This window comes from Chanos chanos, chromosome 2 (genome assembly GCF_902362185.1).
Source record: "Chanos chanos chromosome 2, fChaCha1.1, whole genome shotgun sequence".
NCBI classification, from domain to species: Eukaryota; Metazoa; Chordata; class Actinopteri; order Gonorynchiformes; family Chanidae; genus Chanos; species Chanos chanos.
This window is the reverse complement of record NC_044496.1, coordinates 26,150,514-26,217,257: the sequence shown is the minus strand read 5'-3', so window position 1 is coordinate 26,217,257 and position 66,744 is coordinate 26,150,514. Positions and strand designations below refer to the sequence as shown.

At 42.7% G+C, this 66,744-nt stretch overlaps 1 protein-coding gene across 3 annotated transcripts; it reads left to right on the top strand.

The window, feature by feature from the left end:
• The first annotated feature begins 19,883 nt into the window (after positions 1-19,883).
• Positions 19,884-54,721, top strand: ets1 (v-ets avian erythroblastosis virus E26 oncogene homolog 1). 3 transcript variants are annotated; one of them, XM_030765708.1, is made up of 10 exons: positions 19,884-19,966; positions 21,573-21,674; positions 26,083-26,233; positions 45,682-45,801; positions 46,909-47,109; positions 47,503-47,580; positions 47,735-47,980; positions 49,786-50,046; positions 53,799-53,917; positions 54,321-54,721. In XM_030765708.1, exons 2-10 carry the CDS (start codon positions 21,606-21,608, stop codon positions 54,534-54,536), a joined length of 1,461 nt encoding a protein of 486 aa, XP_030621568.1. In that variant the 5' UTR covers positions 19,884-19,966; positions 21,573-21,605; the 3' UTR covers positions 54,537-54,721. The 3 variants fall into 3 exon arrangements, with proteins under 3 accessions (XP_030621568.1, XP_030621569.1, XP_030621570.1); XM_030765709.1 differs by lacking the exon at positions 47,503-47,580; XM_030765710.1 differs by lacking the exons at positions 19,884-19,966; positions 21,573-21,674; positions 26,083-26,233 and adding an exon at positions 33,900-34,165.
• Positions 54,722-66,744: the final 12,023 nt, after the last annotated feature.

Below are 66,744 nucleotides of genomic sequence, written 5' to 3'. Positions count from 1 at the left end.
TTCCTGGAAAGTCACGGCAAAACGCTACATCAAAGGAAGCGAAACGCAAAACTGGAACTACCTGTGGTGGAGATTGGAACAAGGCTACTCTTTTGAAACGGTCGTCCAAACTTCTGTAGTTTCCCTGAAATTGGCTACCATTAATAAAATCCAAGCCTGCAGTGCCCAGCCGACTGACGGCAGAGGTCTGCTCTGCACGTGTGCGTCTGCTCTCCAGCACTGAGGCGAATGATGATGGATTGTCTATCTCCAGAAGACTGATGCATTAGGGAATGTATGGGAAATCCCACGTTCCAAAACGGAGCCCTGTCCTCTTGTGGCGTGTATTTTTTTTCTTTTTCAAATATTAAGTATTTTAACCTGTCTAATATTCCAGATTTTAAGGGAGGTAGAGGAAGACGTGATTGTATCAACGGATTAGACTCAAATGCATATATATACTTTACATCTTGCTAAAAAATATAGCCAAAATATGATTTCGCCAAAATAATCATAGTTAAGCATATTTTTGTCTTTGGCGGAATGAAGACATTGTAGAAAGCTTTGACGTTTTAGGAAGTTCTGACTGTTTTGCGGTAAATATCTTTTACTGCGGTCAAAGCAGAGTTCTCTGTTCCCCACCCCCTTTGCATTTTTTCTCTGCGTTCTAAAATAGCCCTCATCAATTCATCCGCATTATTACCCAGCAGATTCTAGACACAGACCCAGCGCTGAACGTGACCAGACCCCCGAACCCCAAGACCCCCCGACCGGGAGGGCCGTGCCTGGGGGAGCGGCAACAGCAAGACGAGACTGAGTCTGCGCGTCCGCCCTGTCTGCATTCGACTTGGGGGTCTTCAGAGGGGGAGGCTCCCTCGAGACCACCACATCTGGATCCTGCTAGGGGTCAAGGCTTCTCCTGCCTGAGGCCAGCTCAGCGCAGCGTAATTAAGGGAGACACCTTGTTTAACCATTTAAAGTCGGGAGCTTTTTCTTACTGAACAAAACTGCTCTGTCTCATGTTTTCGTTTTCTAATAAACTACATCTTCTATACAGTTTTGGCTGGATCAGAAACCAGAGTCTTTTAAGTAGTTGTGCAACCTACAGAAGATTTACAGTGAGACAGACCCGATCCAAAATGCTAAGACAAAGCCATTCCATTCTAGAGTGCAGCTAGTCTACTCTACTCATTTGGACAACATAGTGGAGCTCATAACCTTTATGATGACAGAGTATGTGGGAATGCGTGTGGACTTAAGAGAAGACCTGCGCAGCATTTTTTCGACTGTGTAAGGATCTGAGAGTTGAAATGTGTTTCCCTAGAGGGCCCACTGAAACTACGCCATTCTTTTAATTAAAACACCATTATCTTTGAGCCTATAGTAAAACGTGCCCGACAGAGAGGGATGACAGAGGTTATGTGAACGATAATTGCCAAACTGCCTGTTTCTGTAGCTCTCCCAAATCTAACGGTTACTGAGTTTCACTTTTAGGTATCAAATGAGAGAATGAGAGAGTTTTACAATGAGAGAACCAGAGATCTACCCATTTTTGTTGCAGAGCGATGTAGGCATCAAAGCGGAGAATACGTAAACGGCGTGCAGCATTTTGATGCTTAACAGTGATTTGGGCGTTCGCTGACTGCATTTGTTGAATGTTTAGCTGAACATTCCGTAGTTTCTTTAAAACACAGAGCGAACTTATTTTGACAGTCTATCAAGTTCTGCAAAAGAGGCCTTTTTGATGCTTATCTTCGGAGAATCATCACATAGCCAGAACAGTTATTTTAGTATAACATACCTTCATGTTCACCAGTTAAACTAAATATCGAGAAGATGCAAGAAATTAAATTGGTAGCACTGTGAATGACACCGTGTGTCGCACGAGGATAGAACTAACATCATGACAAATTAGATCATAAAATGAGAAAGGCAGCGTCTCCCCTCGTGTGGCACTTGCCCAGGTCATAATGAGTCCAGTGGTAACAAACATTTTCGAAGGCCAATAAACAGATGCAAGTTGGTTTATACAGTGAGCCACAGAACATCTGGCACGATGCAAAAACTTGACAGCCAGACATTTCTTCCAAACACGAGCTGTGGGAAGCCAGTAGCTCCGCACTATTGGAAAAGCCCTAAAGTAGGTGGAGTCAGATGGGACTGGGCTAGATTTGCAAATGGTTAGGTCTACTTCTAGTCACTAGGAGCTCAGTCTGAATGAGGCTACCGGTAAAAATAATTCGATTTGGTTGATCTAAGGACCTTTATAAATTAAAATAAAAATAATGATAATAATATCTTCATTATCATTATCAGCTTCGACAGGCACTCCCCTGACTCATAACTTAGTATGGCAATTGAGACTTTGTAATAATTTGTAATTGTAATAAAGACTTTGATTAAGTAGCCTCTTCTGTCTCAAGGTGACGTACCGCACGGTCGCTGCTAGAGTTAACAATTCATTTAGTGTGACATTTTTTTTTTAAATTTTAATCTTAAATAACCGTAACCGCCCTGATATAGATCGCGCAACTGAGATTGTTCATTAGCCCTTAAGACGTAGAGTAAGCCCCTGCTCCTCTCACGCGCAGAAAGAAAGGCCAAAGTGAAAATACCGAGGGCAAAAATGGAGACTGCTGCACACAAGCTCAAACTGTCTGGCCCCTTGCTCGAGGCCATAATTAATTTGAGATTTATTTTTATTGGAGAGCTCCAGTCTCGCCCGGCCTTAACCAAACAAAACCACAGCTAGGCCGTGGCTTCGCTTGAATGAAGCAGAATATTTCTCTAAAACTGCTCTTGAGGCGTGCCTGGGTCACATTCTACCCAGTATAACGCCTTGCAGGGTAAACTTAAAATGGTTACCAACTGCTAATCCAGTAGTCTCATAATCGTACGACTAATTCAAACATCTGTTTTCGCCATTATTTTGCTAACAGAAAGGGCAAATAGAACTTTTTTCTTTTATTTAAATCATTATTTTGTGCCAAGACAACGAACACTGTGCATGTTCCCTTTGAACGTCAGTTTATTGGTTTAGATCCACAAAACAGCAAATAATGGCAGGGCATACGGGAAATCTCATAAACTGTCAGTAATATTCGATTTGCAACGTCTCAATCAATCAAGCCAAAATGATGGCAACGTTACACATCGGCTTCAGTGGCTGGTGTCCAGGTGTCTTTTTTTTAGAAAATTATTTCGGAAGCCAAAACGCATTGTAGACAGTCAACATTGTAACTTCATAGGACCTCAGATTTAATAAATTATGCATAACCGACAATTATAATGCGAACGAACCTTTGAATGAATAATGTTTGTATTTAAAGACTTTTCTATAAACGAGATGAACTGTACAGTTTGTTACTCAGAGAGAAGACAGAAAATTTCAAAGAGATTTTTCCCTTCCTGCGTTCCTTTGCTTCTAATGTCTTTCGAAACAAATAGAGAACTGTTCCTGGGACTCCAATATTTGGCCACTGTGAAAGTCGGCCCTCTCGACAGAGCAACACAAACGTTGCGTCTGCATGAAAAGAACCCTTATTGCGGGGGGAGGGAGAGGGGAGCAATAAGTCTCCATAACACAACCAGTCAGCCCTGGAAAAAAGGTTGATTGTAAAGATATAATGAATGGCTTTACCGCTGCACAATCCTTCATTTTCGTCTTTTTTTTTCCTTTTAGCGCACGTGAGTGGTGCACAAATTATGATATATTGTATGACAAATTACGCCACTGAGCCCATAAAAGTATGAACAATAATAACTGCATTGAGATGCTTTTAAACTTTGGTAAACGTAAACTTTTTTTTCCAGATCCTTTGGTTTGGCAAATTTATTGAATGATGAGGTATGCCGTGCAATTTTCACCTATTTGTTATGCACCAAAAGTTGAGCATTAATGTAGAAATATTAGTTATCCAGGATTCGTAAACTAAACCTTGTTCAAAGTGTGATGCAGATGTAGATCATGACATGATAATCAAAAGCCACTTGGACCTCTTATCTCTGTATCAGCCTGCAGAGGAGGCCGGACTTGGTTTTGGTTGGATGGGTTTTAAACGTGAAAACCAGATGTCTGCTATTTGCAATGCTTACATTCTTCAAGAATATGGCTGAGAGAGAGAACGACTGTGCTATGTCAAATATAATAATGTGATATAAGCCTTACAAATCCGGCATTCAGATATTAAATTAATATTGGCATGCTCTGGCAGAGAGAGAGAGAGAGAGAGAGAGAGAGACTTTCACTTGTTTTGAAGCTATAAAACTGTGTGCATATGCATTTCAAATATTTCAACGAAATTATTTTTTATGGAAACAAGAGATTACACAATCTATTTCCTCTGACATTACCTGTTCGTAGTGACGATGTTGTCTTACCTTGACGTAAGACGAAGTGTCGGGGACAGTCTGAAACATTTTCATTGGACAAAGTGCCCGAAAATGTGTAAGAACATTCAGTTCACCGCCCCTGAAAAGAGGAGTCTCATTAGACAGATGACAACATTAACAATACTACTACTACTACTACTAATAATAATGCTTACAATTGAAATGTCAAAGCAATCGATTTATTATAAGGCTTTTCTAAGTAAGTTCAGCTACTTCAGGAGATTAAACTACTTCCTGCCCACCAAGAAATTGATCCAAAGCATTGAACAAGGAAAAGGCAAGGGAATAGATTCATTCAACCATTCGCTGGTTTGTCCCTTAGTTTCAGCGTGCAGATTCTCTTGTTTCTTTCCTTTAGTTCCTGAGGCCTTAAGCAGGACATTTCAGTTTATTACATGAGTTCTCTCCATCTAAGAAAGTATTCCCCGTTGGCTCTGTTGGCCATTTTTCCAGACGCTGGCATCCCCTTAAAATTAGTTTTGTTTCAGGTTCTTTTTGAAGAACTAATGCCAACTTTTCATTTCAGTGAAATTCCCATTTCAGTACATGGCATTGACCAAAATGGTTTACCTACATTCTTCACTGGTTTTGACTTAATTTTACAGGAACAATATAGCTATTTAACCCAAAGATATCGTCAGTTGTTTAGGCAGGGGAGGGGCAGAGCGCACCACGAACACCTTGCGTTCCATTCCGCGCGACCACTTCCAGCAAAATAAAGGAGAAAGGTCAAATTTGGTTCATGGTCTCTTTATGCGAGGGTCATTAATAGCGCAGGCAGACACTGGCTATATTCATTCTTTGAAAAAGTACTTTTCATATCTCTGTGCCCGTTTTAAAAATAACACTGAACGAGGGGTAGGACGTGAAACATAGACCCTATTCACAAAATTCTCTATTTTGCCTTGGACCCTACGAAGACATAACAGGCATAACAGTCTTTTCCTCAACAACATCATCAACAGCAACAACATCAGCAACGACAACAGCAGCAACAACTACAGTGTAATAACTTTACAGAATATGCAATTTCACAATTTCTGCTGTTTCAGTTGCAGAGGAAACTTTTTTTTTTGAAAAGGCCAGACAAAGTCTCTTTTTCCTGAGGCCAAGCACATATCGAAACACTTTTCACTTCGGTAAGAGTAGCTTACAAAGTTGTGGGTGAAAGGGCACCTTGGGGACTGTGTCTTTAGCCTTTCCTTCAGCGTGCAATTATGAGACAAACTAGCACTAGCACTATTTAACATTCCACAGCAGTTTGGGTACAATGAAAAGAACATATTACTGTTTCAAAATCGTAATGAAAGGAATTAAAACAGAGGATAGACGCTTTGTGTCACTTTGGTTGGCTTGGTTGCTTCCACATGCTGGCACAGAAACAACAACAATCATTCAGCTAATATTAGATAATGGCAGACGAGACGGAGAATATAGAAGACAGAAAAAACTAACGAAGGTTTAACCGAAACTTATGACACCCTGAACCATGCAAGTCTGTCAGCATCAAATCGGTAGAGGATAACACAATTTTCATCATCACTTTGTATCCATTCACCAGCGTCACAAACATTAGGGTTCATTCATATTTTGAATTCGGATAGCATAATTCAAAATATACTCAAACCAAGGGTATTCTTCAACAGGCCCAACTTTCGAATCGTAGTCATTACACACGAAATCAATTGTTTATGATGTCAGTTTAATAAAAATCAGCAAAGAGCTGTGTCATTTACAGTTTCTTTCTTTTTCAGTTAAAAAAATAATAGAACAGACGAAAATATGAATTTGGACCTAAGGTGCTACATATCCGAACAGATGTTGCCACTGCTTTTTGTATGGGATCACTTCTGAGACACAGTTTCTCATCGTTCCAACTGCTTTTGTCATGCAATTCCGACATCAGAACATACCTGAATGCCAAATAAATTATTCAAAAGTCTTATAATGCACCCGATATACTTGCAGGGGGACCCCTCAGTTAGACGTTGAGCTCCTGCGGGCGAAAGCCGGGCTCGCCTCATAAACTTTCCCAAATGCATCCAATTTCTAAACGGTAAAAGAGCATAGAATTCCGCATCTGTACCCAATTAGCCGGCTCAGGACTCGAGAGGACTGTTACAGAACTGCATCAACTTTCCTTTGGGACAGACCGTGGGCTGTAAGCCTCTAGTGTTACATTTTAAGCATCATACCCTGCACGACAGTGAACTACTATCCATCACGAACCAGCACATACTGATTCTCTCGAATCTATAACATTTTCTTTTGCCATTTCTTCTCTAACCATTGTCAATACAACAGAAACATTTTAGACTCCAACAAGTAAACGAATTCATGTATAATCTACAATACACTCATCTTTTTAAAGGTCGAAATCCTAACTGTATATTTTGACTGTATTCTAGTCGAAACGCTAATTTTAATGCGGTAAACAATGTCTAATGAACTAAATATTTGTTATATTAGTAACAATATAAATTAAACATATTAGCGTAATCATTTGCAGGTTACCAAATAGTTTTATGGGACGTGCCATTGTAGGAGGTTCGCTATTTGAAATACCACAGTCCATGCACAACGGTAAAAGTCAGTTCCCTACTCACCTGTCGATATTTGGTGACTTGGTAACTCTTTCACTCTAAGTATTTCCCGATTTCAGTAATTAGTCCCGTATACAAGAAAGTCGTTACCATGGATGACAGTAAGTTATTTTGAGAAAGCGTGTAGGAAGGAGGATGCATGAATGGAAGCAATACGATGGGAGAGCGGCGGGCAGCTAACCAATAAGAAGCAAGGGACAAACCTCCCCTTGCAACCAGTGCAAGAGGCACTCCAACTTTGCAAGCCCGTTGAACCATGAAATAAGGGAAATAGAACAGAAATGGGAACAGCACCATAAAAAAGTGCGAGGACCCTTTAAAAAAACTCTAATGGAAGACAATCGATTCTCCTCCACATGATGCTATTTCTCAAATACATTTTTTTTAGCTTTTCGCTTCTTCTATATTCATTTAGTGCTGCATACGTTATGACTTCATTGATCATTTTTTCCTTACTGACTCCGATTTCTCCTCTGCGGTTACATAGGTGAATAGCCTAAAGTAACTGGATAAAATAATGTGTGCTGGTGGTATTTAAACAACCTTGGCTTAGTTTACAGGTCAATTTTTATAAATATAATGGTTTCAAAATAACTATACTTGGTAAATTTTCCAGACTTGATCATATTCATTCGTATTAACATATTTTCAATCAGCCATCGGTCTGATGATTACAAACAAAATGACTCCTATATTACTCCTGCTACTACTACTACTACTACTACTACTACTACTATTATTATTATTATTATTATTATTATTATTATTGTTGTTGTTGTTGTTGTTGTTGTTATTATTGAAATAACCAACACACTGTGAATACGTAAAATATTTTAAAGTCTTCTTTTAATTGACAGACATAAGCTAATCTCTCACGCAGTTTGAACAAAGCTCGTTTCATTGTCTTAATTAAGACACGATTCCGCAATGATCTTTACCACTTAAAAGTTATTAATGCAAAACAACTGTTTTTCTCAAATTTTTCTTTCTAAATAAGATTTACATTAATCCCTTAGGAATCATTTGAGCCAATGGGACCCACACCTTCGTTGCTTCGTGACAGAGCCACGCGTCTCCAGTGAGCGTGTCTTTCCTGTTGGGCTGACCCCGCTCAGTTCACTAACTCTATTTCCGACACGGTGCCATATCCTCAGCCGGAGGAACTCTTCAAAGACACGCAGGCTGTTTACAGTGCAGAGAGTTACTCATGCATGGTAATTTCAACGCCACTGATGTCCTCAAGCGAGCAGCCCAAAGCCATGTGAAAGAGGTGTGAAAGCACTGACGAGCTACAGGTTTAATGTAGCAAAACAACATTTTGTTAATAACATCAGACACCATACTGTGTCTTCTCATCCCGCACTCGTACTATTGAATGGTTGACAGTCGTTACTTAAATTACAGACGTCACTGACACTGTTGTAATTCCACTCTTATATACGTACTTTCCTCAACCGGACCTGTTCATATGTAAAATTGGGGGAGAAAAGGCGGAAAACTAGATTAGTAGACGAGATGTTAGTAGAATAGTAGACGAGATGAAGCCCACTAATGAATTTATCATTCCTTCAGTATTTTTTAACGAAACACATTCGCCCGCCACGAAAGAAACCAAGCATATTTAGCACAGTTGCTACACTAAACGCAATCTGCCAAAAGCTGCGATAAAGAGGCGTTTGGGTGCGCATAAACTTAATGACTTTGCTGAACATTTAGCAAAGTATTTGTCGTTGTAAGATCACATGAATGCTTCAGAACAATGGGCGGAAATTACTGTCTTTGTCTGACGGGAAACATAACTGAACACTGGTACCCGAGCAGAATCCTTTGGACATGTTGGCTAATTTCCAGTGTTGCAAACACATGGTCGCTTATTTGTTTCAACTTCATATGCAGAAATAGAGAATAAGACTTATCCTCGTTGCACAGTCATTTCTAACAACAGGACACATTAGAAATGTTACGCACTCATGTTAATGTGCCCCTGAGCAATAGCACTAAAAATCGGATATTTAGAATACGGCCAAGAAAGCAATCATCCAGGCTATATAATCTTCGCAAATAAGCGACGAATCTAACATAAAGTACTATTTGCTGTTATTACCACTTAACATAGGCCTACCAGACATGATTTACTACTACGAGTGGCTTCATGGCTGAACCCGACCACAGAAGTGAATATATCTGAGACTTGTACTTGACACCTCACCTGTTTCCCACAGTTTCAGTATGTCACGAAATGTTGATTTGAGCTGGGTCATGTTCCAGAAGGAACAGTTATTATCAATAATTATAACAGTAATTATACAGTCATTACGAGTTATTATCCTTCAGCAGTTGTCTCATCGCCCTCTGGATCACTCTGCCACATCTCCGATCGACTGACACGGCTGGTCTTAACATTAGAGCCTCATTTCAAACGTCAAATACCCTCCTTGGGGACCTCACAAGAATTTCAGTATTTAGGAATCTGAGTGCAACATACAGACATCTCTGATTACATCGAGTAGTGCAATAATGAACGCTTGGATCTTCCAGTTTAATGTCTTATTTATTTTACTGGAGGACCAAGAGCTGCAGAGATGAAGAGGAGATGGAGATAGCTGCCTTTCCAGATCGCTCTTTGGCCTCTAGGGGGATGAGAAAATGAGACTGCGGCACCAGGGAAGCAGGGTGGGTCCCTTTTTCACGCTAACCTAGTCAAGGCCCAGGAACAAGGACAAAACCCCCAGGACAAACGTACACAGACCGTATGGCACAAGACTTTTCCCCATGACTGCGTACAATCCCTCTTTGGGAGAGTTAGTCTGATGGCACGAGCTGGCGTGAATGTGGGGGTGGGATGTTGAGGAATCATCTCTTCTCTTGACCGCTTCAAAGCGGCGTTGGCAAAATACGCTCTCAGTGCTGAGTGCTGTGTAAACAGCAGCCTGCTCACGTGCGTTGTAATCATTTGAAGGGGGAAGTATTAAATTAAACCTCCGCAGACATTTTATGAGCTAAGCATTTATGACGGTAATGGCATCCCCATAAATTAACAGGAGGTCGCCTAAAACCACCTGATGAGTTGCCACTCTCGGAGAGCATAGCAGAACATAAATACAGCGGACCACAAGCGATAATGTTTAATCTCTTATGCAGTCAGATCTCAGGATTATTTATAGGAAACAGTGAATTTAGGCCTTATGATCGCCCACTATTGTTTACCCCATGAAGTGGAGAATGCTAAGAGGGTACAGGATGTTTTTTACATCATAAAGCTCCATGCTCAGTTCTCAACACAATATAGATTGTTTAGAGACAATGTGCATTTTACTTTACTTTACTTTACTTTAGAAGTTTTGGTCACTGGATGTTTTAAAGGTGTACACCTAGGATGACTTCACATTGGAATGGATTTAAAACATGTGTACCATACTAAGGATTGGAATGTGAAAGAAGACTCAGGAGGTCACATTCTCTGATTGTTGGTTTGAATTCCAGACATGGGTCATGTAGTGTCATTTAGTCTCAGTGTAAAATAGGTCTGTATTAGAATATGTATATCCGAGCCTGCTGTGACCTGGCTGTTATATTTCAGGTAAAATGAGACCAATAGAGAAACTCAGTTCAGGAGCTATATCTTGCAAGTTGACAGCTGTCAGGATCAAATTAATAGTCATTCCGAGGTCAAAACAGACACGGCAAAATAATCAAACTCGCCATTGTGGAACAAAGAGCTCTCTCTTTCTTTTTCATTCTCTCTTTCTCTCCCTCTACAATGCATAAAACAGTCACATGTCACAGTCACTTTGAGGACTTATGTTCGTTTTACACACACGCTTGCAAGTATTGCAAGGGCATCCATCTCAGAATCTATGACTGGTTAGGGGTGAGGTGAAATAAAGCCTTGCAAAAAAACGGGGGGGGGGGGTGGCAGGGGCAGGGGGGGCGGGGGGTAGAGGGGAAAAATGAAGACAAGGTATCCGAGCGCTCGCGCAGGCCTCGGAGCAAATTTAAATCCTTTCTCGTCCATAAATCCAGTGACCGCTCATCATTCAGCAAGCTTTTCCAGAGCCCCCTTAAAGAAAAACACCGGCTGAAATGAATCTGCTGTCACCTCTCGTTTAAGTCTGCTCCCTCTCTCTGAGAGACGGTGTTGTTCCCGGGGAAGGCCAGAGCTCCGGGCCTGGGCTCTCAAGTTTACCATCGCTTTACTCTTTTTCTCAGGCATTCATTTTGAAGCCTGCAGTCTCCCCACCAACTTCAGCCCCCCCACCCCACTCCACCCAGACACGTCTGACAGTCTGAACTCGATGTGGGCCACTCACCAGACTACAAAACTCATTCATCTGAGGCCTCAGACGGTCAAATCTGGATCTAATAAAGGAGCTCGCTATTGATCCACATACACTCATAGCATGTATGGCTGCAGTTACATCTAAAAACCACTAGAGGGCTCTCTGGTCCATGCTGCAAACACCAGGTGAGGTATGCTCTTAACAGTGTGAATGGCCTGACTTTGAGTGTACCCACGTATGTCTTCAGATTTGTATGCACTCCTGAAAAGTTTCACTTATATCGCATGTTGTATTTTTCAGTTGCTTTCTCTCTTAACCAGTTTTTTTTTTTTTTTTGGTAACATGATACTGGCTGCAAGCCCACCCCAAACATGTAGATTTGTGCTTCGTAAGGTAATGTTTGAGTGTGATTACAAAGTGTTTGGAAAAAAGTGACATAAATTCTTAAAATGACCTCCACTCTCACCATAGATAAGTTAAATAAACTGTTAAACAATTTACATGTCGTGATGTTATCACTCCTGTTCTGGTATTTGGGCGGGATGGTTTGAAGTCCTAAGACATGTGGCTTCACATGTTTGTGTGTGTAAAGAGCTACAATGGTATAACGTGAGTCCTCCCGCTGCCCCCCCCCCCCCTCTCCTTTCTATCCCTTGGGGGCTCAAACAAACGTGTGAAACGGGAAACAGACGTTGCCATGTTCAGATGCAGGCTTGGTTAGAACACAGGGTCAGGGCATTGTTTTCACAGCACAGAATGAAGAAATGAGAAAGGCCAGCACAATAAGGAACATCCTCTCAAAGAGACAAAGCTCGCAAAGCTAACTTCAAAGCACTGAGAGAGCCCAGGGTGTGTGTGTGTGTGTGTGTGTGTGTGTGACTGCGAGACAGCAGGGGCACTGCTCCGAACGGCCTGGCAAAACCACAACATTCTTCTCCGCTTCTTAAAGAGACAGAGACACCGCTGTGGTCATGTGTACCACACATGAGAAACGTTTGTGGAACGTTGGCAGATGGTTCTCTGCATGTTGCTGTCTGTGAAACATATGCCCTGGAATTCAGCTCACTTTTGGCCTCTGGCTCTGGCTATTCAATTTACAATGAAGCATACAAGCAGAAGGATACATCTCCTTTCTTAATAAAGGACCCTCTTTTGCTTAACAGCATAGTTGTCACCAATGTACCAACATGCAAAGTCTAGTGACAAACTGCATGTGACACCTACTCCTGCCGAATGGCCTAATCTCTACAGAAGTCTCAATGCAGGGCTGTTTACTCAAGTGTTATCTGGCCCTTGAAGCATATTCCAGTTTGTCTTAAACAAACTCATTTAGTCGTAACACTCAGATGTGAGCAGTTACTCCATTGTACTGCTAGAGGGCACAGTTGAGCTTTGAAACAAACTCGCTACTGTGAAATCTTTACTGTAGCCCATGTCTTTTTGCACTTTAACAAGAAGCTTGGATGCCCTGAGAACAAACCTGCACTTGGTAAAAAAATGCAGTTGTAAAGAAAATTCTCTGCAAATTCTCTGCACACAATTGCGAATGGAATGCTTTTAGGGTTTTATGAGGCAAAAATTGCTTGAAATGACAATCAGTTCAGTCCATCAATCCATCTGCAAGCTGTAGTTTTGTCTGCGGTGATGTAACAGGTCATTCCCAACAGAGGTCTGTATTGCACCCTGCAAACACAAGAGTATCACCACTTCTCACCACTTCTCATTAGACTTCTCATTTCTTACTACAACACATGAACAGCTGCAATAGAAGAGGTGATCTACAAAGTCAGCTGTAACAGCTTGTATATAGCATCATATACTGCCTGTCAAAGCACACACATATAAAACACACATATCCACCAACATCACACACACACAGACACATGCACACATGCACACACAGACACACACATAAACACACATACACATACACACACCCACACATGCTTTCATGAGGCTGTCAGATCAGTGTCACTGTCTGAGGCACCTGTGTTTAGAAACTACAGTAACGTTGAGACATTTGTATCTGTAACCTACATGGCTCTTTATGTTATGACTAGCACAGGTAAGTGCATAGAGCGACTTGCATTACCCAGAGAACTGAGGAAAAGAGTCTTTTAGACCTTAAGAAGATTGTTTTTTTTTCTTTACTGTGTTAGCCTTTAAATGTGTGAATGTGAATTATCTGTTTAGTGTGCGTTGAGAAGGAGAGGGAAGAATGGTCTTCATCATTCTGTAACAGAGCGGGTCTGTTATGTTATGGCTGCTCACAAGAGCAGACTGATGAAGGTCCAGATTAAACGCAGGCCAGGAACTGAGTGTGCTGTCACTGCTGCTGATAACAGTGCATTCGGTTTTTTCTTAATCAGCAACCAGGGAAAAGAAAATGAAGAGGGTATACATAGAGATAGATAGATAAAGAGAGAGAGAGAGAGAGAGAGAGAGAGAGAGAGGGTTATGGGCTGTTCAGGGGAGGATCAAGCTCAGACCATTTCCTCAAGACATATCACGGTACAGGATGGACCGTACATCCTTAAAACATCAACTGCGAGTCTAAAAATACCCCTGCCTCCGCACAGAGAGGAGAGACCGAGTCAATGTGTGTGTGTGTGTGTGTGCATCTACCTGCATGTGTGCGCATGTGAGTGTGTGTGTGCATGTGTGCATGTGTGTGTGTGTGTCTACATGTGTGAGTGTCTGTGTGTTTGTGTGTGTTTTGGAAAGTTCCACTGTATCAGACAAGTGTTGTGATAGCGCTAAGGAAGCTGGGATCATTATTTCTGCAGTTGTAATCTAGCTCTCCTGAGCTATCTTCAACTCCCCTCTCTCCACAATAAGACTGAGTTGTCATTAATTACAGCCACGGCTTAGTAAATACAGCCCTGAGCCGAGCTCTCAAGTTATGGCCCTTCTCTCTCTGCTCTCAGGATGAGACTGAGCAGGCCTCGGGCACTGGGGCACGGACACTAATGCTGAACCCTCCATCTGGAGCACTGGGCTTGAGTTTCCCAAAACCAGATACTATGTGGCCAGGTTCTTATGCAGTTTTTGGTGTTCTCTCTAACTTTGCTGGATGGGTCTTGTATAAACTCAACCAAGTCTTTAAACATTATAATTATGATTATTAACATCTGTACATATTTGCAGAAGGATTTTGTTGTGTAGAGATGTTCAGACATTCTTGTCAAGTTGAACTGCCTTGCCAGTTCAGATTATGAAATTTCATTCTGAGACGGCACTGCTGTGGCAGTCTTCTTAAATCCGATAGCTGAAGTGATGGCTGATTTGAGCTGGTTGAGTTGAGGGCTCAGGGAACTGGGTTTGGCTGCGTGTGAGTGTGGAACAGAGCCTTGGCTTTGGGGAGCGGGTGGAGTTTTGCTGGTGCTCCGCTGTATGAGAGAGCAGGGCATGCCCTGGGCAGAAAGCTGTGGGAGTTTAACACACAAGCAGCTGGAGACAGTCATCTTTAAACAAACCCCATCACCATTCCACACGCCAGCCTCACAGAATAGACAGAGATAGAGCATTGAGGGGCTCTGTGAGATGACAGATCTGTTCAGAGAATTCACTCCCTGTGACACACATACACACACACACACACACACACACACACACACACGCACACGCACACGCGCATGCACGCACATGCAAGCACATACACGCGTGCGTGCACACACACACACATGCACGGACATGCATGCACACACATGCGCACGCACACACACAGACACACATGGACATGCGCGCACACACACAAACACACACAAACTTGGTATGGATGGTGCTCGTGTATGTCAAAAGTCACAGAGAGAATGGGGTGACTGCGGAGGACCAGTTGTCACTCCCCAGCTCACAGCTAACTTATTGTGTGGCTACGTGTCTGTGTGTCTTTATGTGTGTGTGTGTGTGTGTGTGTGTGTGTGTGTGTCTGTGTGTGTGTGTGTGTTTGTGTGTGTGTGTGTGTGTGTGTGTGTGTCTGTGTGTCTTTGTGTGTGTGTGTGTGTCTGCGTGTGTGTGTGTTTGTGCTCTGAACACACAGCAACCGGACAGTTGTCAAGTTTTGTGGCTGCTAATGAAGAAAAGTGCCAGGTGCTGGGCTGTATGCCGAGGGTTGTTTGTTCTGGAATATTCCCAGTGCCTTATCAAGGCCATGTCAAACTAAATATCTTTATTTTCTCCTTTATTCGGCTTTCTCTTCTCTCCATTCAATAGGCACTGTTACTTCACCATGTACTCTTTAAAATAATCTCACACAATTCATTAAAAAGCTTGGAGAATTAACACAGAAAAAGGAATCAAAAACAGTTTGAACCGTTCCCAGATGGATAACAGAACTGTTTCTTTATTTTGTTCTTCTGGCTAACACCATTCAGATTTGACTAACTGTTGTTACGCTTTTTAAATGATGAGTTGAATTGATGGAAATGGGTTTGTATTAAGAAAAGTGGCCCAAAAATCCAGAGGCGTGTGACCATTGAGAAAAAAGTTTTAATTATAAATCTTTGTAGATAACGATGTCAGCTAAATGAATAAACAAGCAGATACAGTGAATTCACATCTGCAGATACTGGGTTTAGAAAAATCTGTATATCTAAACTGAGTGTTCATTTCCTCTACATAAATATTCTGTGGAAACAAAATTATGTTAACAATGAAAGCCATTGATTTATCACAGTTCAACTCTACATGTGCTCAAACACCGAAGCTGCGTGTCTTTCGACACACTGATCTCACTCTGTCCTCTCCGTTTGTATGGGTCTCTGTGAGGAAATGGTCTTTATGACCTCATCTCACTGGTGGCCACTGTTTGCACCTCTACGGAACGATACAACACATCCGACACCGGTGAAAAGGCCCTTGCATGTGGACAGTACCACTCCCTGCCTCCAACTCTCAGGTCGGTTCTGATGGACAATGCTCTTCAGACCCGACTCCGGTTCTCAGGCCCTGTCCGGGGGAAGACCGTGGAGCGTGACCGGTCCAGAACGTGGCCCTGTGGAGGTGGCCTGCCAAAAGCTACGCTCACACTTAAGAGTCACTGTCCTGGGCGCGCCCTGAAGGGACCCTTTGGAAACATGAAACATCTGGAGCCCTGTTGCATGCTTCCCAAGCATCAAATACTAAGGATGTTTGTGTGATTTAGCAGACCTATTTAGTGGCTGTTTGCACAACTAGAAGTGGGGATTGGTGACTTAATTAAAGATAATATTAAGAGCTAAATCGGCTCCCAAGAACGCAGCTTCACGGATTGTTAGAGAGTCACAGTTTCTTTGGCTTGGTTATGGATCCTTGATCCTTAGGCCCTATAACGTGAACCCACTGAAAAATGAGCTGAAAATCCCTCTCCTACTCGGGGACAGAAATGTCATCCAACTGAAGCGCATAATTAATGTTAAACTAAATTTCCCCACTGCTGCCATATTCATTAATTCCAGTAGCCCAGTTTCTCTAGGTCTATATTGAGCTTGGTGATCTGTAGTCGATACTGTCATAAAATATTAAATCCCCACTTTTGTCATCACAATGGGGCTTTAATCTAAAAATACCTTGGTAAGAAATAAAAACAAGAGTTCGGCAAGGGAAAAAAAAGAAAAGGAAGAGAAAAAGAAAGATCAAGCTCTACCTCTCAATGCAGCTCAGCTCGGAAACACTGGGGCCCAAAATAGACATTCTCCCCATAAAGGGCTCCTTCTTTGTAGTCGCTACAGCAACATCTGCAGGGCAGTTTCTGCTGGGAGAAAGAGCCGGGCAGTGAATCAAAGCGAACAGAGTTCTCCTGTGAGAGAGAGAGAGAGAGAGAGAGAGAGAGAGAGAGAGGAGTGGGAGGAGAAGTGCCTCTTTCTTCCTCCTGGAAATGCAAGGCCAAAAAATCTTCAGCAATCAGGACAGACCTAATAAAATCTTATTAATATCACCTGCCTTGGGGTATCTTTAGAAATTACACACAAGTAAGACGGAAGATCCAAGGTCTGCTATCACTCAAAGGCACATCAGATGGATCAGTCCATGGAACACTTGATAAATACTGGGCGGGGATGACGGACACGTGTGCCCAGATTAGGCCTAAGCAAGAACCGGGAGATTATTTTTCTGAAACATTTGTTACTACTTTGATGTTACTCTCCTTCCTTCTCAAAGATATCCAAAGAGTGATAAATAAACACAGTACATCTTGACAGTAGATATGTTAACCTAAAAGCCTTAACCTTCTTTCATAACCTACAACTATTAATAGAGCAGCCATTAAACAATTTAGAGTCATAGAAGGTTCCTGGGATATCGTTCACTTATTAGCGTGGAAAGTAGAAAAAAAGGAGAAGATTTTAGAGGTCTGGTTTTATGCAGGGCTTTGCACTTCCACACTCAGGAGGAACCATGACCATGGCGTGATGCACATCAGCAGTAAAGCAGTCTCGAGCTGTGAGTGATGGGCCTCTGCTGGTGGTGTGGAAAGGAAAACTATCTGTTTAATGTAAAGCGTGACGAGAACTCAGAGAGAGAGCAAAAGAAGAGGGGGCAGAGAGAGAGAGAGAGAGAGAGAGAGAGAGACAGACAGACAGACAGACAGACAGACAGATAGATACATAGACAGACAATAAGTAAGACCAAGAAGTAAGTAATAAGTAAGATCAAGTAAGAGAAAGGAAGAAGGTAAGATACAATACTTGAGCGAGTAAGAAAAAGAAAAGAGAGAGAGACAAAAGAAAGAGAGAAAGAAGAAAGTAAGGAAAAAGGTGGCAGAGTGATAAAATTGTGAAAGGTATTAGAAGAGGTGCTGGGAGCCACCTCATGTGAATCCAGGTTTATCAGTGTATCAGGGTTTTCTGCCTTTTGGGGTCACTAATTGAAACAGCATTGTGGGCATCTGAGAAGATCAAGAGCACATTCATCCCTCTTGATTCAATTTGGCTCATCAGTGGGGTGCGCCCTGGTCCTCTCTCACCACATGGCAATAAGTCATCCACACCCCTTTCGGCCTTGACGTGTCCATCTGGGCCCCTAGGGGCCATGTCAAAAACCCAGAAAAGCCCTCCTGAGACCGATGGGGTAGACAGGGCACCTCGTCACGCCTCTCACCTTGGACTTGAAAGCACCACAGTTTGACTTTCATGGAGCCGCGAGGGCAGGTCTGTGACCATGCACTTTGTAATTCAAACAAATGTTGCACTGGGCTGGTCGAGTGGGGGCCGGGGGGTGGGGGGTGGAGTGGTGGAGTGGTGGATAGGGGGATTTATCACACAGGCACAAGGTGTTACAGATGAGATGCAAGTGTCTAACTGATAAAATGAAAAAAAAAAAAAGTCCTCTGTGCGGCTCTGGGAGTCTGTTTGTCACTATGGAAACAGATAGAAAAACAACACAAATTCATAACTCGTTTTGACTCACATACAAACGCTCACATATGCAAATAAAAGTGCTCCTTCTCTTTAACATCTTTTACACAGATTTACAAGTCAATCAGTTATAACTTATATCACCAACCGACAGAAAGACAAATAAGTGTATAGATATTTCACTGCGTGGCCAGTATTGCACAGTAGAGAATGGAACATGACACCTTTTCTCATTTCACATGCAATATGCCCAAGAAACTTTTTTTTCATGAAATCAGTTAGTTTCACCAACAGCAAGACCCATTCTGTTGAATGACAGTGACTGACTGGCTACGGGCAGCTGAGTAACAAGATGGGACATCAGCACCAACAATGGTCTCTATATCTATATTGAATTCTGAAGAGGGATCTTGCATCCTTGCATCCAGTTATCCTCTTTCTCCATAACACTGTGCCAAAATGAATTTCAAAAGCACATCAGAGATGCTGTGATTCTGAGGCTTCGTCCCAGCAGAGAGAGAACACGGCCTTGGCCAGTGTGTCCAATCACAGACCACTCCCTGAGCCTCTCCCAAACTCCCCTTCCTCTGCTCAGTGACTATGGCTTGAATCAGAGGCAGAAATGACTGCGGGGAAAGGTCTCACCAGAGGAAATCCACTCATTGTGACCCCCATCAGTGGCTTTTCCCTTTCCTCTTAATATGGTCATTTTCCTGCACCTCTTCAAAGAGTCAAAATAGGCAGCATTTACCAACCGCAGATAACATGCAGGTTGTTAGCATTTCACTGAATTGGTTATTATGGCCATCAGTTTTTTGAAAAAGAATTTCGTCACAGTTTCTTCACTTGTGATAGATAACAGTAAATCATATTAGCACGCTTCTCTAAAATTGCATCAGTGGAGCGTCAAAACAAATGCATCAATCTGAAAGAGTACAGCCCTAATAGTAAGCGAAATATTAATGCTTTAATGTATGTGAATGCCTTCATGAATCACCTTTACCAAACGAGGAAGAGTGAGAGAGCAGCAAGACTGAAAATAGAGAATGTCAAACTGGCTATATGTGCCTCCTTAGCTTCCATCCACCTGGATACAACTTTCACATAGTTCAAAAAACGATAACGACCTCAGCCGTTTTGTCCATGTCATATGGACGGCACTTGTTTTGTAACAGCTCGGAGGGGAAAATCCTAAATCGTTTTTTGAGTGGATCCCGGTAATTGTCGAGGGTGGGACTAATCCGGCAAGTGCGCTTATCCTTCCTTTCCAAAGCGCGCAGCTTCTGCGAGCCAGGTACAGCTCGAGACTTGACAACAGGAGCGCTGACAGACATCTGTTCAAAATCACTTCAGCCTGAACTTTGCCTGCAAAGCGACGGTAAGATGAAACATTTTTGTGAATACACGAAATTACTGAGTGGGCTATCTGGGCGCGTGTAATATGTGTAATTATTCTGAAATATTGGGACCTCACGGTTAGAGTTAGAAACGCTCCCTTTGAAGTTTGTTGCTTAAAGGGGCATGAATCACAGTCGGTAGTTACGTTAAGTAGTCTGTGTAAGTCCTTCGGTAAATTGAACGAAAAACGTTTCTCCAGCAAGCAGTAATAGATGACACGGATCATTTATATATCGAAATGTTTTGTTAGGCAAATATTTTTACTGTTTTTTTTCTGCTACCCATTGATTGAAAGCTCAGAAAGCTCAATATCTGAGTTTTTTTTATACGATGCCACTGGTTACAAAACTCGAATGAAGTACATTTGTATGACAGAAATTGGTGCACAAGAACGAACCGTAAGAGCCTGAATGAAATTTGAATAGATATTTAATGAAATAAAATTTGGAGGATAAAAAATATCACAGAAAAATGTCTTAGGACTTGAATCTCTTTATAATTTGGTTACATCTTTTTGTCTGCGGCATTGTCTTAACGGTTTCCCTTAGGGACAATTTAGCATCATGTGAAATCGTACTTAACCTCTAAAAGACCCATGTGTAACAATAACCTCAAACTCTGACTGAGAGTAACATCAGCTGCCATCCTTTACTAAACACTTCAAGATGTTCTCTCTCTCTCTCTCTCTCTCTCTCTCTCTCTCTCTCTCTCTCTCTCTCTCTCTCTCTCTCTCTGACACACACACACACACACACACACAGTGCAGTGTTTGAGGATGTTTTAGGTGAAAATGAGTCGTTACAGTACCCATCACTGCTGGCTACCTCCTAAGTACAACCCTCACAGCTGTGTTCCTGTTCTCACTGCTAATGCTGCAACTAGTAAACAATGATGAAGAGAAGGCAGAAAGAAGGGGTGGGTAGAGAGAAAGAGAGGAAGGAGGAGGGTTGAACAGTGAGCAATAGATCTTCTTTTCTGTGCTGGTGTCTAGATACTTTAATTGGACATAATATGATAAACTTCTCTGTATTTTTTTCAAGTTATTTTTGAAAAGTTACACATCCTGTTACTTATCGGTCTTAATCACAGTACTGATATGGTATACATCATTGCGGAATGTATTTTTCGCAAGATATTCATATCACTTCAGTTAAATCTGGATACAGAGAACTTCCCCAAATTAGGGGGAAACTTTTACTGGACTGAGTTATATTAGAATGACTATGTGCTGACCTATCTAGTGTACAACCAGGGCTCCAGCTGAGGATATAACGTTGAGGTGGAGTTTAGGAGGAGGTTTTAGCCCATAAGTGTTTTATCAGAGCCGCATGCCCCATGTCAGTATGGGGTCAGTGAGGAGCCACCCTGCTCTGAAACGGCAGGTTTTGGGTAATCCAGGTTAACAGCCGGTCTGCTCAAGTCCTGTCTCCTGAGTAAACAGACACTGATTAATGGGGGTGATGGTGATGGTGCTTTTGGGGGTCTAGGGATGGATGGGTGGGGGGCTGTGTGTATGTCCCACCTACTACTATCACCACTACTACCTAACTCCTTGGTTTGCCTGTACGTGGTCCTCCCTTTTACAGGCCTCCATCACTGATTACACACCAGACGTGACGATGAGTTACTACATGGATCGAGTTTCCTCCTACCCAGCCCTTCACCCCACTGATCGTCTAGGCATGATGGTAAGATCTCCTTAAACTTTAATCACTGTCTGTCTGCCCACCGCACACCGCGCAAGGCATGCATCACACACACACGCACACACGCACACACACACACACACACACACACACACACACACACACACACACACACACACACACAGATGCACACCTGTGCCATCTATCATACTTCCAATGGCTGGTATGCAATGATTCTCAGGAGATTTTCAGCTCTTTCAAGTAATTGTACCTGTATTTTAACCAGTCAAAAGTTGAATCTAGCTGACAAAAATCATATATTTAATCACTGACATGTTCAAACGTTCTTTATTCATTAATGAGTGGTACTGGCTTTTGGACAGTACTGCTTATAGTGCAGTGTTTCTTACCCATGTTTATGAATTGTCTGTTTCCATGGTACAAGTTGATAGAAAGTGCCTCTTACTGGACATTATATAAAATACACATCCTTCATTGCAGGGATTCAGTTGAATGGCAAACTAACTTTTCTTACACTTCTACAGTTTGGCTATAAAATGAACGGAGAGAACCAAGCATTTTCCCTTTAAATGACCCACACTTTGTTCGGATTTCAACTGTCAAACAGAATGCTGAAAAAGGAAAAAAAAAGAAAAAAGAAAAACAGTATTAGTCATTGCTGAAACTGTTTGTTTGAGGTCTGGTGTTGCATCAGAAAGAGGATGAGGGAGAAACATGCATATACTGTGTAGCTGGAGAAAGAAACATCTGCACCTCTGTCACTGACCAATTACACTGCTGAATATGAAACCAGGAGAACATTATGCATTTTGCATTGTCTGAGCAGGTGGTGGAATATAAAATACAAAGAGAAACAGAGACAGAGAGCGGGAGAGTGAGAGAGAAAAAGAGAAGGTCAATGCCATGTTACATACACCAAATGAATGTGTAATCACACTCGGCAACACCCAAACTGATGTGTCGATAAGATTTCACATAACAAACACTGAAAATGCAGAGGTACATCACATGTGCCCTACTTCACCAAGGGAAGGCACTGCCAATGGCCCCTTAAAAAAAAGAAAGAAAGAAAAAAAACCCAGAAATAAATTGGAAGAAAAAGAATAGGGAGAAAAGAAATGTGGAAAAAAGGAGAGAAAATACAGACGTTTACTCCCATATTATCTAAATTCTCTGAAGCCTTCGGAGGTCATGGAGGTTAAGGCAGTTTTGCGAACAGAAAAACAGGAGCGGCCAAAGCTGGATCAAAGGGAGTGTTTAATTAGAGACAGGGCGAAGATTGGAGCAGAGGCCACATTGGGATTCCTGGCAGGTGAGTGTTGAATGAAAGCGTCTCATAAACAGGCGGCTGCAGCGGACATTCAGCCATCAGTATGCAGCAGGCAGAGCTGACAGACCGGGGGAAAGAAGACGGGTCACATGCTAATTTCTGCCCGACCAGCAACCCCCCCCCCCCCTCCCCCGCCTCTCCTCAAACTCCCATCCAATGAGTGACCTGCCACTATGCTCCGCCACTGCAAATGTGCTCAGGTGGCCTCCCTCTCTCGCCCTTTTGAAATCGAGATGATTGTAGGGCTGTTAGCTTCACCCCTGTTTCTGGGCAGAGGGTGTGCCAAGCGGGGGTCTTTCCTCTCGTTCGTGAATTTACATTTGCTAGAGAAGAAAGGAACATTCTCCTATCTTCCCCTGGCCCTCCCAGATCATATGCAGCATAGAGAAGAGAGCTCTGTGAAACTGATATTCCCTGTTAGCATGTTTGTCTGTCCCATCTGCTAGGTTCATTAGCACTACAAATCAAAGAGCATGGGAGCCAGACTGACTCGTGTGTGGAACGATTTTCAACAAGCTACTGTGTGTTGTCATTAGCAACTTTTACAATTGCTTTCAACTCTAATTATAACCTTTACCTATTAAGGTTACCCAAAATACACTGCACTCTAAACTGTGCTCATGCTTTGTCAATGGCAGCTTCTTGAATCACTCACATAACAGCATTAACTAGAAGAAATTGCTCAAACCCCAGATTTTTTTTTTTTTTTGATGAAACACTTCATCAGAATTTTCTGTGCAATCTGTGATCTTGTTGACATCACTCTCATTTGTTGTCACAAAGAAACATCTTTTACTGTTGGTCAGTCTAAAGCTAATGTTCCTTCAGTTAGCCCGCAAAAGTTGCATATTTACCAGATTTCACAACATAAACAAGAACAAAAACAACAACAGCAACAGCAACAAAATATTGCCAAATATAGGTTCACTGAAATAAGGTATCATAAAAAAAGCATCAACAATTTAATTAAAAGAAAGGACGTCCCCTTTGGGCATCCAGAGCAGCTGTTTCAGTGAAAAGTGGTAGCACCAGCAGTGCACAGATAGGGCATGGCTGCTGTGTCCTCGTCTGATGTCTTTTACTCTCTGTCACTGGGGATCTGTGTGGGAATAATGGGGGTGATTCTGGCAGTGTCCCTGGGGAGTCTCTCGTGCATTACAAATCAGTCAGACTGCTCTCCCTCCTCGTTGTCTCCTCTCCCACTGAGAACAGTCTCCTCCTCCTCTTCCGTCACCACTCCATAAAGCCACTGGCAGTCTAACTCTGATAACTGTGCCACAGTACGTCTTATCAGATGAGCAGTCAGTCAGGCACCCACCGCCTCCCACTCAAACCAGGCCCTGGAGACAGACAGTAGCCCAGATACCAGGGGCTCCGACTCAGAGTGACAGCTCGCCTGTTGTCACTGTAGCTGTCCTGTGTGTTAGCACTCAGTGTAACTTGGCCTCTTGCTGCATACTGTGAGTGTTATCAGCAGTAGTCAGCGTGTGCCTATCACCACAGAGTGGAGTCTGAGAGAGACCTACAGTGTCAACAGGGAGAGAGAGAGAGAGAGAGAGAGAGAAAGAGAGAGGTAAAGCAACTGTGTAACTGTTACTACTGTAGGAAAGAGGTGAATGAACAAAGGATGGTGGGGTTGCTATCACTGTTCTATGCATCCGATGTTCTCCTCTAAGGCACAATTGCATAACAGCATAATAATTCAGTATGGTAATTTGTGTATTCCATGCTGCCAAGTGTAATTATAATATATCCACTGTACAGCGGCACAACTGTGACCTCCCACATGAACTTTTAAATAAAATGACTGCTGGAGCAAAGTACGTAAGTCAGAGTTTTTGAAGGAAATAGTAGCCCACATATTTGCCAAGAACATAGCTAAACAACGATAGAGTTCAGCCAGCATTTTCAAATGTTCGTCAACATATCTCCGTCCAAAATGAAACAAGAATGTAAACAGGTCAAACACAATGCATGTTTATACCACACACACAATTCTGGTTGATAGCATGTACTTTGGGTCTAGGTTTGCTGATCTGTCGGTTTGAATGGACTTTTTCTCCGTCTCTCAGTTACACGTGAGAGGATTTCCCCACAGAATAGTACCGGTCCTGCTATCTGGACTACTATGGTCTCCAGTATCTGTGCTAAATTCACAACTAGAGTCAGCAAAGCTCTCTGTTTGGCACACAACTCTACAGTTACTTCCTTTTTTATCTGATTTAACATCAAAACTTTGCTACTCAAACCTTAACTCAAGCTTGAACTACCTTTGGCCCCACAGGGGTGCAAAATGAAAATGAGTGATGAGGCCTGGAGTTCCATCTACTAATTTTACAATTACTGTGTTACAGATACTAATTACCATTTTTATGCATCTTGTTGCTCAGTTTATGTGACCTTAAGCTTCTAATGAAGGTTAGTGGATATAACTGACACTGCATTTGAATTCTATGTCTGATCCTTGCTAATCCACAAATTACGCAACAGTTCTGTTCATTATCAGCTTTTTGAACTTAATGGATAAAACACGCTGTATTTTAATTGTGCTCACTTGTTGCAATTTGAATATAGTGATATTTATTAAGTCCTACATTAACCTTTTAATCAACAATCCTACTATGAAACGAGACCAATAATCGTCTGAAATTGTGGATGTCAAAACTGTTTCTGTTCATTGCAATATAAGCTCTGTTTAACTGAGCGTGGTTGAGGTCTGTAGAAATGCACGGTAAAATGCTGCAAGAGCTGCTGTACCATCAGGATTGATATTCTGGGGTGGCTTTTTGCAGTTTGGTATTTTTAATTTTCCATTTTATTCATTTTTTGTTTTGTCAGTGGCTAATGATGGGCTGTTACTGCTCTGTAAATAAACTCCGGTACCCGTACAAATAATGAAACTTTTAATGGAATTGTATTTATTTTTAAACTCTGACATATCATTCTAAAGTAAATCACCCAGTGCACTTATATTAACTGGTTGAATTCATCTAACTTACAAATCACATAAGAAAAAGGAATTTCACATTGAGGAATGAAAAGTTTAAAAAAGGCTGGAGAGTGACTGTATATTGTATGGCTATGTTTGTTTCTCGACAGAGGCAAAATGCTGGGTTAGCAGTTACTATGGCAACACAGGCTCAGTTTCTGGGACCCTGTCACCCTCAGCACATGTACCCTGCCAAGCCTCTTTATGGCCAGGACATCACCCTGCAGGAGGTGCCCAACAGCCCAGAGTACTGCCCCGTCGGTAAGACCTTCAAGACAACCATGGACTGTGACCAGTCCAAATCAGTACAGTCAAGTCTGACATTCTCATACACTATGTAACTGTGTATTTTAGTTTTTTTTTTTTTTTTTTTTTAACAAAGTTCTCAGATAGCTACCTCTTTTAGGCCTCAAAGTATATCATCATATTACAGAGGAGATATAACATCTGTGTCTTTTGAACAGCCATTTAGCTGCAGTCCATATAAAGCATGAGATCATTCAAAAGGACAGAACAGTGTGATTGTTCACAGCAAACAGAGGTCTTTGTGTGGGGGTATAATATAAGCATGCAGTCTCTACACACACACACACACACACACACACACACACACACACACACACAGACACACACACACTGCCCCATTCCCGCTTCTTGAGGAGATGAGGAGGCATCTGGTAAAGGCATCGTTTTGGGGTCAACGTCCCTGTCGTCCCCCAGAGAACAGTGCTTTTTCTGCCACACTTGTGTGTGTGTGTGTGTGTGTGTGTGTGTGTGTGTGTGTGTGCGTGAGTGTGTGTGTGTGGAGGCGGGAGGAGGGTAGCAATGGTGGCTGCATGCCCTGCATTTTTGGGCCTGGACAGTTTTTTTCCTTCGTTTATTTAAAATGAGAACATTCCTCCCAGTGTGTTGGCTCCATCTGACTCTGGCCTCCCTGATTCTTAGAATGATTTATATGTAGGACAGGGACACACGCCATGTGGGGGAGAAGGTGGTGGGGGAGGAGGTGGGGTCTCGTTTCGGGCACCAGCTTTCTTCCGTCACCTCCTCTGGACACAAGGGCACGAGGGTGGAAGGGTGCAGATGCGGCCATGCTTTTCCCAAGCCTCCGCAGCTCCTGGGGGACCAGGGTTAGGCTCAGGCTTAATGGGATTTGCTGATGTTTGTTGCTGGAGACACACTTTTTTTTACAGCCTCCAGCGCTCCCAGTGTATAGAACGTGGACATAAACATTGTCAAGCACAAGGAAAAAGATCCACTCTATGAGCCAATACACCCTAGTTTTCATTCACACAGAAAACCAAAGTCACATTACAATATAAGATATGTAAGTTTGTACATTTAGAGTTTAAATACATACTACTTTGAGATCATTTAAAATATCTCAGTGTGCTTAATAATTCATGAACATAAAATTCTACCCATAGTTAAAAACAGAAAGGAAAATGAAAGAGTACAGTACATGTAAGACTATCAGATCTTGTCATGTCGTTAAGTTCTGGTTTAGACTTTGCTCACGTTTTCTACTGCTTAGATGCTGTTTAGTAAAGCCAAAACCAATGAATGAACAGATCTATGTAAGAGACTAACCTCAAAAAGAGTTCATGAGCCCACAAGTTCAGGCAGCACAGACAAAAACCGTTAGACAACTCCAGCCGTTAGTCAAACTGAGAAAAGTCAACTTGGCATAGCAGTTTAGATCTCAGGGTAGAGCAGATCTGATGAGAATGTGATGGAAATGCTCTTCAAAGCATTAATGTCATCTTTGGGGTAAGGGTGAAAGAGGTTTATGACGATGGGAGGTATTAGAACAAATGTTTCTAAAATATATCTATATATATATACACACACACACACACACACACACATGTACATACACACACACGTATATGTATATATATATATATATATATATATACACACACACACACACACACACACACACACACACACATATATATATATAAATATATATGATTTTTTATGGATACAGATTCTGGATTTATAGTGGCTCCAAAGTGAGGTCATTTATTCCAGTCTGTGTTTCCTTTGAACGCTGTCACATGCAAGAGCTTTTCCTTTTTTTTAATAGTCTGACTTGTGGCATATAATTAATCAGTGCCATGTTTCTGTGTATGAAGCCCCTTACTGTGGTAAATCTACTGTAGTGGATTATTTTCCTTTTTTATTTATTTATTTTTTTCCTATTTCAACAGCATTTGGTTAAACATACTCAGTGGCTTCTGACACATGCCCTAGACCTGGCCCTGGCAAGGCTGAAGGTGCCCAGGTGTACCATGAAATGTGACACAAGAGGCACGAGATGTGTGAGGCAGGTTTTAGTTTGTGCCACGAACAAGGCAGAGGCGCCTTCCTCCGTGTTCCTGCTCTGGTTCTTAGCATTATCCGTGTCTGCCTGCAGTGCAGGTGCAGACAGTTAAACTGGAGCCTGCACTCTGTGCTTTCTTTCCAGTGCCGAAGCTTTCTATTTAGAATATCAAATAGCATAATAATCTCTTTACATGTCTGAATTGAAGCCCTGTTTGTATACCATGTAATTAATGCATGACTTTCTGTGTGTGTGTGAGAGGGAGAGAGAGAGAGAGAGAGAGAGAGAGAGAGAGAGAGAGAGAGAGAAACTCAGAGAGAAAGAGAGAGAGAGAAAGAGAGAGAGAGAGAGAGAGAGAGAGAGAGAGAGTGTTTTACTGAGTGCTTGTCTTGTATGAGCTGTGGTTAAGCAGGCCTCTTCACTCCATAGGCAAGGAGGTAAATGCTATGTTTTAATGGGCACGTTTGGCTGTAAGTCTCCTGTCACACACACTGCTTCCAGACATCCGCCATGCCATAGCTGTGTTTACACCAGGTCTCATCTTCTCTACTCTCCAGACACCCAGATCTCTCACACACCACCCTGCCCGATCATAAACACACACTTACACACACTCACAGAGACAGTGTACTGTACAGGCTCACATTTGTCAGGCCGAAGCACCCATTTGCAAGCAAACACACACTTCCTAATGTCTGAACACATACTCACACACACACACACACACTTACTCAGTTACATCCAAGCACAGTAACATACACTCATACAAAGCATATGCAGGGAGTAACATGCAGTTTACAGGACAGACTCATAGAGCACACATGCAACACTAAATACATATGTCCTTAGACAGTCTCTTCACACCCATCCATTAAAGTCACACATGTAAAATAGACTCCCACTCCAGTTTGAAAACACAGGCACACACACACACACACACACACACATATTCAGCATGTACTTTTCAAACATACACACCCATTCGGCCCATGCAAACAGCTGTGCTGCAGTGCTTTGGGACTGTTGGCCTTGCTTTTATGGCTTTTGATTTGACAGCTGGACAGAGTGTTTGCGTGTGTGTGTGTTTGCGTGTGTGTGTGTGTGAGTTTGTGTGTGTGTGAGTGTGTCTCCGTGATTGTGTGTGTGTGTGTGTGGTACTGTGGAAAGAGGGGAGTGGGCTGCCTCTGATGAGGGGCACGTCCTCACGGGCGCAGGACCATTTTTTATTTGTAAAAGTAAACAGGCGGCCGGCGGGGGTCTGGAGGTTATGGGAAAGGAGGAAACAGCCATGCTAATCAGACCTGCACACACTTCCCCCAACAATAAAACAAAACAAGAGGGAATGAAAGCGCGAGAGAGAGAGAGAGAGAGAGAGAGAGAGAGAGAGAGAGAGAGAGAGAATGACGCCTTGATAGAAAATGGAAAGGGGTGGCTTGATCTATGTCGTTATGGACAGGGGGGTGGCCCTAAGTTCCACTCTCCACAATTCTGTTGTGGGGAGGGATGTTTCTTGGTTAGCTAACCACATAACTTTTTTTTTTCTTTTCTCCAACTGTTCACATTCATACCACAGTATTTTTAACACGGCATAAAACATTTTTTGCAGGGCTAAAAGAATGAATGTGACAGCAGTCTGTGGCGTGACTTATCTGATGCAGTAACTGTAACAAAAGCTGGAGAGGCAAAGTGTCACTACCAGAGGGTGTCATCTTCCATGTAAGCCAGAGCTGCTGTGCATTCCTACAGTACATGAAAAATTCATAGTGATTCCAGCCCTCTGACCTTTCAGATCAATGGACTCACAGCCTGTGCTGGAGATACTAGAATGAGAGCTATTAGAGGTGGCAAGGGACTTCCCTACTGGTGAGAGAGAGAGAGAGAGAGAGAGAGAGAGAGAGAGAGAGAGAGAGAGAGAGGCACAGATACCCAGAGGGTGGAAGAAGAAAGAGGAGTGGAGAAGGATGTAATTTAATTATCTACACAATGGAGTGAATGGCAGACACGTGGTTGAGTTAATGGAAGAGTGAGATGTCCTCTTTAGTGCTGCTAATTGTTCTGAAAGAGCTGGGCCTTTGTTCAGTAAGTCCATCCCTCCCTCTCTGTCTCGTCTCTTTCTGACTCTCTTGTGGGGGCAGCAGAAACAGAGCTCTGCAGGGTGTCTGTGATCTCAGCAGGCCTTAGCTAGCCAGTGCCGGTGGCATCCACTCAGACAACACACACAGAGCCAAAGGACAACACAGTGCGTGTCTATGTCTATGTGTGTGTGTGTAAATGTAGTAATTCATTTTAACACTTTAGACTAAAACAATCCTGTATTATTCCTTGTAGATATAGGCTCATGATAAAAACAGCAAAGCATATCTTTTATTTCACAAAAACTCTTTCGTGACAGTAGTCATAACACCAGTCTATCCCGCATCGCTCTGATTGAAAAGCAAACCCATGTAATACTGCAGGGAAAGTAAGATTTCTCTCTTAGAACACTGAACATACTACTCAGTACAAAAGTCACTGGAAAAAAGAAAGTTTTATGATTGGCTCCTTTTACTGACTGCATTGCATCAGGCGGGATCATCCAAATAATAACCCTGAGTACGGCCTGTCTCTCACGGTCCACTACAAGCTGACAAACTTGGCGACATGCTATTGAGCTAGCTTTAGCTGCGCTCACATATGCTAACTCTCGAAACCATGAAGGTATGAGCATTCTAGCACTCTGAAAACAGTCTGGCCTACGTTGTTCCACAGTCCTCTGACTATGAGTGGAGCTATATGGTTAAAGGCTAATGAACCTACTAACGCGGGCTGTTTTCTGTCTTTTTTTTTTTTTTTTTAACTCTGGGTTAATTCCCACACTGCTTTGTGCTGCTTGAAGGCAGAACATGCTTCCCGTAACTGTGATGGAACGTATTTTCCATGGCGGTATCCTGGAAACGGATTGTTTTGGCGAGTCAACAACCCCAGGACCCGTCTGAAATCCAAGTTCAAGTTTGAATGAATTTTGAACTTGTGAATCAAACCCAACTTTCCTTCATGCTAATGCAGACACTGTGCACGGTCGAGGCTTTCACACAAACCCTCTATGTCGGTATTTCTCCATAACCAATTAAAGATTTAAACACAAAGAGGCAGAAACCACATCACCATCACACACTGGTCACCAGAACATGCTTAAGACAACGGGGAGAAAGTCATAGATCATCTGGTAATACTTCCCTCCTCTTGCAACAGATTCATATCAGTGGATCAGATCTGATATCCAGCAGTACAAAAATGCAAAATCACATGGTTTTCCTTTGTTTTATGTATTTATTTATTTATTTGCTTGTTTACTTATTTGTCATTTTTGTTGAACAGTATGGTTTGGCTGTTCAGTTACATCTCACACTATTGAAGCTCAAATTAGGCCAGACCAGAGGCGGAGCCTGGCTTGCCCTGTAAAAAGAAAAAAGGCCACTCAGCAAGCACTGCTCCAGATATTAGTCAGCAACCCATTAGTCCTAATGCCTGCCCTTGGGCACAGAGGAACCCAGGCTGTCCTTTTAAAGAGTGGCTACAAGGAGCTCATTAAGACAAAAACAAAGAGGACTAGTGAGAGAGGGAGGGGGAGAGAGAGCAACTGAATGAATGAGCGAGTGAGTGAACGAGGAGAAGTGAGAGATTCCTACCCCCCCCCAGCTCTCTTTAACAGCATCTTGTGAGGAGTTGACCACCTAAACCCTCGGAGAGGGACTCAGATGGGGTTTTTTTTTTTTTTTTTTTTACCATTGCTCGTATCTGTCAGATGAAACACTACCCAGATCCAGCTAATGGAGACGGCAAAAGATTCCAGTTTAAAAATCCATACCTGATCAATAGCACTGGCTCCTATGGCTAATCGGCCCATTTAGAGCTGTCTACAGTCGTGCTACCTGCTGAATGAAGGAACCTGCTATTGACATGTCTAACAGAGTTATTCTCAGTACACCCAGTTGCCTGAGGACTGATGTTATAAGAGCAGGCCTTGTGTACAGAGAGGTTATGGACAGGATTATAACTATCAAACCCGCTAAGGATTGAGTATTGAAGAAAGTCTCTCCGACAGTTGTCAGGACAGCTGTGCTCTACTTAGAACACAAGCTGATCAGCTCCTGACAATTTCAACAAGAAACTGTTGCCATGGCAGCTAATTTACTTAAGACTGACATTGGACCTTCCTGCTTCCTTCTCTCTCTCTCTCTCTCTCTCTCTCTCCCTCTCCCTCCCTCCTTCTCTCTCTCTCTCTCTCTCTCTCTCTCTCCATTTCCATCCTCTACTCTCTGTTTCAGTTTCATTCAAGAAGAATGTTCTCTCAAATCAATCAATGTGATTCAATTTTCAAAATGAAATGAGGATTGTCACCAATTTAAATCACCTAGAATAAAGCAGAGGACAACAGAGATCATCCATCTGAACTAACACAGCACATTGCACACAGCTCTTCCATGAACTTTGCAGCAGCCACCAACCTAACAGTAAAGTCTAATTAAGTCTCAAAAAGAAAGAAAGAGAGAGAGAGAGAGAGAGAGAGAGAGAGTAGTTTCCTTAGCATTTCACACAGCAAATAAGGGTCGAAATGCTGTTGACAGGCTAAGGTTTGACGAGGCCTGGGGAATATTCAGTAAAATGACAGATTTGGCCTTTATTTAGCCATTCAAAGCGGGCAGGAAATTGTCAGAGGTGTTTATAAGCTTTGGGTCAACATTATGAGGTCGCTCATCCATTTAGCATTGGTCAGACTCTTTTCTTGCTGTTTATATCCAAATAATTCCTCCTGTGTCTCAGGAGGCTATTAAAACTCCTTCAGGGAATGATTATTAGGGTAACGATGTTCGCTTGTGTAAATACAGAGAAGATAGTTGAGGAAGAGTTATGTACATAGTACACATGCATTTCTGGCTTGATTGAGTTTTAAACAGAGCCTGACAAGCTTCCTCACCCATTAAAGAGTGAGAACACGCATCCATCAATCATTTGGTGGTTAAAATGGTTTGGCATTGACTATTTTCAAGAGCAATGAAGTTTGTGTGTGTTTTTTCATCTCTTTAATCATATCAGTTAAGCAATAGATTACATCAGTGTGGTAGGGTCACTTTCCACTACTTGTGTTTCTTGGTTGTCAAGGATTGCTTAAGATAGTTCTCAGTAATTATGTACATGGTAACTTCTGACTTCTTTGTAAAAAGACTATTCTGCCAACATTAGTCTTTCCCAGCTGAGCAAAAATCATAACAATGTGTAAAACGAGGAGTGGAAGTTCCCAGAACTAATCAGCAGCAGAAAAGTGTTCCAGGGCAGATTTAATCAGAGAATCACTGCTCCCCTTGACTACCCGCTAATGTAACAGCGTTCTTTAACAGGCAATAGCAGAAAGGAAGGTAATTGAATTGTGAATCACTCCGGGTCCAAACACCGCCCATCTTCTATGTCATATATGTACACGAGAACAGGCCAACCTCTTCCGTGCTGCGAGGAGCAGAAAACGCCCTGTCGGGGGTAGAAAGAGGGAGGGAAGGAATGAGTGATTGAGAAAGAAGGGCAAGAAAGAGAGGGAGAGAGAGAGAGAGAGAGAAAGAGAGAGAGAGAGTGATCGTAAGAGAAGTTTGTGTTTGAGACATAGAATCTTTATGTTAAAAATATTAAGACAAGGGAAAATAGTCTGAACGTTATATTCAGGAAGTTGAAGCTTGTACGGACTTCAGAGGGAGGGAGCGATCTCTTACATTATATTTGGGACTATTATAACGGGAGAGACGAAAACATTGAAGAACATATTGAATGCACGATGACGGCAGCTGTCGATATGAAGCCGACGTTAAGTATAATGAAATCGGAAAAAATGGACGGTGAGTAATGCAAACGGAGCTTTGTTAACGTTATGAGTATGACATGACGGCTCTGATGTATATGCGTGCGTGTTTTAATTTGGCATCAGTGACATTGCTGTCAGTTTATGTGACGAACTTCTGTAATGACTAAAAACATACTTATGCAGTCGTCGTTACGTGAGGGATGTTAGCTGCGCTTAATTTGGTGACTATGATGTGTAATGGGACCGTTTGTCTGCGCCTCTTAATTTACTTTTATCAGCAGATTATGAATAACGAGAAACTTTTTTTTTGCACAACACAGAGTGCTGCACTTCGCTCTTTTCAAACGGATGCATAGCCTATTTACGGTACTAAATTATCTAAATGTGGTTCATTCTCTTATTTGTTCTGTGGATACTGTCGGCGTAAAAGAATAAACAGTAAGAGTCAGCATTGTTACTCTTCCCCCCGCTGAAGTTTACCTTTGAAAGTTGAAATAATCTTATGTTGTTCAAATACGATATATCATGTATGGAACGTAGCCTAGATCCGTGCGTATAGTTTCATAATTTAGGACCAGGTGTCTTTAAAGATCAAGCAGTCTATGTGGGAGTATTGCATGTTCATAGTAGTGCTTTCCACTACATATCAAAAGTTCGAAGTAAAGTTTTGCGGTAAGAACCAGGTATGTACTGCAGCACGCATCCGCGTCTCGCACCGGTATCTTTGCAGTGAGCACAACGGCTCGCGCTCGAAGTTACACACTGTTGCTGCCCAGCGGATTTGTAACGGGTAATTGACTAGCAGGCTGATGTTTCTCAGTGACCAAACTTTTGCTTGTGCGACGTCAATTATTTCAGACATTCTTCTGGATCACAAGACGTCTGGTTTTGAATATGCAGACTGTTCATCACGTAGTCATAGGGGTTGTGTCTTTGTTCTCCCAGGTGATTGCTGATTTAGATACGCGAGGTCTAAAGATGTACAGTGCCAGTATTACATGCATTTAGTTCTCTCTCTCTCTCTCTCTTTCTCTCTCTCTCTGTCTTTCTCTCTCTCTCTCCCCTTTGAATTTGAGTGGGAATTTCCCCTTTTCCCCTTAGGCTCAGGAAAAAAAAAAAAAGCTGGATGGTCCCTCTTGAGTGAATGATGCTTGTCATGATACTGTTCCAGTGCCCATTCATACCAACCTCACCCCTCCCCTCCCTCTTCCCTCGTAACCACTTCATCCCTCAGTGGGAGGGAGGGAGGGAGGGAGAGAAGGCCACAGAGGTCTGGCCAGGCAGGGAAAGAGGGCATTGAGTCATGTGGGTAAGGCCGTCAGCAATGTTACCATAGTCTCCCCAGGGCATTCCATTAGGGATGAGTATGCACTCTACTGCATCTTCTTGTACCAGTAACATCTTAAGAAGTGTGTGCGTGTGCGTGTGCGTGTATGTGTCTCTGTGTCTGTATCTGTGTGTTGTAGTTTAGTGGTGTATTTGAAGCCAAAAGTGTGTGTGTAGCTGTGGTGGACACTCGTCCAATGCTCCTTTTCCGACCGTGACCAGTCAGTGGGGTTCAGGCTGAGTTCACTGGCCGCTAGTTTTATAAAGCCTTTGCTGAGTCCATGGTCAGCAGCTAGAGGCTGGCCTCTCTCACCGCACCAGCTGTGGATACTCCATGGATCCATGTTATTCATCCCTGGCGTATACCAGGGAAAAATCTGAGGCGTGCTGACTCCTATGTTACATGAGTCACTATTACATCTGCAAAGAGCGAGAACTCACACGCATGCACGCACACACGCACGCACATACTGAGACACACACACACACACACACGCACGCGCGCGCACACACACTTGCACGCGCGCACACACACATGCACACACACAGTTTACACTCATATTCACTTGTGTGTGAGAAAGGCTGTGTAGATTCTCTCATACCAGGTTAGGGCAGGCATGGTAAATCATTAGTGTAATGCACAAGATGTAAAAACAAAAAGAAAGTGCTGAGAATTGCAAAGGAGTTGCCAAACTTTGCGCTATCTTGCAAAATCATTTCGCAACTTCAGCTCCCTCGTGCTACCCTGGCTGTCCGTGCTTGGGCAGAGAATTCGCTGTTAAGGTCAAAACTCTCCACATTAGACATGTTTTTGTTTTTACCCTCTACTCTTCTGATGACTACTAACTGACACTACTCCCATAACCCATATTTACAGAACTGGAAGACTGAAATTTCACTTTGACGCCAGTCCGTTACTCACATAACTCAGTAGACAAAGAGAGCTGAGAGCTGAAAGCTTTATTTGTGAACAGAATGTAAAGTAGAGTTAGACGGCATGCATGAATGGTTTAGACAGAGTACCATCTGAAGAGCAGGCACCTGCTACAACCTGCATAAAGTTTGCAACCAAGTGGAGAGGAGTGTGTACTGGGGCAGCTATGCGCATGATCACGCTAACATAGATGTTTGACAGTGCCTGTAGGGCTATTCTACAATCTCTCTCTCTCTCTCTCTCTCTCTCTCTCTTTCTCTCTCTCTCTCTCTCTCTCTTTCTCTCTCAAGACGCAAAGCTTGATTGAATTAAGAGTCACACAGAAGTAGTTTAACACTCATCATAAATGACCTTATTCACCTCTGCTGGCTGTTAGAAGAACAGTAGACAATGGTGCTTTTACACAAATTGAAGGGGACAGAGGAAAACTCTTATCTTTTGAAAATAGTCAGTTTAAATGGAAATCTGTTTATTCCCTTGTCATATATAAAGATGCAAAAAATGTTTCTGAATAGAATTTATGTATATATGTATGTATAAATATATATATATATTTAATTGGTGAAGACAACACACCCACACAAAGGACAAAGTCCATTGTCAGCTGAATGCGAATGCGGACCATATGTTGAAGTTTTAGCACTGGCGCAGACGTGGCTCTGCAAAAGAAAACCTTTCTTTGTCGTCGTCTGTCTGTGTTTCAGCACAAAGCAATTCACATTTGGCTTGTGGAGAATGAGCTATAACTCACACCAGCATGAAGGCAGAACAACCATAACAGTATCAAAAGATAACACCACCCCGAATCAGGCCAGAACTCCACATAAAGAAATGGGCGTAGTCTAAATGCTTAGCCGACAGGACCGCTGCTTTCATCTCCGCCCAAAGAGCATTTAGCACCACTGAGTGGGTCAGCAACAACATGAGAGAAAAGGAATAGGTCACCTCCAGCTTGTTCAAGCCCAGAAGACAACCAGACTCAAATGTGCCTGTGTAAGTTAGGCCTGTCTCTCTCTGTCTCTCTCTCTCTCTCTCCCTCTCTCTCTCTCTCTCTCCAGGGTTCAGTGAGTGAGAGGAATGTCTGAGGGCTGGGTGGGCTGCCTGCTGCCTTCTTCTTTTATCTGATTAAGACACTGCCCTCGCTTGTCTCAATCAGCCGGGATGGCAGCACCACCCCCCCCCCCCACCTCACCCACCCCCCTCCCTCTCCACATCTGGCTCTTATCTCACATCCACTTCATATACTTTACGTAGCAGCCATCGGCAGTGCACTGTAGTACTCCAGGTGTCATCTGCTCTACATCACCGTCCTGAACTTTCAGACGTAAGGCACAGGAAGCACTAGCGACACACTAGTGCAATTACCAGCCAAACACAAGCCAATCAGGACAATGCTGACAGCATTATTGAGCAATGTCATAAACCTAAGAGTTTAAATGGCTAAAATTTGGAGGTGTCGTTACTAGATGAAGACGGTTCCTCCCGTGTTACATAAGAGGCTATAGGCTGAGGATTTGAGTCAGTCAGCTCTTCCCAGTTCTCCACACCACAGTGCACCAGTTTCCCCTCGACTGGCCTTGCCGCCTGGCAGCTGTGCAAACACCTCCCTGGTCTCTTTTGATTCGTTTTGATGTGGGTCACTAGCTGAGTAAAACGAATGACTGGACCAGTGCTCATTTTTTCATTGGTTTCTGAATAACCCACTAATCAGAAGTAAAGAATGCTCTCCACTGAAAGGTCCACAGTTGGGTCTCAGTGAAGACTTTGAGCTCAGCTTTCACCATTCACATATGTACGCCATATTTAAGTCAGACAGAAATCTATTCCAAGAGCATCCTTATAACATTTTTCTCTCTAACTGACATTGCGAAAAACAATGGTCAAAGAAATGTGTTTATTCCTGGACTTGGAGGTTTAAACCCTCAGATCCAAGTGTCTGGAATGAGTCCTCTCCATCAGAATGCGCCGCTGGTGAAATGACTGGTCCTCAGAATGCCTGTCCAGTGACAACACGTTTATTGTTCTCTTTAAAAGCTTAGTCAGAGAGGGGAGGGGAGGACCAAAGCCTGTATCACCTTCACACACAACACAGTATGCGAAATAGCAAGCATGTGTGTGTGAGAGAGAGAGAGCGCTGTGAGGAAAAGATGTGGACTTTTGTAGCTTTCGAGTTGATCAAAAACACGCCAACTTGTTACGTGCGTCACTAAACGTGTTTGGGTCATGTTCCCGTCAGATGTGCACTGTCTCAGAGAATGTTCGAAGCAGACGTGACCTGTTTCAGAAATGTCGTTGCCTTCGCAACAGCTGACACGTCTTAACATCTTCACAAGACCAAAACAAAAACAACGAGTAACAGCGTGTGCTTGGGCAGCAGAAGAAATTACAAGCCAAGAGGGTTTTCCACGTCTTTTGCAACCAACGTCCTCCCAGCTCATCTGCAGCGTCCTTCTTATCCTCGCTTTTTTTTCTTTCTCTCTCTCTCTCTCTCTCTCTCTCTCTCTCTCCTGTCTCCTTTCTGTGAGCCACGCATGTTCTTGTTGCCTCCTCAGTCCCTGTTGTGGTGTTGGCTTGCTCCTGTATAACCTTGTCTCTGGCGGTTTGCTAAAGGCTAATTACTGAGTCACAGCTCCCTGCTGGGCTCCTGAAATCCCCCCCCCCCCCCCCCCCCCCCCACCGCTGTTCTTCCCTGTCTCTACGTGAGCAGGCCCTCTGCTAGGTTCAATACAGGGTTAATACAGGGCAGCCAAAAGGGTCTGGAGAAACGTAAGCCAGTCACCTTCATCGCCAGTCTGCCTGGTGCCTCTGCTCCACAACACTGTCTTTGCCTTTGATAACTGTGGCTCTTCTCTGTGTGGGTTCCTGAACATGGAGATGCTGTGTCTGTTTTAGAGATTAGGTCCATGTATGACCAGTTCTCTGAATTCACTCACACACACACACACGCACACACACACACACACACACACACACACACACACACAGGCCAAGGGGAAACTTGTGTGCCTCATGCTCAAGGCAACCAGCCCAGATCCCTTCACTTCCCTTTGGTCCCGTGTTCATTCACCACAAACCACCTGTTTTTGGACTCAGGGAATCAAGCTGTTATTGTAATTACACATTTCCAACAGTCACCTCTGTGACCAGGAGCTGCTACCTGGGAACAGTTGTTGAAAGAGAGAAAGAGGGGTTGGGGGAGAGAGAGAGAGAGAGAGAGAGAGGGGTGTATATATATAAAGAGAGAGAGAAAGGGAGAGAGATGGTCTGGTGTCCAGCTCCATGGCCATATGGTCCCATCCTGTGGACTGCACAGTAACCATAGTGTGTCGACCAGGTGTGGGACCACAATGAGTTTATCAGCCTGTCTGACAATTTCCTTGTACATGAAGATCCTACGTGAGGCACCCGCGAAATGCAGGCATATGTTTACAGACAGAAGAAAGCAAGCAGTCCACACAGCTGGGAATCTTTCTCCCAACCCCCCCCCCCCCCCCCCCCCCCTCTCTATCTCTCTGTATGTGTGTGTGTGTGTATATGTGCGTGTGTGACAGACAGAGAGAGAGGCCTGTGCAATATTCTGAGGTTAGAGCTTTGCTAATGATGCTAAGAGAGGAGGCGTCTGGATGTGTTCCTAGTGGCGTCAGTAATGAGCATTCGTCTTTGACACCCATTCAGCACACTCACACCAGCACGAGAGCGACTCCATCACTTTTCTCATAAAAACCTCAGAGCCCAGCTAAGCTTTTATGAGAAGAAAGGAGTCTGTTATTTGAAATGTGTCAAAAAGTGTGTGTGTGTGTGTGTGTGTGTGTGTTTGATTGTGTTATTGTCTGGATAATAGCAGACTTAAAAAGAAAGTGCTGATGACTGCAGCACCTTATGCTGCATCTGTCTGTGTGTGTGTGTGTGGGTCTGAGAGTGAACGAGACAGAGCATGTGGTGCAAATGTGTGTGACTCATGAGTTGGTGTGGTATTGTCAGGCTTATTTAAGTCAGTGTCTGAAATTCCTTTGTGCTTTATGATCATTTCAGTCACACACACACACACACACACACACACACACACACACACACAAACACACACAAAAGAAGCCTTTTATTCTAATAGTCTGGGTGTGCAGGTCAGCTTTAGCACTAATATTTAGAAAACCTTTACTCTTAGTGACTCTTAATGTTGTTTGTGGCTGTGATGAGGAAGGCTATAATTGGATAAAGTCAAGTCAAAATCAGCTCAAAGCGGGTACCACAGTCTGAAAGCCCTATACAGGTGAACTTTCACACTGACAGACAGAAAGACACATGCACACACGCATGCGCGCACACTTACACGCACACACACACACACACACATATGCATGCACACGCACACGCACACACACACACAAACTCTCACAAAATCACAATAAAAAGGAGCTATGCTCACATTTGCGATTGTTAAGGGGTGCAGGAATTTGTGGTATTTTACTTGAAAACAGTGTGGTCTTTGGGGAGGGGGCGGGGGTGGGGGGTGGGGTTCCACATTTATTAAGAATGCATCTGTTGGCCATTGCGTGTTTTCAAACATATTCAGAGCATTAACCTTCACATGTCTAAATACATTCCTCTCTCACTCAACATAACGGGGACAACTCAGTCATATTCATGTTTATGGATGAGTTTTCCATCTTTGTGAGTTTAGTTAACATTATATGTGCATGTATGTATGTGTGAGTGTGTGTTTGTGTGCGCGTGTGTCTGTGTGTGTGTAATCAAGGCTAGACTGGGACCAAGGTGCATTTTTCAGATGGACACAGAGAAGGAATGCTGGAGAGAAAAGTAAATTGTTTGGGTAATGTGCGACATTTGTTTGCTCTAATACCTAAACAGTGTGTGCGGGGGCGTCCGGCGCTCGATGGGTTTACTCCCTGTTTAAAGCACGTACGTTCCTACGTGACCTGCCTCCCCTCTCCACTCCACTCAAACCGCTTATTCCCCAAACACTGATACAGCACGCTCTCTCTTTCTCTCTCTCTCTCTCATTTGAGCATAGAGGAGAGTGAGAGAAGGCTTTGCACTATGCTGAATTTTTTTCCCGTATGTTGATGACACTCTGATGTGTTGATAAATGAATAGAACCTTTTTTGTTTGGTTGTCCCTCAGAGTCTATGGCTTATCTCTGAATGTTCATTTATTTCAGAGAGAGAGAGAGAGAGAGCGAGAGAGAGAGAGTGATCAAGACTGGGAGAGAAAGAACAAAGAGGAAGTGATGTTTGATTTAAAGGTTGTGACGTGTGACATGAGAGTCTGGACTCATCGCATTGCTTTTAGTGTTTAAAACATGTGGTTGATCATTGATTCAGGTTCTCTAGTCCAGTGTGCCTTGTGTACGTGTGTGTCTGTGTGTGTGTGTGTGTCTGTGTGTCTATGAGTCTGTGTGTCTGTGTGTCTGTATCAGAGGCTGTCCAGCAGTTTGAGGCCTAAGAATAGCTGCAGTGTTCCAGGGCGGGAGAGCCCTGGGCCATGACCTCCATGAGGCGGCCAGCCTTGGCACAGACTGTAGGGGGGCTTGGAAGAGCAGGAGTGGCGACTGCTATTCCTGTCCTTGGCCTCCTCTCAATTCAGATGGAAATCCAAATAACAGGCGAACAAGCGCCCCTCTCATGACACGAATGCCTCCGCACCACGTCCCCCTCACTTCAGTCAGCCTACGCCGGGCTGAATAGGCTTCCTTCACAGTTTATGACCAGACACACACACACACGCACACACTCAGAGAGAGAGAGAGAGAGAGAGAGAGAGAAAGAGAGAGAGAGAGATAAGGATCTCGGTCCTAGAGGTGTCTCATAGTACCGCCACATCCAGGGATCCAGTGAGGGTTAGCAGCAAGATCCCTGCCCACTGTCACATGCGTACATGGGCAGTAAAAAGGCCGTTTGGACAACCTGACAGGCGGCGTTCCTTGAAGAGGTTGACTCAGACTCTCTGTCTCTCTGTTTCTCTGTTTTCTCTTCCCTTTTCTCATGCCAAGCACTCAACCTCTTCCTCACCTCTAACTGGATACTGGCAAAGAGGGTGTCACAGGAAGTACAGTTTTTCATATGCATAATCCTGACACACCCTCACACCTCTGCACTGACTCCAAGACAAAGAGAATTGTCCATTGTGAGGCGCGGATATGCTAATCTGACATATAGATACAAATAAATCAACAGACAACAAACGCATTCAGCGGTTTAAATATCTTTCAGGCTATTGAAAGACTGGTTGTGGCTTTTTATGACTCGCCCACTCTCTTTCTCACGAATTCTTTAGAGGGACAGACATGCACGCACGCACACACGCACACATACACACACACGCACGCACACACGGACACACATACACACACGGACACACACGGACACAGACACGTACACATTGAATGTAGGGCTATATATAGTCTCTGTATGAACACTGCATCTCTATCTCCCTTTGGATTGATTGGTGCCTCATTCATGCATGTCATTCCTTCTCTCATAGGATGTCGGCATCTCTGAATGGGTTCGTTTAGAGAGAGAGAGAGAGAGAGAGAGAGAGAGAGAGAGAGAGAGAGAGAGAGAGAGAGAGAGAGGTGGGGTCTGGGCAGAGTGCCAACGCTGATGTCATCTCTCTCAGGCCTTCCATTCATCTCTGTGCTGTCTTGTGATGGGCTCACATTACAGATAACTGATTCATTCTCCCCTCCCCACCACACCCTTCTCCTCAGCATCACTGCCCTCCAGGCAAAATCCCAATTTCACGGCCTCCTGGCCCAGCCACACAGGCAAGGAAGGCTGCTAATTTGGTCCACGTGTCGCCCCTCAACACACACACACACACACACACACACACACACACACACACACACACACACACACACACCTATGCTACCACATAATCTTTTCAATACTATGTATTCTAAATACTAAAATTAGGAACACTGTTATAGATTTGACAGGATCGGTGTCTTGAGGGACCTGTCTATGTTTTGCATATGATACAGAAGTTTCAGGTTTCTGCTGGAGAGAGATCTGATTGATTTTGGAGAGCCCAGCTCGTTTGATTTTGCATGTACCAGCCTTGGTCTATCTTTCTGTCTGACCCTCGGCATGTCCAACGATGCCAGGACCAAGGTGTGTATAACGTGCTCCTGTCAGTCAGGATAATGGATGGGCCCACCAGAGGAATCTTCCATCATCCTCTGTGACAGGTGACACGGTAGACATCTCGTTTAGGTAAGGCTGTCCAATGTGGCTCTGAGCGGGGAAACTTTCCATGGAGCTTAACGCCTACTTAAAGCCGTTTGTGCTAAAGCTGGGATGTGTTGTCAACGCCACTCAAACGCTACTCTTTCTGTTCATATTTGTGAGCCTCGTGACTGAAGTTGTTTTTTTTTTCCTTTTCTTTTCTTTCCTTTTCTGAGAACTCATGTGTTGAGGGTTTGACTTGCAGGGGCTTTATCATTAGCGAAAAGTAAAAGTGAGGATTGTGTGGGTAGAAGAAATGAAATGAGAGAATGAGAGAGAGAGAGAGAAAGGTAGGCAGAGTGGTTGAAGGGTGCAGAAAAGCTACATCAATCTCAAATAAACCAGCCCACGCATCATGGCGACCTTCCCTCCTCAGCTCTCTCTGCTCATAAAGTGAAAGAGCACAACTCACTGTTCTAGCGTGAACATGTTTGTGGCTGTTTGGATATTTTTGTTTATGCTCATGTTCTCAAAATAACCTTTCTCTTAAAGCTCAGTTTCACCACCATGCTGTTGCAAAAACATAAAGATGGTTCATGCGGTTAAGACTGTGGATTTTGGGAGTTTTTGTACTTTGAAGAAATAAACATCTCACCTGCGCTTTTTTTTTTTTAATGTTTCTGCATTAGAAGATAATGAAGACACTTTGCAGTACTTCTGTGTCACTGCGTTTAGGCTGTGTGATCTTTTCTCCAAATAAAACATTTAGCTTCCTCTTGTCTTCTTAACCTGAGAGAGAGAGAGAGAGAGAGAGAGAGAGAGAAAAGATGAAGGAGTTAAGGGAGTGAATCTGGGACAGCTGTTGTGCATTCCACACGGCGCTGCCGTGTCAATGAGCAGCGAGAGCACACATGAGCCACAAGGCGCCCTGAACTGGCAGTTCTTAAACCACACGGCAGAGATGCCAGAACATCTGTGTGTTGGGAGAAGAGCAGTCAAGGGGAAAAAAAAGGCCAAGCGCAGCATTTCTTTTCCTCAAAGTCTAAGTCACTATGTTTATCCTCACAGATAAGTCGCTAAGTTGTTAAAATCACGCTGGCAAATAGCAGGGGGCATTGTCAGCCATCTGCCTCTCTCCTTAGTCTAGTTGGCACCCAAGCTAAACGGCTGAGTATCATGAAATTTTAATGTGAAAGCCGCTTTCTTTGTCTGTCTGTCTCTCTCTCTCTTCCCAGTTAACCTTTCATTGGGAGTGGTGGAACGGGGCCTTAAGGGGTTTTCCCGCTTTCTCTCTTTCTCTCTCTCTCCCTTCTGCTGTCCAGCTCGGCAAGCAGTCCTAATTGGATCAGTTGAAGTCACTGGGCACTCTTTAATTCATCAAAGAAAGATCTGTGTCCTTCTGTGTGCCCGCTGGGCGGCAGGGTACGGAGGTTCAACAGTGGCCCGTCTGTTCCCCCTCAACCTCATCCCCATGGCCCCCGCTGACATCACCACCCCTCTGCCCCGACCTCTCGACCCGGCCACCCGTCCCCTGCCGGGCTCGTGGCGACAGAAGCTCCTCTGTCTGAGAGGGAAGGGGGTTGGTGGAGGGGTGTCGGGGGCAGTCATGGGGGTTATCGCTGGGCATCAGAGCGCGTGACCTGCCTCCCACACACAGTGTTTTTGGATCATGTTTGACTCTATGGGATGAGCTGCTGTAGGGTTTCAGGGAAGATGTGGACAGCAGTGTTGGAGGTCTCAGCATTGTTTGCGTGCGTTCAGAGTAGGCTGGCCATTACAAACTGACCCAGTGGCCTTAATGCTGAAAGCTAATGATACACTTTCTCTTTTGTGTGTTTTTTTTCTCTGGCCAGATCTAGACCTATTGTGCAATAACTCATTGATAGAAATGGCTTTAGTTTAACATCGTGTTTGAAAAAGTTGTGTGTGCTTGCCTTGTGCTAAATGAAACTCTATAGCTGATCATTTCCTTTCTCTCTCTCTCTCTTTCTCTCTCTGTCTCTATCTCGCTCTCTGTCTCTCTCTCTCTCTCTCTCTCTCTCTCTTTCTCTCTCTGTCTCTGTCTCTCTCTCTCTCTCTCTCTCTCTCTGTGTGTGTGTGTGACAGATCTGGATTGTGGGGATGTTCCCTTGCTCACTCCAGGGAGTAAAGAGATGATGTCACAGGCTTTGAAGGCCACTTTCAGTGGCTTCACCAAGGAGCAGCAGCGCTTGGGCATCCCTAAAGGTGAGACAACCCCATCCCAGTAAACAACAGAAACCGTTACACACCCTTAACCAGTCTCTTCCCTCAAAAAAACCATCAGGGCCTGGGACTTTAAGAGCTCTTCTCCCAAACCACTACAGTTATTTTAAAAAGACAACGGACACACCATTGGAATCCCATTCTCCCACTGTCACGTTACTCATTTAACTGACTGAGACCAGCTCCGCATTCCTAATGTGACTGAAGTGATTCCACTCAATCTGTTTGTTTTCACATGCAATGAAGTTTCTTTGGCAAGGTTCATAGAGCATATGACCCAAAAAAAAAAAAAAACCCAAAAGAAAAGAACAGTTGAGTTGTTTTATTGAGTCTGGCAGTGTTCCGTAACATTGGACTGTTTGAGCGTGTAAAGAGCCGTAGAGGACAGGAGAGGAGAGAGATGGAGAGAGCTGGTCTATGGCAGGCCAGCACTGAGGTTAGGACTTACGTTGGCCAAATTGAGGCAGACCACAGGAAGCCTCTCTCACTATGTCCAGAGAGGCTGAGTCTGCGTTGGGTCTGTCTTTAAATAGAATGTGTGTGTATTTGTGTTTGTGTGTATGTGTGTGAGTGTGTGTGTGTGTGTGGGTGCGTGCGCGCGTGTGTGTGTGTGCGCTCAGAAACAAGCTGACCCCTTAGGATTATAATTATTGTTCTCGCCCTGATAACAGTCTCTGAGTTATGACAGGCAGTCTATAGAATACTTTTATCTTTTATCCAACTCTTTCATAATTTGATATTTAATGTGATATCCCAGGGAGACTGCATGGTTCTGTGCTCACACTCATTCAGACACTGGTGAGCTGTGGAAAGAACAGTAACTCGTTATAATCCCTGTGTTTTCAGTTAGGACGGTTGTTTGACTGAGTAATCTCACTCCACCAACGAAAAACAACAACTGAAGAACGTGCTTCTCTCTTCTTTGTGTCAGTGATATGAAATTGACCACAAACAAGTCTGTCTAGTCATTTGGAACAGTAAGACATTAAGATGAAAGTGATAATATTCTCAGTCACTGTTTATCTGTCCGTCTGTCTCTTTCTCTCTCTCACTCTTTGTCTCTGTCTCTCTCTTTCTGTCTCTCTGCAGACCCCAAGCAGTGGACCCAGGCTCAGGTTAGGGAATGGCTGACGTGGACAGTGAACGAATTCAGTCTGAAAAATGTGGATTTCCACAAATTCTGCATGAACGGAGCAAATCTGTGCGCACTGGGCAAAGAGCGTTTTCTGGACCTCGCTCCTGACTTTGTCGGTGATATCTTGTGGGAGCATTTAGAGATGCTGCAGAAAGGTTGGTCAAGTTCACCCTGCCAACACTGAAAGCCAGAAACATCCTCATAGTTCGCAGAGGGAAACCTAGGGTCCTGATTAAGCAACAAATATGCTTTATGCCCTTATTAAAGAACTTCTTTTCTCCAACAAGATAGTTTTGAAATCTGATTTTAGCCTAAGGAGTCTCATTTGTCAAATGTGCTGTTCTTTGGTGCTCAGTAAATGTAACATTACACTTCTGCATAGTAGGTCTATTATACGAGAATGAATGAGTGAATGAATGTTTGAATGAATGAATGTTTCTTTCTAATGAAACAAGTCACACAAATTCATGTTGTGTGACCTCCAAGTAATGCTTGGATCATTGTACTCTAAAGTGATTTTTGAAATGAATGGGTTATCGTTCTTGCAGAAGACACAAAACATTCGACTGTTAACGGCCTGATCTCCAGCTTCCAGGAATCCCGCTATACCTCAGATTATTTTTCTAGTAAGTTCTGCAGCAGTGCATGTTTTTACCAGTGATGAAACCACAGGTTTGTAGTGTGTTGCTCATGCCTCTCTCTCTCTCTCTCTCTCTCTCTCTCTCTCTCTCTCTCTCTCTCTCTCTCTCTCTCTCTCTCTCTATCTGTCTGTCTGTCTAGCCTATAGCATTGAGCATGCCCAGTGTGTGCCTCCCTCAGAGTATTCAGAGCCTGGCTTCATCACAGAGTCTTACCAGACCCTCCACCCAATCAGCTCAGAGGACCTGCTTTCACTCAAATACGAGAGTGAATACCCCAATGTTATCCTGAGGGACACGCCCATTAATCCACTGCAGGCAGAATATTTCTCCATCAAACAAGAGGTTGTTTCCCCTGACAACATGTGTGTGGGTCGCATCAGTAGAGGTAAGGACAGAGAAAAGGCGTGTAGACTATGAATGTATGTGTATGTATGTTTGTGTATGAGAGGGAGAGAGAGAAAGAGAGAGAGAGAAAAAGAGAGACAGAGAGAGTAACAGTGCTACAAACATTTGTGCTCCTCTATGAAAGGACTAGGTGACCCAAGTAAATCTTGCAGGAGTGTGAAGCAGAACTTTTCACAGGCTTTTTGGGGCCTTGACAAAATGAACTGGGTGCATTAGTGTGCATTTCGGCTGGAGGCCTGTGTACATTGTGGTATGTCTGGTGTATGGGGCAAGGAAAGAGCAAGAGGAGGGGGAAATATAAGCATGTGTGCTTTTGGCTGAATGTCTGTGTGTTTGTGGTGGGGATGTTGTGGACAATTTTAAACCGCTGTCCCCCATATCGATACATAAGAATACTGTTCTTATATATATTTACACAAAGTGTGAACAAGGATCTTTTTTTTTAGAATCCCCTGTGCTCAGTTTATCAACAGTGTGTGGTCCACATAGCTTTGGTTTTGTGAGAGATTTTGTGTCTCGAGTTGCCACATGTGTGCATGTATTTGCTGAGGAGTTAAAGGAGGCTGTTGGGTTTGGTTGTGGTTCGAGTACACCCAGCCTCAGATGTTCAAGATTGCGGAGGACAAGAGAAGAAAAGAAAACAGCATGCAAGAAAGAAAGAAAGAAAGAGAAAAACAAAACTGTTTACATCAAAGTATGAGGTGTACAAAGCCACAGGACGCTTCAGCGTCTTCGAGCTCCCGTCTTTTATGTAAAACAGGCAACGTCAGTTAACATTTTAAGAGCAACACGCTCCTTTTTTCACCTCCATCTCAACCCAGCAGTACGTTATGATTCTTGTGTCATAGGAGAAGTGTCAGAGGAGTCAAAAAGGGCTTGAGATTCTCATGGAAAACTCTGTTTGTTTTACCACATGAACACTGGTTTTCTCTCCCACTCTGAGTTTAGAGGAGATTTAGCAGGCCTGCTTTACTCTGACTCCACAAAGCCAGGATTTTTTGTCCTCAAATCCCCCTCTTCCAGCTGAACAAATGAACGGAGTATCAATTAGTCAGAGTGCTAAGGACCATGCTAAAACACGCAGGCGTTTCTTGCTAGGTATGTCCGTGGTTTGAATGCTAGCAAATCCCAAATTTGGCTTATGTTGTGTGTTTTGTTTTTCTCCCTTTTTTTCTCTTGACGTGGGAAAGTATTTGTGGAAATGCCAAAGCCACATATGGCTTCAATTTTTGCAATTGAAGATTTCAGCATCAGCCGAGTTCAGTATTATCTTACTTTCTTTAAGTGGCACTCAATTGAAATGGGCCTTTTATCTCGAGGTTGGCCGAAAGTGGAGAAGTTAATTTGTTTGGGTTTTTTTTTTTTCCAATTAGACACAGCCAAATGACCATTTGTGGTGGCTGTGAAAGACTGTGCAGATCTGGATGTGGATGGCGAAATGTTCTGGTTTAGCTTGCCGACTGACTGCCAATCTTTCGAATGCACTCCCACATGAAACATAACCATCCAGCCTAGCACCCAAATGCTGCATCTTGTAAACGCCTCCAACTTGGACAGAAATTGTTACTTTTACAGTGTGCAGGCCAAGATGGTTGGTTGTTCAACCCAGTATTGAAACTTGATCCTTTGACAGTGAAACTGAATGAACAATCAGTGCAATGAGGGTGAATTTTATTTATTTATTTATTTTTGGCTCATTTATGTATACAGTGCCAATCTATCATATCATCATTTTATATATATATATATATAATCTCCCTGTCTCTGTCTCTCTCTCTCTCTCAGGTAAACTTGGAGGTCAGGACTCCTTTGAGAGTATTGACAGTTTTGAGAGTTGTGATCGTCTGACGCAGTCCTGGAGCAGTCAGTCATCCTTTAACAGCCTGCAGCGCGTGCCATCCTATGATAGCTTTGACTCAGAGGACTATCCCACTGCCCTGCACGGACACAAACCCAAGGGCACCTTTAAGGACTACGTTAGGGAACGGTCGGACCTCAGCAAGGACAAACCTGTCATCCCCGCTGCTGCTCTGGCTGGATACACAGGTCAGTGGTCACTTCCTATCTCACACACTCACACACACACGCACACACACACGCACACTTACGAACACACAAACATGCATACACATACACGCGTATGCACACCGACACGCACAGACACACATACACACACGCCCACATACACACACACACACACACAAGCACACAAAATCTCACATGTTTCTCACCTGCCTAATAGAGAGGTAGTTCACGAGTTATTGTTTGTGTGTTAACCTAAATGCCTACTGCCATGGCAACCACACATCAAACTGCTACACTACTGAAGAAGACTTCTAGGAATTACCAGAAATTTTACTCAGTATAGTGGTATGCTATTTTTGTTAACACCAGGAGCCACAGAGATATAGGTGTGTTATCATCAAAGCAGACCATCTTACCTGTGAGTGGGACAGTTATATAAAATGATTTCTTTCTTATGTGTTAAAGGTGAATACGGTAAATTCTGGAGAAAGAGCATAGTGCATTGCACCAGTTTTAGATGCATTGGTGTAGGGTGTACAACCACAGCAGGCATCTATGTTATGTGCTTTTGAGATCCTGATTGGCTGGAGATGTTAAAAGGGCCGCACCCATCACCGAGACACTTGAGAAATGCAAAGACTGGCTTCGTAGCCTCTCTCTTCTGTCAACGCGTCTCTCGCGCTCTTTCTCTCCCCATCTCGCTCTCCGCTGTTTTCATCTCACACGTTTTATCTACGGCCCGCATCTCGACCCATTTCCCAGGTCGTCTTGGCAACAGGGGCGCACAACACAAAACGGCAGCAGCCGTGTGCACTTAACACAAGAACATCTTTTATCTGCACATCTCCACTGGAGCTTTTTCAAACATGTACCTCAACCTACCTGTTCATTTTACACAGGAATATATAAAAAAAGAGGGGCAAAAAAAAACCCTTTGAGTCAAAATGAACTTTCTACAATTTTTTTTGAATATGACTTTGAACCTGTCAAAGCACCCATGTTTCCTTTAAATGCCTGCAAAAATATTTTTTAAAAATCATAATAGCATATGTGTTGTATTAGACAGCATGCTATTGATGATTGCAGATAGTTTAGTTTTGGATTTGATTGGTACTTTTTATCTTTTGGACAAAGAGAACAGTGAAGCTACCTATGCTAACAGAAATCACACATTACACATAGATGCTGCATCACACTCTCGGAATCAGACCATACCAGCTAGCGTTAACCATACCAGCTAGCGTTTTAGCACTGCTATGTAAAGATACCTCGTTCAGAAACAAAGATGTATTCTCTCAAAAAATGGTCAACACTTCGTTGCATCTGAATCTTCTGCCCTACGTTTATTAAAAAAAAAAATCTATTTTTCATTTTGTATTTAAAATTTTAAAATAAGCCTGTGTGCAAAACCTCTATTTTTGACTCATACCACGAATGCCTCACCGATAAGAACATACCTCCCAGTTCTCCTGTGTGTGTTTTCCGCCCTTATTCTCAGTAGCGCATCACACACAGCCGCATTCAGACATCAAAGCCTTGGTTTCATACAGGAGAGCACGATAGGTGTGACAGTGTCAACAGATACAAGATACACTTCTTTTACACCTTTTTGAAATGCCTGTAACAGCAGCAGGAAAAGGTGCAGAGAAAGAGAGAGAGAGAAAAAGAGAGAGAACATGTGGAGAACTTAAATAGAATCTCAGACTGGTACTCATCAGTGTTCTCTTTGAAAACATCCGATCAACCTGCCAAGAGCTCTCTTCACTCTGGGAGAAGAATAAGCATGTGTCTTTGTGTGCCAACACACACGCATGTGAGTAAAAGAGCGAAAAGTCAGAGAGAGAGAGAGAGAGAGAAGGTGAGAGAGAGAGAGAAAACGAGTAAAAGAGAGATAGAGACAGAGTAGAAACAGCTAAAACACATTTATATAATCCTGCCATTAACTGCCTATACAGAGCGTTAGCCACAGTGGTGAAGCACACACGGTTACACGGTTCCAGCATTACAGAGATGACAGGAGCTGATAAAGTAAACTGATGATAAACCAGAGTTTTCGTGCTGAGGTTTCTGTGCTTGTGCTCACACAAATCACATGTGTGGACACATCTCAGAGGAGAGGAGGAGCAGCATAACCACAACAACATGACCCTGCTTGATCCTACACTCTCAATGCCTTTACCTGCACTCAGAGAAAGCCTGTCTACACTGAAGCCTCACCCAACATGACAGCTCCTGGATGTCTCCGGAGCTCTGCTGAGAGTGGTTGAGAGTGACTTATCGATTCAGATAGGTGGCTGGGGGCAGGGGACGGCCGAGAAGGATGGCCAGCAGTAAACTAACTAACTAACTAACTAACTAACTAACTAGCCGCGCCAACTTACAAGTAAACTAGCTAGTGCTAAACTACATCCTTATTCTCATTTTAATGAGGCTTGTGTTACAGTAGCTGTGTTTATGGAATGTACTTCCAGGCTTTCAGTATTGACAGGGCAAAGCATGCCAGCCAGATAACATTTGTAGTGACAATCTACAAAAATAGAGGCTATAAAGTGTTGGATTTTATCAGCAGTGAATATGCCAGCGAGAATATCAGTAATATTCTCCAAAAGACAAGGAGAGAGAGAGAGAGAGAGAGAGAGAGAGAGATCAGCAGACAATTAAGTATTTTCATATAGATGGTATATGAAGCTCTTTAAGTGCATTTGTAGACTCCATTTCATTTTATAATTGAGCTCAGTCTGACAGAAAGCTGTTGACTTTAGTAGACGCTCACTGTTTGCTTGTCTTCTGATAGATGGTGTTGCACAAGCTGTTGTGATGCTAAGTCACACAGACAAAAAAAGTGTTGGTTCATCTGTATGTAAAAAACCGCAGGATGAAAAAGAGCAAAGGTGCTTTAACTCACAGTAGAGTCATTTTCACTTGCAGCCTGTATCTTCTGAGGTCCAACCCAGTCAGTCTTTCTCCTTAAACTCAACCTACCAAAACTTAACTGATCACATTAACACACGCGTGTGCGCACACACACACAGACACACACACACACACACACAGACACACACACACGTATACACACTCAAAGAAAGGGAGAGGGAGAGAGAGATGGAGAGAGGACGGCAAAGTAAGCTATGTTCTTTTTTTTCCCCCCATCAAATCATTTTTTGCACAAGAACGTTTGGGTAGAATGGCTTCTAAATGCTAATGTCAAGATTGTATGAGAATACTTTCAGCTCAGCCCTGTGGTGCAGAAACCACAAGAGATCTGTAGTCTTTTTTTTTCTTCTCTCACACCCACACGCCCACACAAACAACCATACATTTTCACAAACATTTACTCTCTCTCTCTCTCTCTCTCTCTCTCTCTCTCTCTCTCTCGCTTGCTCTCTATGTTTGCTCTTTTTTCTTCTTTCTTTGACAAAGACACACATACAAGCTGTGATCTCAGTGGTGTGGTATTCATATAAAGAGAGAACAGTCCATGCCTGATAACTCCAAAAGACCCTCCTCTCTCTCCATACGCCATGGATGCTTTATATCACCTCCACTAGGCTCATCCTTACCTTATTACTCTGTTACACATTGCTTATTAATGCTTTATAAACTGCATTGTTACACATTTTGGGAAATATGTCATGTTTACACAGACACTTTAATAACCCTTTCCATGCAACTAAAGTTGCAAGGCGAGCATATGTGCCTCTTTAATCACGTGTTGTTTAGATGTTTGTAATGTGCTATGGTTTTTTTTTTTTTGCATGCATGCATGCATATAGGCAGTGGACCCATCCAGCTGTGGCAGTTTCTCCTGGAGCTTCTGACAGACAAGTCCTGCCAGTCTTTCATCAGCTGGACGGGAGACGGCTGGGAATTCAAACTCTCCGACCCTGACGAGGTGAGAGCTCATAGGGGTCAACATCTCGTGCTGCCCTTTCTGACAGCAGGGGGCATGCACATTCAGACCTCAAAGAGCTGTCCTGTGACAATCAGACTCTTGTTCTAGTTCTCACATCTGGCGGTCGAAAGTCATGTGAGACGTGAGATGTGTCAGATGATGCGAGTTACACCATATGAGTGTGTAAGTCTGGGCTCAGCACTTGAGGCAACCTGGCAACCTGTTCCATGTTCTGTGTTAGTATGAACTGTGAAATACTTGCGATACATTCTATTAAAGCCCGAGCAAACCGTTATTCTGTCATGGCTAGACGTGCCTCTGAGAAATAACTCAGCGGTGCTGTCAAAGAAACGCGTTTATGTGAGATGCTTAGCATCACTGGAACCTGTCTTTTCTCTTGTAGGTGGCACGGAGGTGGGGGAAGAGGAAGAACAAGCCTAAAATGAACTATGAGAAGCTGAGTCGTGGCCTGCGCTACTATTATGACAAAAACATCATCCACAAGACGTCAGGGAAACGCTATGTCTACCGCTTCGTCTGTGACTTAAAAAGTCTGCTAGGCTACACGCCCGAGGAACTCCACGCCATGCTGGACGTCAAGCCTGACACGGACGAGTGAAACAAAATGAAAAAAAAAAAGAAAAAAGAAAAAAAAAAACATACTGAAGGTGGAGGACAGACTCAGGGGGATTGTAGGGAGTCGGTCCCTCACTGAACCCTGGTAAAGTGGGCGTCCATTTGGCTCCAATCACATTCTGTCTTAAAAAACCTAGCTGTGGTTTTGTTTTGTTTTTGAGCTCACCTCCTTTTTTTTTTTTAAATTAATTTTATCTTATGTTCTTAAAAGGAAGCATCTAAAGGTTGTTGTACCAAAGTTTATTTTCTGTTGCATCAGAGGCAGCGTGCATCTGCATTGTGTTCATTCGCAACTCTATAGTGAAAATACCTGTCGATTCATATAGAGTTTGCTATGTTGACAAAGTAGCACACGCAACAGACTACAGGAAAAAAAAAGGGGGGGGGACAGGATAGAATGAAGGTTTCATTCTAAGGTGGACACTGCATGGACGCGAAGCTCCTCTTCTTCAATATGTTGCCAAAATAAGAGAGGACAGGAGCTTCATGGAAATATGTAATATTAAGTTACTCACTGTTTCTGTCTCCCTGCATAACAAGAGCATGGGTAGAGTTCTCAACCGGACCAAAAGAAAAAAAAAAAAAAGATGAGCGTTTTATTTTTTTAACCTTTTTAAAACATATGTTTGTGCCAGTATTCCTTGTCAGGAGCAGTTTTTATTAAGATGTTGCTCGACTGTGTCTTAATAGATGTTTGTGGTTCATGTACATTTCCATATAGATGAAGGTAATATGAAACTAAAGTGCTCATATGTTGTCTCCTATCACTTGAAGTGCAGCTGGTTATTTCCCGTCTTGACATTCAACCCTTAACTGAAAAGAGAGAGAGAGAGAAAAAAAAGAGCTGTTGATTTGGTTATCAAACACTGAAGTCTAGCGTTTCGCTCACTTGATTCAGTTAAAAGATGCATGTCTCAGTCAAACTGAAAACGAGTGACAGACACAACCGAAAGTAGCCGTTTGCCTTTCAACCGTGTCAGTCTCTTCACACACACACACACACACACACACACGCACGCCCGACAGCCCGGCCTTTTTAGCAGACATGCTCAGCGTTAACAAAAAAACCGAGCCTATGTATGACCTAACTGTCAGACTTGCATCTCACTGCACACCTTTACACTTGTATAGAGACAAAAGACATCAAGCAGAGTTTTTTTGTTTGTTTTTTTTTTTGTTTTGTTTTGTTTTGTTTTTGCTTTGTTTGATCCGTCATTTATTCTTTCATCTTCTTCTCAGCACTGGCTTAGAACTTCACATAAAGTGACATAAGTGTGTCTATGACATTTCTCTGCATCTCAAAGCAGACTGAAAAAAAAAACCCCAACAACAACAACGACAACAAAAACGTGTAGGTGGACCAACACACATGTGTCACTTGTCTGAGGCCTCTGTCTCTTCTCTGTTGTAGCAACACTTTTTTTTTTTTTTTTTTTTTGAGCAGGTCACATTTGAATTAGGAGCCATACATATGAGCTTTTGCAACAGTTTTTGAAAGCTTCAGGATGTCATTTGAATGTAATGTATACTATTCTTATATATATCGAACTTAGAAGCCCAAAGAGTGAAAAGAGAAAGCCTTGTGTGATATTTGCTGTAATTTTAAAAGCACAGCATTAATGTGAGAAGAGCTTGCCGTAGCAAAAGTAAGTTTGTACATGCATTCTGAGGCAGTGGTGGGCCAAGCATATGAATCTAGCCATGAGGAAGATGAATGAAGACAAGAGTGGACAGTTTGTGTTCTGCAGGCTTTGGGGAACTATGGAATGTTTACTGTAGTGTTAACGCTTGGTGCAGATCAGGCTGTTTGTTTGAGAGCTGTCTAGAAGACTGAAGAAGAGTTAAGAGGTGGTGATTACCTTCTGAAAGTGACTTTTGGAAAACAAGCTTGGTTGGCTTTTTTTAAGGGTTAATGGAAAGCTTCATTAGGTTTTGCATTCAGAGCTTTCAGTGCAGTGAAATGGGAAGGACAGCTTTATGACTTGCAGAGAGCGGATTTTTGAGGTGTCTTCGTTACTGCATCATTTCGATCATATTCAAGTGTGGGAAGACTGCTACACAAAGCCTTGTGGGAAAAAGCCAAAGTCGCAAAGTTTCCTCTGAAGAAAAAAAAAAACAAACAAAAAACAACAAAAAAAAAAAAACCAAAACAAAAAACAAATGTTATTGTTTACAGTGGTGGAACGTTGCCCACTATGACGAGGTTAGCTTTTAAATCGTCTATTTGTACAGATTGTATTTCATAACTTTATTAAAAGATCCTGCATGAACAAATAAGCCAGTGACAAAAGCCGAAATAATAACCAAATTCTTGTGAGGTCTTAAAGCAGCTTGTTTTGGGCTCGTCTGTGTTGTCAGAGAACAGAGGAAAAAAAAAATCCAGTTAAGGATTTTAGCCATTGATTTGTCCTGATCCGCAGTTAGTTTGGATAAAGTTGAAAGCGGTGAGAACCTTTTACACACAGTAATCGCTATTCACACGTAACACACACTTTTCTTTCAGAACAGATATCACTCCTCGAAAGGCCAGGTCTGGGGAGTAAAATTTCCTGGAACAACCAAAGTCAGAAACAGAATCTTAAGTCAGACAGTAGACGTGCATTTAGGCCTTAGTAATGCCACTTTATCTTGGCCAGACTGTTGAATCATGTCATGTAAGTCAGTGTTTAATTTATCCACCAGTTAAGAATTATGTGTTTTGAATATTCTGAAAATCTGCCTCCTTTTTTTTTTTTTTTTAGATTATTGTTAGAATTCATAAAATGTTTGCCCCAAACGTGTCAAGTTTTATTTTTGTTATATGCAACACCACGATGCACATATGAATCAAAAATTTCAACCAAGAGTCACATCCAAATATTCTTTATGTTATATCACATAAAAAAAAAAATCAATGAAGAAGCATTTGTGTTATGATTTTTTGTATTATTTTTTTATAGTATTTTTTTTTTTTGTTAAATGAGAATTTTAATGTATTTAGTTCACAAACATTTGAATATTTTTCAATAATTTATATTTTATAAACTTTGAAATATGAGATGCAGACAGCTGGTGCTTTCATGGGGGAGAAAATGGTAGTGCAGGACAAATATGTAGCGAATTTTCATTTTTTTTTCTTTTTTTTTATACAGAAAAAAAGGGTTGATATAAAATGTAATGACCTGTCTGCTTATAGAGTTGTGTAAAGAAAACAGCTGATGCTGGCCCATCATTTAGTTCTGCTGGAGATTTTTATAAAACTGTAGCTTCTATTTCTTATTGTACTTCAAATTGTTATGTTATAAAATATATGTGAAAACAGTATTTCATTTTATTGCGTCTCCTGTGTTTTTTTTCCCACCCAAACTTTTGTATTAGACACACACATGAGTCAGCAGCTTCCCACAAAATAAACAACAGCAAAATGCATGAATGTTTGAAGAAATGAGAGAAGAACTGAAGTTTGGCCCACAGAGACAGAGTTGCAGTACTTTGTTCCTCTGTGTTTTTTTTTTTGCACCCTTTGAAGCATATTTGTGGTTGGGTTTATCAAACTTTCGGTTGGGCTGGCAACTCGTCTCTTTTTTTCACTAATCACTCCATCGACCCACAGGGTCAGACTTACCAAAACACTTTCACTACAGCACCGAGCCGACAAATCAGCACCAGCCTATTGCTCCGCTTATCTTTGTCGACTGTAGTATTTGCACTGGAAATGTGAGCATATCATTTGCAGCTTTGTCATTTGTCACCTTCTAGATGGTTTGCATCACTTCCAAAGATTAAGATAACACTATCTTTTCTTCACGAATATATGCACAGATAGAAGGTGATGCTTGGACCACTGAAGTCAGAAGAGCAGGGCTGCAGGCAAAGGGCAGTCTGCATGACCATTAATGAGAGTATCACTTCAACAGTGAAGTGTGACAACATCATCATCAAAACAGATAAACACTGGGTTAATTCATTAATGTGTCACCCTGAACATCAAGAAACACCACAGCTCTAAGAAAAAAGATGCAACGACCTTCTTTCTCTTTCTCTCCCTCTCTCTCTCTCTCTCTCTCTCTCTCTCACATGCTCACATACACACACACGCACAGCAGAATTTGATCTAAAGCTAAGAAAGACAGAGTTTCTGAAACATTATTTTTGCTGTTGTTCACATGAACATGACTGTCTTGTCAGACTCAGAGTATTATATTCCCACATGAATTATCTGCCCTAACCAACGCAACAACTCACCTATTGCCAGTCTGTCTCTCTCTGTCTTTCACACACACACACACACACACGGACATATACACTCACACACACATGCACACACACACACACACACACACACACACACACATACAAATACACAAACGCACACACAAAGCATTCAAGGTCTGCTTCTGCTGGACTGATCCAACAATATTTGGCTGTCGTACAATCTGCCCGTCCAGGTGGTTCCTCTCCCACCTCCACTTTACACTACACACACGCACACGCACACGCACACTCACACGCACACGCACACTCACACACACACACACACACACACACACACACACACACTCACTCACTATGCACTCAAGATTTTAATTTTCTGTGCTTGTTTTTTACATGAATACCAGTAAGTTAAGCAATTTCTTTTGCTTTTAAGGCTTAAAAATAATTCAGATTAACACAAATTTACATATCTTCTTTATCACAAACACCAAATCAGAGTAAACCTATCAGACAAACATCTGAGACCTTGCAAAATGACATGTCTGATTTTTTTTTAGTACAAACCCCATATGAAAGTCGGTTTGAGTGGGCTTAAAGGAACGGAGGTGTTAAAGAGACAGTAAACAGCAAAAAAAGAATGTAAAGAAATGCTAAGAAAAGAAATGCAAAGAAAGAAAAAAGGAAGGAAGGAAGAGAGAAAAGAAAGAAATACAGAAAGAAAGAGAGCAGTTACATAGAACTTTTGTGCAAATGCTGCTTGCGTCATTTAATAAGCTGGTTTGAATATTAAACACAGCATGCACACAGTGCCTCCTCTCTGGTTTACCCAAGACTGCTTTACCTACGCTGGGGGATTTTGACAGGTTATTTTCATATCTCACAGATGAAAAGTTTCCATTACGTTGCTTTGTTTCAGGCAAAGAAGAAAAAGAAGAAGAAGAAGAAGAAGAAGAAGAGGAAGAAGAAGAAGAGGAAGAAGAAGAGGAAGAAGAAGAAGAGGAAGAAGAAGAGGAAGAAGAAGAAGAAGAATGTGGAAGAGGAAATATGTTACAAAGCTTGATACAGAGAGATGTTACTGCAGCTAAATATGTCTGTCCTCTATTGCCTTGTTACAAACACACACACACACACACACACACACACACACACACACTCCCTGTAGGAGAGGGCCTGGTGTGTCGAATCTCAGCCCAAATATTTATTCTACAAGCTGCACTGGGCCCCTATCTGTCTGCTGTACATTTATCCTGCACTGAGCCACAGAGAGATGGAAGGCTGAGGGCGTGAGCTTTTTTTCCCCTCTTTTTTTCTTTTTTAACCAAAGCTTATTATTTTACGTGTAACATTTTCAGATCCTGAGACCTCTTGAACCTGCTCTTTCTACATTGGGTTGGGAAAAAAAAAGAATGATTACATGTATCTTATCATCACAGTGTAAGGGTGACAAAAATCATGATTAGGCTGCTACACTCTCTCTCAGTCTATTCATCTGAACGGATCGTATGAGGCATGTTTCTAAAATGATGCTTTACTTGACAATAGTGTGATGAAGTACTTTTAACAGTGCTGTTCCATAATGTCACGTCTCCATTTGAAAAGAGAGAGAGAGAGAGAGAGAGAGAGAGAGGGAGAGAGAGAGAGAGAGAGGGCCCTTGTGACGCACTTTAAGCTCAATTCAATGATTCCATTACGCCACAACTCATGAAACATGAGTTCGTCTCATTCCCCAAAGACAAGCTCATAACAGGGGGTGATTCTATTCTGGTCGTATTGTCCTTCATGGTTGACTCTGCCTTCGGTCAATGATATCAGAGGGCAGGAGAGGAGTGTGGGGACCTCATAAAGAATTTAGTCTAGTCCCATTGGACAGTCGATGTCTGAACTCACCCTCTATTCTCATACTGCCAGTAATGCACAATTGTATTAAACAAAAGGACCCTTAACTATGATCAGTGGTTTTAAGAAGAGTGTTGTCAAATGCCCCTGAAACAGTTAGACAAACTAGAGAGACTGCAGCTTAAAAATGCCGTTTTAACCTCTTTTCCTAACAAAGGGAGTGGGAGTGTGTACCCAGTCCCACATCTCTTTTTCTTTCTGTCGTCTCTCTCTTGTTTATGTTCGAAGTGAAGTGAATATGTCCTGACCTAGATGTCGACACAGGTGGAAACTGTATTATAGAGGGTTTATGGGGGTCGGAGCTGCAAGTCTTTCAGGCTTTGGCAACAATTTGCATTTTTATTACACTTGTCCGAGTGCCCCGCCACCCCCCGCCTCCAGCATCTCACTGCATCCATGCCCAGATGAGTGCACCCTCCCTGGGCCTAGATGCATTCATGAGAGAGGCCAGTTGCCAGAGACCTGGCATTCTGGATGGGGGATATGGAATAGCTTCAGATGGTAATGTGGACTTTCCATCAGGAAATGCTGATTGATTTTTGTTTGGAGGCTTGACAGCTCATTGGCCCGGTGACATGCACAATAAGAAGTGAGTTTTTGTCTCTGTTAGAGAGGCCTCACCTCACTCAGACATGAGGGTGGAGAGGGCAGAAGACAAATCTCCATCTTATTCATTTGTCTAACACATAGCTCAGTGTGTGTCAATGCCTAGAACAAAAGCTGAATCTTTTAAATGGTTTTTTTTTTTCATTTCTTTTATGAGACCAATGCCAGCTTCTCAGTAATGTCAATATACATACATATATATATATATATATATATATATATATATAGTGAATTTTGTGGTATTTCTGACCATGTTAGACATATAAAGGAATCAACAGTTTTTAAGCGCTTTACTCCATGTTCTTATGTTTTATGGGCACTAGGGTATTTTGGTTAAGTCGTGAGTGTGATTCTAGGCGAAAGTTTGCCCCATCTGAGAACAGTACTGTGTGGGTGTGTGTATGTGTGTTTATGTGTGTGTGTGTGTGAGTGTGTGTGTGTGTGTGTGAGCAGATGGATTAGTACTGAGTCTGGTCCATATCCAGTCGCTGGTTCAAGTGTTTTCACTTCTGCTTTTACTGCATGTCAGCTGGGATTTAGAACCATTCCCAGGACATCTGGTCCGAGCGCCCACGTTCCACCTATCCACCAATCCGCGAGCTTCCAAAACCTTTCAAATGAGCATATTTTAGGGCCGTGATTGGTTGAGGGGAGGCAAAGCCCAGAAAGAGAGGGATCAGGCCTGAGAATTTTCCGAAACACATCCCCCCTCCTCTCTTTCACTTCTCTCCATCCAACATCTGCTTCCAATCAGAACTCCTCCTGAGAGCAAACACCCCCCTGCCCCCCACCCCATCTCTGCCAAACAGACCACTCCTCAAGGGCCCTCATCAGAAAGCCCTTCTCGGGATTCTACGAACAGATTCCCCAGTTCCCTGTCTGGCCATTATAGTCTTTCTCATCCATGCAAATTTTATAGAAAACAGAACTGCACATGTAAGAGCCTGACTCGATGATTCAACCGTTTATATATTCCCCAACGCTGAGTAGGGGGAAAACTGGTAAGTGATGTGGGAAAAAATGCTTCTTTGTGGGAAATCCGTGTTTAACTGGCTAGCAAAAGTCCTGAGAAAAAAATAAATAAAAAAAGGAAAGAAGACAGTGTGTCCTCCTACACATTTAAAAAGTGGAAGCCAACACGGATAGTTCATATGGAGGAACACAATAATCACGGTAAAGGAAAAGAAAAATCCATTAAATATTGGGTCTTTAAATTGTCATTAAAAGTCTGACATCATTTATATGCATGTAAAATGACCATGGATTGAATAAAGGCATATTGTGATTTGTCAATCAAAGATGAGCAGCAGAGAAAATGATGATGATGACAAGTATGGAGAGAAACAAAGTAATGTACAAGAAGTAGAGATGATTTTTTTTCAGACAGCAGTTTACCCTAACACAGGACAAAAAACAATTTTCAGTGGAGAAAACAAATGAATAAAGCCGTGACATTTAGTCCACGGCTGTGCTTAGTCCTTGTGTCCAGAAACAGCCGGGTAAATGGTTAAATTGGGATGAGGGGCGGAGGGAGAGTCTTCTGGTCTTTTCTAAGCAGGACCAGCGTGTACACATACTCACAGCAAGACCCCTGAACTGCCGCTCTAAGCGCAGACTCCCACGCCGTCCCTGAAACATCACGGAAAAGAGTAAGCTCTCTTTTTTCTCTCTACCCCACCGCTGTTTCAAACCCAAGGCCCTCGTGACCTAGTAAAACACACTTTCATGTGTGGTCACTCTGGTGGCATTTCTCACATGACTTTTAACCGGGTTGGGCAAATAAACACCAAGACATACTCATTATAGCAAGGTCTTACCATAAATATTCACATCTAAATCACCATGAATCGCTCTAGACTAACACAAACACACAACAGATGGAGCTGCACGTTTTATTCACATTGCATGTGACACAACATGAAGCTGAATGCTGTCACAATGTTTTAGTTGGTAAAAAGAAAAGAGAAAACAAAACAAAACAAAAAAACTCTGAGAATCCGACACAAACATCTGGAAAAGCAGTCTTGTTTGGGAAAAATGTACGGTAGGACCTCCCCCAAAGATTTCTCTGTTTACAAGTTAGATTGGTGAGGCTGAAAAAAAAATTCTATCGAAATTAACACAAACTCTCAGAGCGACAGATACTTGTTGAGAGGTGATACAGCTGAAGTGTGATGCCTTGATATAGAGATTTCTTGCTGATTCAATACAAATGAAATTGCGTCTTGATTGTAAATGACCATTTTAAGAACCCTGGTATGTTTCAAGCATAACATGATTTTTTTTTTATTCACTTTAGGGATTTTTATTCAATGAGGGATTAAAAGCTTTTCTCAAGGGCAGTGTTCAGAGAAAGGGCAGAGACAGTATAGGCTGGAGTTGTACCTGCACATACAAAATCAAAATCTATAGTGCTCCATCTGGGACTTAAACCAACAACCATCCAGTTCCTGCGCTTAAGCCCTAACCTGCTGAGCCACAAATGTGTTTGGACTATTTCCACTGTGTCCTGAGGTTGGACCTGAACTCACCCTATAAACCTGAGGCTGATTTACTGCCCAGTAGAACGGGTTACCTCTACACTTAATCCCCAACCAACCAAGTCATAAATCTACTCATGGACATTCACAGACAGGAGGTCTAATGTCCACTGAAAGTTCAACTTTTCCAAATTTAAACATCTCAATAGGCCTTACAACACAGAAGTCATTTAGATCTCAAAGTGTGTTCTGATCATCCCAACCTGTTTCTGTTATCACAGTCATATCACAAGATATAACTCATCAACAGTCTGAATAAACCTGTTCAAGCAAACATTATGTAAACATTATTTTTATTCTCTAGTTGACATGAACTTTAAAGTATCGTGACTTGTATATCTGAATAAATTCACCAAAGATATGCATTCAGCTCCTCTGTAAAATAGTTCGACTTTTCATTCTGTTGTTTTCACTGGATGAGGAACACAAAACATACCTATTGTGTTGGAGCAACAAAACTGTCAGTGATACCATGATATTTTGCTATTGTCCAATATTGCTTTACAAGGAGACACTGTAATTGCTATGGCTACATGTAGATTTTGACACTACTTTAGTTAGTGAGCAAAGATTACTCCACACAGCCTGAAGAACTTGTTGGACTTTTCTTAGTCATGTCTACCAGCTCAGGTGCCCTTTCAGCTCTGACAGTAACTGAGCCAGGACTGGGAAGATGTAAAAAAAAAAAAAAGAGCATGGTAGTAGCGTTCTTTGTCTTCGCTCCCCCACAATGACACATGTAAACCCAAAGGTCATCTTGTAGTTTGTTTTTGCGTCGAGTGTGATTGTCATATATTGTGTCATGTTTCAGTAACTGATGATTTTTCTTTTGTTTTTTTGTTAGTCATGGACTTAGATGAGTATGGGTTTCCTGATGTTCCTAATCATGGTTCCACTCAACCATTTTATTCCTTTATACCTTGTGCCACAGTGACCAGTGACTGTGGAGAGGAACTGTTGTCCACTGCTACAGCTTTGAATTTTTTTTCTCTTTCCCAACAAACTCAACCTATTCACTCAGAACTTGAGAGATTTCGCACATATTTTTAATCATACTTCACAAATGAACAGAAAAATAACCCTGTCTCAGTTTGACTGACAAAAAAGTATGATTAAAATTTTGAGATCTGCATTTGTGGTCAGAGTGATTGTACTCTAAAGCTCCCTTGCATCAGGGCTGAGTCATAATTCATGGAAACCTCTGGCATCTGGCAAGTTAATGTTTTGTGAAGAGGAACAAAAAAAAAAGAAAAAAAAAAGAAGGCTGATTCATGTTTGTGCAAATGAACCTGTATATGAGATGTACAAACTCACTGTCTTGTATGTCAAGTATAATACTAAGCCTTGTAAAATAACTCCACTCTGCCAAGGATTGTTATAATGTGTGAATTCAAATGAGTCAAAAAAAAAAAAAGAAGAAGAAGAAGAAGAAGAAGAAGAAGACAGAAACAGAGTGCTCAGACTGGTTTCATGCTGACTATCTATAGGCACCACCTAAGCTATACTGTAGGAAATGTCCTTTAGGTTGGCATAAACTCCTTTGACATCACTTAGCTGGAGTCTGGGTCACTCACGCCTAAAGCTTGACTACAAACACCAGGGCACTCAGGTGCTGGCTGCTTTAAAAAACATGGGTAAGATAACAGACGTTGTGGTCATTTGTGAAGGGAGGAACCGAAGGGAGACAATAATCTACAGAGATAAGTCATAGTTTCAGTCAACAGTCTGTGAATGTCTCTGAAACTACGTTCTTTCTTTCGAAATAAACTTAAAAGAAAGAAGAAAAAAAGTTTGATAACTACAGTTATTAGCAGGAAGGAATTTGTTGAAACACTCCATTTTTGAAAAGGGAATTCAACTACTTGCTTTCATAATTTTTTAGTTTCTTTCTTTTTTCTTTTCTTTCCAATTTCTGCAAAGTTGGGTCCTTTCAAAAGTTTCCTCTACCAGTGTTGCCCTTTTGTTTATGATGTGTGCGCTGAGTCAAAATTACTTAAAAAATTAAAATCATGTTGAGCATTAAAATGAAGTTGGTTCTTTTTCCAGTTATCATTATGTGAGTTTCGTGAGTAAGCCGCATGGATATGTCATCCCACTTACACTGTGTGAGAAAGGCAAGAGTCATGGAGTGACGTCCCTAAACAACCTAGCATCGCTCCTCCTTCCTGACCCCTCCTCCTGAAGCCCCCCCAGGCGTCATTCGTATGTGTACATTACAACACTCTCACCAGCACAAAGTTGGGGGGGGGGGGGGGGGGGGGGTCTAGATTTGATTCCCAGGCATGCCTGGATTAGGCAATCTAAACAGAGGCTCTGGGAATGACTCAGGTCTGATATAAACCAGAGAGCCATGGACCGTGTGCCAACTGGGCAACACCCCACTGAGTCAATAAAGCATTTGCAGGAAACACCATGTGGATCTGACCATATTGTACAGGAGAGTGAGGGAGACAAGAGTTTCACACATCACGCTGATGAAGTACAAACCAATCCAGCAGCAGCACTTTCCAATCTACTGAACTGGTGGAATGTGGTTAATGTGTGTGTGTGTTTGTGTGTGTGTGTGTGTGTGTGTGTGTGTGTGTGTGTGTGCGTGTGCATGTGTGTTTTCTCAGTATTTAGAATACTTCTATCTTCCCTAGAGACCCAATAATGGCCCCAGAGCTTTCAGAGTCAGAATGTCCATCTAAGATACACTATTGTTTCTTTGCTGAGGGTCTTCTCTCCTTGGCAGTGCCCCTTGGGTAGGCAATACCAGGCAGGGGCGTGGTTTCATGTCTAGGGTTGGGAGGGGGTCTAGTTTTTCCATCAGAGCCTAGACAGACCACAGTGTTCTTTATCAGCACAACACGACAGCTGGAGATTACACATTATCATCACCACCCTTCAGACTGGTACAGGTTTGTTATGTAACATAGAATAGTAAAGCATGGGTGACAAAAATGTCACGTGTAC

Excerpts from the sequence above, each read along its gene's own strand:
- ets1 (XM_030765708.1), top strand. The coding sequence starts at position 21,606 with ATGAGTTACTACATGGATCGAGTTTCCTCCTACCCAGCCCTTCACCCC. Across the intron at positions 45,802-46,908 it reads GCGCTTGGGCATCCCTAAAG|ACCCCAAGCAGTGGACCCAG; the intron begins GTGAGACAACCC and ends GTCTCTCTGCAG. Across the intron at positions 47,981-49,785 it reads TGTGGGTCGCATCAGTAGAG|GTAAACTTGGAGGTCAGGAC; the intron begins GTAAGGACAGAG and ends TCTCTCTCTCAG.